The sequence below is a fragment of the Ostrea edulis genome, chromosome 2 (assembly GCF_947568905.1).
Source record: "Ostrea edulis chromosome 2, xbOstEdul1.1, whole genome shotgun sequence".
Classification (NCBI taxonomy): domain Eukaryota; kingdom Metazoa; phylum Mollusca; class Bivalvia; order Ostreida; family Ostreidae; genus Ostrea; species Ostrea edulis.
The window spans coordinates 35,520,121-35,592,209 of NC_079165.1; the positions used below are offsets into that span (position 1 = coordinate 35,520,121).

The window sequence follows — 72,089 nt, forward strand, 5'->3', positions numbered from 1 at the left end:
ATGACCCGAGTTGCATGGGATACATTGTAAAGTCATGAATGATGTGGCATATTTATAATTGTGAAGAACTAATTTCAGTTTTAAACTTTTCGAGTTACTGTCCAGATACCATATTTGTCTGAAGTTTTCAATCTATTTTCGGTCACTGTGACCTTGACCTTTGACCTTTCTCTCTCCAAAATCAATAGGGGCCTTGCTTTGCTGGTATCCAACAATATATCCAAGTTTTATTTGATTCAAATTAAAAAATTTCGAGTTATCCTCTGGAAACCATTTTTTTTAAAATTTTAAATCTATTTTTGGTCACTGTGACATTGACCTCTGACCTATTTTCTCCAAAATCAATAGGGGTCTTCCTTACCTGGTACATAAAAATATCTTTAAGTATCATTTGATTCGGATTTAAACTTTCTGAGTTATCATCCGGAAACCAAATTTTTCTGAAATTTCCATTCTATTTTCGGTCACTGTGACCTTGATCTTTGACCATTTTCCTCCACAATCAATAGGGGTCTTCCTTACCTGGTACCCAACAATATATCAAAGTGTCATTTGATTAGATTGTAAACTTTTCGAGTTATCATTCGGAAACCAATTGTTGACGCCCAACCGCCCGCATCACCAAACCAATAGCCGAGTTCAACTTCGTTGCAACTCGGCTAAAAATTGAGAGAAACTTAGTGGGTCTAAAACTTGCGTTGACAGGGAACCAGGAGGTGACCCTGCTGAAGCTCATGAATCCTAGAAAGGACCAATGCGTGTAATAACGGATAAAACTTGTAAATCGATTTCTAGATTGCTAAAAAATATGTACATTGACCGCATAAATCCATTAAAAAAAATTCAGACACACACACACACAAGATATTGAACTTCAAAAATACAAAACGAACGGTAAAATTTTATATAAAGTGATGTAAGTGGCATACACTTATATATCATATCTAAAGTTTCTAATATTCAAAACAAAGCATTCCACTTGTAAATCGATTTCTAGATTGCTAACAAATATGTACATTGTCCGCATAAATCCATTAAAATTTTTCACACACACACACACACACACACACACACACACAAGATATTGCACTTCAAAAATACAAAACGATCGGTAGAATTTTATATAAAGTGATGTAAGTGGCATACACTTATATATCATATCTAAAGTTTCTAATATTCAAAACAAAGCATTCCAAGTCTCTATGCCATTGTCTGCTGGGATTCTCATGGGGGACACATTGTTCCATTGAATTAGAAATAAAAACCAGTACAGAATCTTCTATATCTGCTTCATATTTGGATATTTTATTAAACATAGACCTTTACGGCAAACTAATAACTTAATTTTAAGACAAACGGGATGATTTCAGCTTCTCCATTGTCAACTTCCCATATACATTTAGCAATATTTCATTATCACCTGTACGTATATGGTACAGAGTGATCGATATATTATGTGACCATTTCAAATGAAAATAAAACTTTTAAACAATTCAAGGTTAAGTTACATAAAACATAAAAATAAAAAAAAGTGGGTGATTTAGCTCTATCCCGCAGAAACCAAACGCTAATCTCGTTCTCTCAGTACGGGAAGGAATGATCTTTTTAGCATGGTTAAATACTGATCAAGGTTCACTGAGGTGGTTTCGCCGTCTGATTTAAAGAAGAATGGTTCAATAACGTCAACTGAGCAGAGGACACATCAGACTGTCACCTTGTTGTGATTACTTTCCAATAGTCTGATTTTCTCCCAACTGAGTCGATACGTGAGAGAATGATCTGCGTATGATCAATTTCTAAACTGAGGAAAGCAAATGGCAAATCAAGTGATATTAAAGGGGTTTAACAAGCTTGCTCAAAGTCAGCATTTGTCAAATTTATTATCTTTAGATAAATAATGATCGTATTTGCAAATAGAGCCTGTCTTTATATCGAATATTGTGTAACATGTTACTTGGTGCATTATTGCTTAGTGCATCTTGATAATACTGTTAACTATTTTCTATATACTTTTGTATGCATAAAATTAGTGATTGTCGCCCAGAGGACACCTTTAAAGTTGCCAACTTGTATGTACTTTATACATATCGCCCAATTTATAAATCATCATTACAAAATTAGTATATCATATTCAGTTGCGGGTCTGAAGGAAGGAGAGTTACGGGAATTGTAATTTGAATCCCCCCCCCTTTTTTCTAATACAAAAAACGGTCTCTTTGTGATCTGCAATCCCCCCTGTTTTGGTGGAAAGGGTACAAACTTGGATCGCAACCCCCTTGAAAATTGCCTTGATCCGCTTCTGATGTTGCAGTGAAAATTGTTTAAGGTCAAGATTGTAAAGAAGTAATTTAGATACATTTACTCTGGAAAAAAAACCGCTACTAAATTTTGAAAAAAAGATCAGTTTCTCAGATTGGTTCTTGTATGCTGCAAAATATATAAATGACTTGTCTTTTTTTACGCTTTTACTAGCATGTACATGAATAATAGTAGAAATTCTATGACTGTACATTATTAAGCGTATTTTATTATACAACATATGCCATGAAGATGAGAACTTTTGAACCACTTATATGATTTAAATCTCGTTCTGGTAATATATATCGCCCAGACAAGGAGTTATCTGTTACCCCGGGAGCCGTGCACCCAATGTAGCCACTATATATCATGATAAGAATGTTACAGCACAATGAATATATTTTTAAAATCGATATTTCTTTCTTCAGGTAGGCCGTCCTTTAAAACAGCGCATTAAATAGGAATGTTATTCAAACTGTTTCCAAACATGACCTGTCGAGAATGGCAGAGATAGGATAAAAACAAACCTTGGCGTACAAATGGATCGGAGAATAGTTATGAAAATCTGCATATAAATATTATCCATCTACGAAATTCTAGGAAAAATCTTTTTGAATCTGTAATTGTTCCATGATCCCAACCCTTTCTATGCTTATCTTTTCTAAAAGTGTATGCCTTAGTACTTTTTATGCGTTATACAAAAGAAATTTAAAGACATACAAGAATCTAACTTTTAAGCATCTTCAGAAAGAATTCAAGATTTGCTTACGGAATGAGTCAATTCCTTCTGGCTAGAAATGAAATACCACTCTGACTGGAATCGAACCAATTTCAAACATACATGAGATATTGCTAAACAGACCGAGGTAAGAGAAACCCTCAAATAAAATCCAAGCACATAATAATATCCTAGTCTTTTAATCCATCGTGGCCAAACGTCACTTGGATACAACCATTCTAATGCAGGATGCAATCCTAAAACAGAGAGAGAGAGAGAGAGAGAGAGAGAGAGAGAGAGAGAGAGAGAGAGAGAGAGAGAGAGAGAGAGACTATACCTATACTTTTTCTGATCAACCTATCATTGCGAATATATATATATATATATATATATATATATATATATATATATATATGAAAGGTGAAGATAACGAACAGTGATCAATCTCTTATTATAAGCAATATAAAATAGAGAGTTGGACAAACACGGACAACTGGATATACCAGAGGTGGGATCAGGTGCGTAAGAGGAGTAAGCATCCCCTGTCGACCGATCACACCCGCTGTGAGCCCTATATCTTGAACAGGTAAACGGAGTAATCCGTAGTCAAACTCAGTGTGCCAAGAACGGCCTTACAGTCGGTATGAAACAAGTCAGACAGCATTTGACCCAATGATAGGTGGTGTAGGCAAACTAGATCGTTATATATATATATATATATATCTTTTGTAAAACTTTTGTAAAACTCGTTACACTCTGAAGAGCCGAACTACACGGCGAAAGCGCTAAGTGTAATTAATTAAATGTGGATCATGTGTACTTAGTCATCGTTGGATATATTTTTTCTACTTATTACCATAGACATTTTGTGCAATATATATAATTCAGAATTCTAAGTTAAAGGTAGATCTATCCAGAGTACGGAATCATCCAGTTTCTACACAGATTTTCTTTATCTTCTCTTTTTCGTTGATCGAGACACCTTTGATTAATTGCGTAACCGAACAACCTTATCATCTGAATAAATGTAGTATCGGGGAGGAGGTGATCGAGACAAGGTGCGTATCTGTTAGATTTCTCTGTTTTCTGCCATGAATTAAAAGTTGTTATGATTGAACCGGTAAATATTTATTATCTCAAAATGATGAAATAAAAACTAGTAATTTTTTCATTATTCTCTCCATTGAAAATATTTCCTTTTCTTTCAAAAAGGAAGAAATCATCGAATGAAAGAAAACAATCTTCGTCTTTCAGTTTTCGTTAAAACTGTCTTTTTAAAAGTTTTGTTTAAATGTGCCCTTGCCTGACTGACTGTAGTATACCCACAGCCTCTAATTTTGACCCCATCTTACTATCGTGGGATTTTTATTCAGAATTTATAATTCTATGGTGTGCTAAATAAAACACGGCTGTTTTTATTGCCTTTGCTATTTAGAGTCCATTTTGAAAAACAATCAAAAGTTGTAACATACTCAAGAGAAAACATTTGTCTTCCTACCTACTGATACCCTTGATATGAAGTTAGGAACCGGCTAACACAGATTCTTTTATGGATAGCCATGATTTTATAGATTTAACGGATCTGCTTAATATATTCCGATATTGATTTTTTTCAAAACAATTTGATTGTACCTCATGCTCGCGTAAATATGAACTTGGTACGGAAAGAAAGATGTTTCTCTCCTTCGTTTACTTGCAGAATGTTGTCATTGAATGCACTAGAGTGTTTCTTCGTAGTATTTCTGGTTTCTTGGAATACTTCAAGCAATGCCACAGGGAGTTCTTCAACAGCAGTAGAAGTAAGTTATGTAATGCCAGATACTGAAAACACAACAAAATCCTATTCATTGGATATGACCAAACGTCTCTCTATGACGACCATTTACTCTGTTGAGACTTCCGAAGAGAATTACACCACAGTCGTTTCGGATGCTAAGAAAATGGCCCAAAGCAGTACACCAGTATTACTCAACAGTTTACAAAGTAGTGCACCAGTTTCAAATACCAGTAACAACAGTAGTGCACCATATACCGATACACACACTACTGTACCAACTACCATCAGTGAAAGAACAGTCTCAGATATCAGGACCAGTAGTACTGTACCAGTTACCAGCAGTGATAGAACAGTCTCAGATATCAGGACCAGTAGTAGTGTACCAGTTACCAGCAGTGATAGAACAGTCTCAGATATCATGACCAGCGGTAGTGTACCAAATACCAGCAGTGATAGAACAGTCTCAGATATCATGACCAGCAGTAGTGTACCAGATACCAGCAGTGATACAACAGTATCAGATATTATGACCAGCAGTAGTGTACCTGATACCAGCAGCGATGGAACAGTCTCAGATATCATGACCAGCAGTAGTGTACCAGATACCAGCAGTGATACAACAGTCTCAGATATCAGGACCAGCAGTAGTGTACCAGATACCAGCAGTGATACAACAGTCTCAGATATCAGGACCAGCAGTAGTGTACCAGATACCAGCAGTGATACAACAGTCTCAGATATCAGGACCAACAGTAGTGTACCAGATACCAGCAGTGATACAACAGTCTCAGATATCAGGATCAGCGATAGTGTACCAGTTACCAGCAGTGATACAACAGTCTCAGATATCATGACCAGCGATAGTGTACCAGTTACCAGCAGTGATACAACAGTATCAGATATCATGACCAGCAGTAGTGTACCAGATACCAGCAGTGATACAACAGTCTCAGATATCATGACCAGCAGTAGTGTACCAGATACCAGCAGTGATACAACAGTCTCAGATATCATGACCAGCAGTAGTGTACCAGATACCAGCAGTGATATAACAGTCTCAGATATCATGGCCAGCAGTAGTGTACCAGATACCAGCAGTGATACAACAGTCTCAGATATCAGGACCATCAGTAGTGTACCAGATACCAGCAGTGATACAACAGTCTCAGATATCATGACCAGCGATAGTGTACCAGATACCAGCAGTGATACAACAGTTTCAGATATCATGACCAGCAGTAGTGTACCAGATACCAGCAGTGATACAACAGTCTCAGATATCATGACCAACGATAGTGTACCACAAACCGTAACTGACACCAGTACGTTATCAAAATCCCCCATCAACAGTTCACCATCATCTTCAATCCAGTCATCTCCGAGTACAACTTTATCTGCGTCAACCACTCCTCCTATCTATTTTACTCCAAGCGTAGGTGAGACTTTCTATCATAAAAATTCAAGAAATTAGATCTTATAGAATGAAAACTTCAATTTACATTATCAATATACTTCATCGCTTTTAAAAGGATGAAAAACACAGGGATGTAATTTGTCGGTTACTTTATACAAAGGGATATAGAACTTTCCTGTTCGTCATAAAAATATTTTCATGTGCTTATGCATTTGACATTCTATCACTCAATTTCATCAAACTTGCAGGAAGATACCTTGTTTTCTATGGGTTTTCAAAGCGGTGACCGTAGCCTAATTGGGACACTCGCTTTACAACTGGAGTTACCATGTTAGAATATCAATTCTGTCAAATGCCTTCAACCTAGAGAAATTCCAAAACTTCATATGGACAAAATTTAATCTTTATTTCAGTGCATTTATTGTTTTTGGAAAAAGGAAATATTCATATCTAGTGATCAGTTATTCAAAATTTACTTTCTCAAGCTCTGATTCTACGCTCAAGTACTCTGAAGTTGATATTAAAAAAATATACTGGAGTTCCTCGTTGACAATATCTTCGTAATCTTAGATGATCAAATCTTCAAACGGTCTGTTGGAATTCTCATGGGTACGAATTGTGCTATTTTGTTAGGTGACCTGTTTTCATATTTTTATGAGGCAGAATTTCTTCAAAAGCTTTCACATGGGAAGAAAAAACCTCTCTTGCTGTGGCCTTCAACTCGACATTTAGTTATATCGACGACGCTCTATCTATTAACAATAATAATTTTCATTCAGATGTCAATTCGATATATCCCAATGAACTCGAAATAAAAGACATCAGTGTTCCACATCTGGTTCGTACTAATATATCTGATTGAGCATAGATGTTAACAGCAAACTAACAACTCTACTTCATGACAAACGGGAAGACTTCAGCTCCTCCATCGTCAACTTTCCATATATATGTAACAATTTACATTATCACCTGCATATGGTGTTTATATATCTCAACTGATTCGATATGCAAGAGCTTGTTCTGCGTATAGTCAGTTTTTAAATCGAGGTAAGCTACTGACAAACAAGTTGATGGTACAGGGGTTTGAACAGTCTCGATTGAAGTCAGCATTTCGCAAGTTCTATGGTCGTTATAACGATCTAGTTCGTCACTACAACCTCGCATTGGGTCAAATGCTGTCTGACGTGTTTCATACCGATTGTTAAGCCGTTCTTGGCACACTGATTTTGACTGCGGATAACTCCGTTTACCTGATCAAGATATAGGGCTCACGGTGGGTGTGACCGGTCGACAGGGGGTGCTTACTCCTCCTAGGCACCTGATCCCACCTCTGGTGTGTCCAGGGGTCCGTGTTTGCCCAACCATCTATTTTGTATTGCTTATAGGAGTTATGAGATTGATCACTGTTCGTTATCTTCACCTTTTCCCTTGAATGATTGGCATAAGTAAACTTTTCTAATCATCAGTTTTTCTGTCGTCTGTCATCATGATAGCTGTTGTTGTTATCGTGTAACTGTCACATTTTCAACATATTTTCCACAAATATTTTTCAAAAATCAAGGACCATGCTCCCTTGCATGGAAGATATGTGTGGGGAATAATGAAACTAGGGTTGCTATTTCAAAAATCTTCTTTTCAAGGACCTCTTCACCAGAAAAACCGATACTTCAAGCAAATTTCCTTATATAGTGACTTCATACGTTTGTTCAAGTCAAGAAATTAGAACCAAAACTGGGGTGCTCAAATATCAAGCGTTCTCATTCAGTTAGATTCAAGCTTGTTCAAACCATGGTAACTCGGGGTTGGGGTGGGATCACAATTGTAATTTGATATTTACATGGGAATAGATAAGAACAATTTTTAAAAATCTTTTTAAAAAATAATATTTCAAAATATTTTTTAGAAAGATTTTTAACCATTGTTAAAATTTGGGATATACTTTTAAAAAACAAAGGTATGAAGTGTTTGATTCAATTCTAATTATTCAAGACTATCAATTAATTTTCATATCTCAACCCCAGTGCTATTTGGATAGTAAGAAATGCTTCCCTGATTAAAAAACCCCAGAAACTTGTAATAAGAAGGCTCTTGTAATTTTGTATACTTGTTTTACTTAGAGAATGCTGTATTCTCAATCCATTTCAATATTCAACTAAATACATGCGAAAATGAAACAGAGGCCAATGAAATAGTAAGTGGATTTTCCCCATCAAATTTTATTCTTGTTATTTTATAATATTTGTAATCTTTTCGCGTTCTTTCTCTCTTTGTTATTTTATTTTCATCAAGTGTATATCTGAAGTAAATAATTAAGTGAATATATTAATTAATGTGAATTTCACACCGTTTCAGGGAATGGGAATAAAGACAGCTTTGATTGCAAACATAACAGAACTCGTGTCTATACAGTTATTGCTTCACAAATGCAGGTACAGTAAATATATCTAGTGAAAGTGATTCAAAACTCATAACCCTCATTATTACTTGCTGGGTCCAGAAAGTGTTCTACCAAACCCTATCTTTACTTCTCATGAAAATATTAACAGCTGTGAACTTCAAACTTACTGTGCTACTACATATGCCAGAGGTGGTATAAATCAACCGTGGATTGTAAAAAATTTAAAGAACTTTTAGTAAATTTGAAATCGCATAACTTTTCTCAAATCAATAACATCAAACGTATGAATTTTCAACATTTTACACGACCATTCCTCACGATAAATTAAAGACTAGACTTTTTGATATCATAGAGAGTTGCTTCTTTAACAAAAATGGAAAACGCAAATATTCATATCTAGTGATCAGTCATCCAAAAATTACTTTGTTAAACACTACTCTGATTCCATGCACAAATACTCTTGAAATAAAAAAATATGCTGGAGTTCCTCATTGACAATATCTTCGTGGTCTTTGGTGATCAGGTCTTCCAACAGTCTGTTGGAATTTCCAGGGCACGAATTGTGCTCCATTGTTTGCTGACTTGTTTTTATCTTCATATGAAGCAGAATTTATTTAAAAACTTCTACGTGAGAAGAAAAAATGTCTTGCTGTGTCCTTCAACTCGACATTTAGATATATCGACGACCTACGTTTTATTTATTAACAATAATTATTTTCATTCATATGTCGATTCGATATATCCAAGTGAACTCGAAAAAGATACCACAGAGTCGTCCATTTCAGCTTCATACTTGGATATTCAATTGAAAGTAGATACTAACGGCAAACTAACAACTCAACTTTATGGCAAACGGAATTATTTCAGCTTCTCCATCGTCAACTCCCCATATTTATCTAGCAATCTTCCGTTATCACTTGCATATGGTGTTTATATCTCTCAATTCTCAACTGATTCGATACACAAGAGCTAATTCTGCGTATGGTCAGTTTTTAAATCGAGGCGGACTACTGACAAACAAGTTGATGGTGCAGGGGTTTCAACAGTCTCGTTTAAAGTCAGCATTTCGCAAATTCTATGATCGTTATAACGATCCAGTTTGTCAATACAACCTATCATTGGGTCAAATGCTGTCTGACCTGTTTCATACCGATTGTTAGACCGCTCTTGGCACACTGATTATGACTGCGGATAACTCCGTATACCTGATCAAGAGATAGAGCTCAAGGCGGGTGTGACCTGTCGACAAGGGATTCTTACTCCTCCTAGGCAACTGATCCCACCTCTGGTGTGTCCAGGGGTCCGTGTTTGCCCAACTCTCTATTTTGTATTGATTATAGGAGTTATGAAATTGATCACTGTTCGTTAGGTACATCATGACATCGTATGTGTACTTGACGATAACAGTTGTGCTATACTTTTATTGCTCGACCTCTCTGCGGCTTTCGATGACATAGACAACAATATCCTATTGCAACGTATGGACATGTTTGGTTTCACTGGTTCTGCATTGAAATGGATGAAATCCTATCTTAGTGATAGATATCAACGTGTTGCCGTCGGTTCATCATTGTCCGATGCTTGTCCGCTCGAATGTGGTGTACAGTAAGGCCCAGTCCTGGGTCCGAGCCGCTACTGTCTTTTTTCAAAGCCCCTAAGGGAAGAATGCAGACGTCATGATATGACGTATCATATATACTCCGATGACACCCAGATCTACGAGGGCTGTAATGTGTATTGTATCACAATGCGATAACGGTTTGCACAATTTCGTGGATGATGATACTCCTGAATAGCTGTATTCAATACCTTTTCAACGGTATAAACATGAACCTTCACATAGTTTTAAAATTATAATCATTTCAATAGAACCATTCGTTGACCACTGTCAAATGATTGGGAAGCGGGTTGAGAATATTGAAAAAATTAGAGCTTATATAAAAGTTCGCACAAAACTCGGTCATTCGGTAATGCAGATTTTTAATGAATTGGGGGAAGTTTATGGGCCTGAGAAGGTATCTTATGAGACAGTTCGTAGGTGGAGAAAGAAATCTCTGACTGGTAAAGAGTCCGTCAAAAATGCAGCAAAATCTGACCGACCTGTGACTGTAACAGGCAAGGCAAATGTCTCAAAAGTCAGGGAAATAATGGAAAATGATGGTAGATACACGATTTGTGATATTGCCAAGGCTGTTGGCAGATTGCTATCGCGGGTGCATTTCACTTTGAAGCGTATTTTGAAAGTACGAAAGATTTCTGCCAAATGGATACCGCATATATTGACAGATGACCAAAAATGGGTACGAGTACAAACCGCTAAGCAATTGCTGAAAATGTTTCCCAAATTCAGACAATTTGCAAACATTGTTACTGGTGACCAAACATGGGTTCACTATTTCGAACCAGTAAGAAAAATTGGAAACAAAATATGGCTAACTAAACACGGTAGAAGGCCTGTAATTGCCAAAAGAACCATAAGCACAAAGAAGATTCTTTATTGCATATGTTTCTCATGTGATGGTATAACCCTACAAATTCCGATGCCGAAGGGCAAAAGTGTTACAGGTCAGTATTACCGATATGCAAGGTGAAGATAACGAACAGTGATCAATCTCATAACTCCTACAAGCAATACAAAATAGATAGTTGGGCAAACACGGACCCCTGGACACACCAGAGGTGGGATCAGGTGCCTAGGAGGAGTAAGCATCCCCTGTTGACCGGTCATACCCGTCGTGAGCCCCATATCCTGATCAGGTAAACGGAGTTATCCGCAGTCAAAAATATTATATTAAAAAGGCTCAAGAAATATTATCATAAACGACGCCCTGTGTCAGGATTTAGGCATGTTCATCTACTTCATGATAATGCTCCATCACATACATCTGAGCTTGGGAAGCATTTTTTAAAGTCGGAGAAAGTTACCGTTTTGCCACACCCACCATACCCTCCAAATCTAGCCCCATGCAACTTTTTCCTTTTTCCAAAACTTAGAAAGTTTTTATCTGGTCGTCCTTACAAGCCCCGACAAGCCCTTGGCGCAACCATTAGTCAGTGTCTCAGAGGTCTACCTAAATCAGCGTACCGTGACGCATTTCAGAAATGGATTCAGAGATTGAAATTATGCATTTCAAACCGCAGAGAATACTTTGAAAGGATGTAATGTTTATTTCACTATTTGAATCGAATGCTTTTGAGATATCGTACAATACACATTACATATCGAACAACCCTCGTATATCATCGTTGAACCTGGTGACAATTGAACCGATATGTCTGAAAGACTCTCAAGTTGTTTATCTGACATACGTATGTGGATGAGTATCAACCTCCTCAAACTAAATGAAGATAAAACTGAACTTGTAGTCTTCGCACCAAAACACAGACTAAAATTAGCAGTTTTGATTTTAAATTGGTGACTATGTTGTAAGTGATTCCTCTTTCGTTAGAAATTTAGACGTATTCTTTGACAAATCTATTATCATGGAAAAACACTGTCTCTCTATTTCCCGCTCAGCATATGTGAACATTCGCAGAGTTGGCTGTATCCGTCCATTTATCAATGATGAAGCATGTAAAACTCTTGTAAACTCGTTAGTTACATGCAGATTAGATTACGGAAATGCATTGTTTTATGGTATTCATTCTCAACACATCAGAATTCAATATAAGATCCTTCTTCATACTTTCAAATATCTCAACAACCTATCTCCAGTTTACATAAATGATATCCTTACAGTTTACAATCCCACACGAACACAAAGATCCGAATATCTGCATCGTACGAAAACATATGGGGATCGACGTTTGGATAAGGCCCCATCGAGTTTCTGGAACTCTCTGCCTTTTAAACTCAGACAATGTACTTCACTGTAATCCGAACTTATATACAAGTATGTTCTACTGCAGGGAAACATCTATGCATTTGATTGGATGACAATCCAGAAATATAAGGCCATGAACCTGCCAAGAATAGATGGGATACAAAATGGTTTCGATAGATCTATATACTTCATCGCTTCGTGAAATAAACATTAATTTTAACGCTACTGAAATTCAAGATTTGGCTATATTGAGCTTGAATTTTACCAAATAAACATAATCAAGCTCAAGTTAAAAAATAAATTTCAATTTTGAAAATACATGAGTGTATGAACTGTGGCGCTTCACGCCGGACTTACATTCTGCTTTCACTTTATCGGAACTTCCAGTCATGAAAATAGACGTGCTACATTTTTCCAAGATTCATATGTGCATTCTTTACAACTACAACAAATTCATGAGGACATCGCTATCATTAAAACTTTTAGAGATATCCATGACAAAGACAATCATACAATGACAAAATGTTATGTAATACGTTTTGACTGAAATTTGCTGTGAAAACTTGAAGTACATAAAACACATGTGATAAAAAGGATTTAGTCTGTGATATAATATATATAAATTTATGATTTTACTACAAAGATATTCGACATAGCAATGCATTCTTAAGATATTTTATTAATAGATATTAACGGCAAGCTAACAACTAAACTTTATAACAAACGGGATGCATTCAGCCGCTCAATCGCCAATTTTCAATATTGATGATTATCTCCTGCATATGGTGTTTCTGTCTCAACTGATTCTATACGCAAGACCTTGTTTTGCGTATGATCATATTTTAAATCGAGGCAGGTTACTGACAAAAAAGTTGATGTTACAGGGTTTTCAACAGTCTCGTTTAAAGTCAGCATATTCTATGGTCGTTATAAAGATCTAGTATGCCAATACAAACTATCATTGGGTCATATGCTGTTTGACGTGTTTCATACCGATTGTTAGACCGTTCTTTGCATACTGAATATAACTACGGATTACTCCGTTTACCTGATCAATATAGAGGGATTATTGCAGGTTTAACTGGTCGACAGTAGATGCTTACTCCTGCTAGGTAGATGATCTTACCTCTGATGTGTCCAGGGGTCCGTGTTTGCCCCACTCTACATCTTGTATTATTTATGGAATTTATGTTTATCACTTTTTGTTATCTCCACGTTTTCATGTAAGTGATGAGGGCGCCAACATTAGATTGTACGTTTTTGCACTTCAATCTAACTTTGAACTTTTCCCCCTCAAATTTGTCATTGGATCAATTGGTGCCAGCGAAACGCAAAAGATTTAATTCCCAAAATGAAAGCAGATTGATATTCGTTCTCACAAAATGAATGTTTTGTTTTGGTGATACATGTATAATAATAGGCTTATATTATTGTGTGTGAATTCAGCTCATATGTAAACAAGTAAAGGACACTATTTCAAGGCCTTTCATTACTGTTAGTTAGTATTTTTCACTAATATATTTTATTCCTAATATATTGTTTGCATGCATTTTATTCTGACCCATAACAAAATTTAATGCCATATATAGTTTTTCAGGTTTGGTGGGGGTGGTGTAAAGTTAGCAATAGACAACTTGATTATTCTGTAAAAAATAATAATATGTTTATACATTTTAAAAATGTTTTACAATTATTCTACCGTAAGACCCTTGCATGAATATTTTTCTTCACAACGTTAAAACTACTATATGAAGAAAGACTGTCTCCTATCGACTGGAAATGGTAAAAATTAATCAAAATCTCAGTGAATACCTACGCATGATTTCTAATGTAATTGAATTCATCAATTACATTGATGAAATATCTTAACATTTCAAAACTATAGAATTGAATATCTACTTTATAGAATTCTTTCAATGTCTATCTTATATATTTAAGTGGGCAGCCAAACTTAAGAAGAAGAAGGTTAGTATTTTTCTGTTTGACGTTTTCCACAGCTAGAATCATTCATTAATATTTAGAATCGCTTGAATGTCTTTGACGACAATATTCTCAATAACGATATTGTTTCTTGGATTAACATCTTCAACATATATACACTTTTTCTTAATTCGTACTACACCGCTTTCCGGTCAAACATTATTTAATGATTGCAGATCCACAAACGCAGAACTTTTATATAAACATTTTCAAGTAACTGCGGGATTTCATAAGACTACAAAGACTGACAAGATTGGCATTGGGATTAAAAATCAACTGATGCAAATATCCAAAATCAACGCGACTGGAATTAATTCAGGTATGGCTTCTTTTTTTGTAAATTTCAACACAAAATAAATTAACATTTGTTCTAGCTAATACTGATAACTTTCGTTATTTTTCATAAAACATGCTACATTTAACTTTAAGATGTCCATGCAAGTTTGAGTTATCAGTTCAAAAACTGGTGCAACTCTGATGTATGCCAAAATGAGAGACTTAAATATAAAGGATACACCTGCATGCAGGAGGTGAATAAAACTGGGGAATACATTGGGTGTCACATACAGTCACTGTGTCTGTCAGAGGAATCATACTGTGAAAATAGCGGGGTGTGTGAAATTGGAGTGTTGAAAAATGAATACCAGGCTCAGTGCAGGTTTGTCTAAAACTCTCTCTCTCTCTCTCTCTCTCTCTCTCTCTCTCTCTCTGATAAGGGTGATGATCATCTTAAGAAGTCATATATATATATATATATATATATATATATATATATATATATATAAGCACTGAAGTTCCAACAACACCCGATACCTCAAAGTGTCGGATCCACAACATGGATACAAGGTCAAATACAAAAAATTATACAAAGCACTAAAATGACCAACGACACGAACAACCAGATTGTCAAATTTTTGGGACGACCCGTCCCTTTGTCAGAATTACATAATGTGGCCAATATCAACAGAGAATAATAACAAAAACTATTATATTTTCCAGACAATTTCGGATTGCATTAATTTATAGTATATGTATTTTTAGATGTACTGATTCCATGCTTTTCACATTTTCGGGATTACATTGCGAAAAGAAGGCCCTGAAGTTGGACATAGCCCTCTATACAGCAGGCGGAATTGGTGTTCTTATTATAATTATATTTCTGATCATCATTGGGGTTGTGTATCAACGAATGAAAAAGGCAGTTTTGAAGTAATTTTTTTCTATCCATATATCCATATTTTGCACAATGTACATCTTCTTTTAGTAAACTGAATAATTTTATCAGAGTTTATGTCATAATACAATTTTGTCTGTGGTTTATATGATATATAATAACTGGTTTTTTCCCCAATTAAATGTTGGGAACTTTATTGAAGGAAATCCATTCTCGAAGATTCTAAGATGTTAGACACTTCTGGGGAACGATATGAGGAATTAACAAGCAGTCAGGTATGCTTGCATTTGTATTTTTCAAAACACACATAATTAGATAGGTTACATGAGGAATATGTTTTGGTTCCAGCTGACAAAGCTAGTAACAACATTATCATTTATGTTTATCAGCTTCAATTACCCAAACTCTGCTCACTGTAGCTCGTTTTTGCTGTCATAAAAAATCTGAACAAAGAATGATTGAGATTGAAAATTTGTCATTTATTACAATACCAAAATGACGAAAGAAATCTTCAACATAAGATTTTGGGGGAAATCAGATAATACATTCTACATGAAAGTACCTGCAAAGCTAAATTACTCAAAGTCTGATTTCCCCCAAAGAAGACAAAATAACTTAAATAATGCTACGCTATAAGATGACAAATAAAAATTCATCAAAACAAACCCAGAGCAAAAAGATGGCGAACAAATAAGGCCACAAGATATGAAACACAGTATCATATCGGCGCCATCCAAGGTGAGCAGAGAGAAATAACTAGTTTGACTGTGGAGAGTTAATAAACATTTATCACACATGAACAGTTAAATACTGACCCGATTGCAATTAACAGTGTATATGGTTACCAAAGTTGACACATTCCTGTGTTATAACATAAAGGATATTGTATATAACAAGACATACTTTGGACATATCTGTGTATAAAATGATAGCGTAACTAAGTGAGTCAGTAAGGTATATTGCACCAACCACATATAGCAATGTATACAGTACCAATGTGTAGCATATAAAACAGAAAAAAATTTCTCTACAACTTGCAAAAAAGAATTACTACAAAGAAAATATAACAGATACCAACTTGCAAAAAACCTATTTTGTTTAAATATTTACATAGTACCAAACTTTTTGCAGCAGTTAAACACTGACCTGCTCGAAGTCTTAAATTGTAAGGCTCATTATTACAACTGTATTTCAAACGAAGTTGGAATTAACTCCACTTTTGGTAATCGTATTTATACTCCAACTGCCCTTTCAAAACAGGAAATTCTTCAAAACCATGCTTCAGTTTTATGCACATTTGGTATCCCAGTCGGTGGGGCGAATGAATATGAGTTACCGTACTTATACTGGATGCCTAAACTACATAAAATCCTTACAAAGATACATCGCTGGATCCAGTAAGTCCTCTACCAAGCCCTAATGTTTGCTCCTGACGGAAATATTAACCGCTGTGAAGGAGAAACGTCAAACTTACTGTGCGACTACATATGCCAGAAGTGGTGTAAATCAAATGTGGATTCTAAAAAATTCTAAAGAACTTTTAGTTAATTTCAAATAGCAAAAGTTTTCTCAGATCAACATCAAAAGCTATGACTTTTCAACACTTTACACGACCATTCCTCACGATAAATTAAAGACTAGACTTTTTGACATCATAGACAGTTGCTTCTTCAATAAAAATGGAAAAAGGAAATATTCATATCCATGGATTAGTCATCCAAAAACTTACTTTGTTAAACACCACTCTGATTCCATGCACAAGTACTCTGAAGTTGAAATAAAATATATGCTAGATTTCCTCACTGACAATATCTTTGTGGTCTTTGGTGATCAGGTCTTCCAACAGTCTGTTGGAATTCCCATGGGCACGAATTGTGTTCCTTTGTTAGCTGACCTGTTTCTATAATCATATCAAGGAGAATTTATTCACAAACTTATACGCGAGAAGAAGAAATCTCTTGCTGTGGCCTTCAATTCGACATTTAGATACATGCAAGGTGAAGATAACGAACAGTGATCAGTTTCACAACTCCTACAAGCAATACAAAATAGATAGGTGGGCAAACACAGACCCCTGGACACACCAGAGGTGGTATCAGGTGCCTAGGAGGAGCAAGCATCCCCTGTTGACCGGTCACACCCGCCGTGAGCCCCATATCCTGATCAGGTAAACGGAGTTATCCGCAGTCAAAATCAGTGTGCCAAGATCGACGACGTTTTGTCTATTAAGTAAGGGTTAATGTACGAGTATCGCTCCATTGCTTTTAAGGAATGGAATGATACGAGTATATTGACCCACTTAAAATCCACCTTTGCTAAACTAAACTTTGTGCAATTTAATCATGTCTTACGTTTTTCATTCTTTTGTTGCATGCATTTATATCTACTTGTATAAAGGTTGACCTACTTTCCGAACACTCCATTCCTGAAAAATAATGGAGTGTTCGAACAAAAGAATGACGCCATAGGTGGATTTTAACAATGATAACTTTCATTCATATGTCGATTCGATATATCACTGTGAACTCGAAATAAAAGACACCAAAGAGTCGTCCACTCTGCTTCATACTTAGATATTCAATTGAAAGTAGACATTAACGGCAAACTGCACTCTCAACTGTATGACAAGATTTAAGTTTCTCCATCGTCAACTTCCCATATTTATGTAGCAATATTCCATTATCACCTGCATATGGTGTTTATATCTCTCAACTGATTTGATACGCAAGAGCTTGTTCTGCGTATAGTCAGTTTTTAAATCGAGGCAAGCTATTGACAAACAAGTTGATGGTACAGGGGTTTGAACAGTCTCGATTGAAGTCAGCATTTCGCAAGTTCTATGGTCGTTATAACGATCTAGTTCGTCAATACAACCTATCATTGGGTCAAATGCTGTCTGATATGTTTCATACCTATTGTTAGGCCATTCTTGGCACACTGATTTTGACTACGGATAACTCCGTTTGCCTGATTAGGATATAGGGCTCACGGCGGATGTGACCGGTCGACAGGGGATGCTTACTCCTAGGCACCTGATCCCACCTCTGGTGTGTCCAGTGGTCCGTGTTTGCCCACCTATTTATTTTGTATTGCTTGTAGGATTTATGAGATTGATCACTGTTCGTTATCTTCACCTTTCATACAGTATATGAAATGAATAACATGATTTTTAGTTTTTCGTTTTACAAATATTAATCTTACAAACACATGGCATGTCAAACTTTGCAGATTTAATCTTTTCCATTAGTATTATATATTTTCCATTTGAATTGTGTATTTTCCATTTGTATTGTATAATTTTTCATTTTTATTCCATAATTTTCATTTACATTGTGAAACTTTTATTTTGCATTGTATATTTTCCATTTGTATTTTAAACGTTTTCAGTTGTATTATTTTTCATCTATATTGTACCCGAGGGATTGTTTATTTTGATTTGTTATGAAGGATTTCATTGCTCGAGATTTAGCCTGTATTGTGTTGAAAACGGGTAAAAATGCATTGGTCTCGCACAAGGTTCATAAGCGATGGGTTCAGTAGAATAAAAAAAAGAGAAGATAACGAACGGTGATCAATCTCATAATTCCTATAAGGAATACAAACTTAAGATTAGGTCAAACACGGACCCTCTGGATACACCACAGTTGGGATCAGGTGGCTAGGATGAGGAAAGCTGCCCATATTGACCAGACACACCCGCTGCAAGCCCTATATCTTTATCAGGTAAACTGAGTACCCCGTAGTCAAAATTAGTACGGCCTAACAGTTGAAACGACAGCACAAGACGTACTGACAGTTTGTAATTGCACATAAGATCGCTATTACGACCATAGAATTTGAGAAAAGACTTAAAACGAGCTTTTGAATAAATTCTGCTCCATAAGAATAAACAAACAAGTCAACTATTAAAGGAACATAATTCGTGTCCATGGGAAATCCAAAAGACAGTGCATATAGGTAAATATATACTATACAAATGAAAATTAAAAACACACAGAGGGAAAAAAAGAGAATGAAATGAAAAATTATACGATACAAATGGACAAGATCGTAACGTTTGACATCCCATACAAACACGTACTACCGGTATATAGTTTTCTATAGAAATCAAAATATGAGACTTTAAAATTCGGTTGAGCATCACTGAAGAGACATTATTTGTCGAAATGCGCATCTGGTGCATCAAAATTGGTACCGTATAAGTTTTACATTATGACCCCTGGGTCGAGGCCTCTGCTGGTGGACTGTTAGACCCCGAGGGTCTCTACAGCCCAGTAGCTAAGTACTTCGTTACTAGCTTGAAAATACGGATGTATATTTAATTGCTGTTATAAAATTTAGAAATTCATTTCAAAATTAAGGATTATCTCCCTCATGCATAGCTCTTATCCTTGGACGAATTTGGCTCCACTTTTTTGGCACGTTGTTTTTGGCTATATTTAGCTCCAAAACTTCATAGTTATTTCGGATTTCAAACATTTCGGTTGAGCATCACTGAAGAGACATTGTTTGTCGAAATGCGCATCTGGTGCATCAAAATTGGTACCGTATAAGTTTTACGCACATGTAAAGTACACACATGTATATCGAACAATGTATATTATCAAGCCTCAGACAAATTGTTGAAATCTAATTGTTGGGACGTCGGCAAGAACGGATTGTTTGACATTGGGGAGGCGAACTGGGTCGAAAAGGGGGGGGGGTTCTAACTAACATGATTTGACCTGATGCGGAAAATGGTGTGAAAAGAAAACCCGTATCGGGCGAGGCGGGTTTTCTTTTCACACCATGTATTTTTCCATATCAGGTCACTAACTCCTTCGCCTCGCCCGATATGGGTTTTCTTTTCACACCATGTATTTTTCCGTATCAGATCACTAACTTAAGAATACATACAATGTAGTACTACATTTACATTTGAAAATTTTCAAGGTAATTCTATTGGTTTTAAAACTATTACTACTCTTGTTGTTTTAATCATTTATGTTTCTCTGCCATTCAACACAAAAGACTAATTCCTTGATGATTGATTGTATATTGTTTAACATTCCGCTTGAGAATTATTCACTCGGTGAGTCTCGACGTCACCATTGCCAGTGAAGGGCTACAACATTTAGGCCTTTGCTCGTCGGTTATGGCCTTTGAACAGGGAGGGATCTTTATTGTGCAACACCTGCTGTGACACGGGGCCTCAAGTTTTGCAGTCTCATCCGAAGGACCGCCTCATTGAATCGCCTCTCGTGACAAACAAGGGGGTACTGAGGACCTATTTTAACCCAAATCCCCATGCGAAAAGTCCTTGATGAAATTTTTCAATATCTTGCGTCAGTTTTAATCACATTTAATATCCCAGTTAATGGGATGAATGAATGAAAGGTGAAGATAACTAACAGTGATCAATCTCATAACTCCTATAAGCAATACAAAATAGAGAGTGGACAAACACGGACCCCTGGATATACAAGAGGTGGGATCAGTTGTCTAAAAGGAGTAAGAATCCTGTGTCGACCGGTCGCACCCGCCCTGAGCCCTATATCTTGATCAGGTAAACGGAGTTATTCGTAGTCAAAATCAGTGTGTCAAGAACGGCTTAACAATCAGCATGAAACATGTCAGACAGCATTTGACCCAATGATAGGTTGTATTGGTAAACTAGATCGTTATAACGACCACAGAATTTGCAAAATGCTGACTTTAAACGAGACTGTTGTAATCCCTGCACCATCAACTCGTTTGTCAGTAGCCTGCTTCGATTTAAAAACTTACCATAAGTAGAGCAAACTATTGCGTATCGAATCAGTTGAGAGATATAAACACCATATGCAGGTGATAATGGAATATTGCTACATAAATATGGGAAGTTGACGATGGAGAAGATAAAATCATCCCGTTTGTCATCAAGTTGAGTTGTTAGCTTGCCGTTACTATCTACTTTCAATAAAATATGTAAGTCTGAAGCAGAAGTGGACGACTCTGTGGTGTCTTTTATTTCGAGTTCACAGGATATATCGAACCGACATATGAATGAAAGTTATTATTGTTAATAGATGATATGTCGTTGATATATCTAAATGATGAATTGAAGGCCACAGCATGAGATTTTTTCTTCTCACGTAGGAGTTTTTAATTAGATTCTGCTTCCTATGAATATAGAAACAGGTCAGCTAACAAAGGAGCACAATTCGTGCCCATGGGAATTTTAACAGACTGTTGGAAAACCTGATCAGCAAAGACCACTAAGATATCTTCGTCAAGGTGGAACTCCAGCATATGTTTTTAAATTCAACTTCAGAGTTCTTGAGTGGCGTTTAACAAAGAAATTTTTGGATGACTGATCACTAGATATGAATATTTGCGTTTTCCATTTTTGTATGACTTACCGTGCCTATGCTGGATTCCTAAAGTTCCCAAAATCCTTACAAACATAAATACATTGCTAAATCCAGTAAATGCTCTACCAAGCCCCTATCACGAAAATATGAACTGATGTGAAGGAGCAACTTCGAACATATTGTGCCACTAGATATACCAGAAATCAAATGTGGATTCTAAATAATTCTGAAGATTTTGTAGTTAATTTGAAATCACAAAACAACATCAAAATGTATTAATTTTCAACACCTCACAAGACCATTCCTCAAGTTGAATTAAAGACCAGACTTTTTGACATCATAGAAAGTTGCTTCTACCATAAGAATAGAAAAAGGAAATATTCATATCTTGTGGTCAGTTATCAAAATTTACTTTGGTAAACACCACTCTGATTCAACGCACACGCACTCTGAAATTGATATTTAAAAAATGCTAGAGTTCCTCATTGATAATATCTTTGTAGTCTTTGTTGCTAAGGTCTCCCAACAGTCTGCTGGAATTTCCATGGGCAATAATTGTTCTCCTTTATTAGCTGACCTGTTTTTATATTCTTACGAGGCACAATTTATTCTAAAGCTAATACATAAAATATATCTTGCTGTGAGTTTCAACTCGACATTTAGATATATTGAGGACGTTTTATCTATTCACAATACTCATTTTCATTCTCCTGTTGATTTGATATGTCCCAGTAAACTTCAAATGAAAGTCACAACGGATTCTTCCTGGTCTGCTTCATGCTTAGATATTTTATTAAACATAGATGCTAACTGTAAACTAACAACATAACTTGATGATGAACGGGATGTCTTCAGTTTTTCCATTGTCATGTCTATGTAGCAATATTCCATTATCACCTGTATATGGTATTTATGTCTTTCAATTGATTGAATACACAAGAGCGTGTTCTGTGGATGGTAAGTTTTTAAATCGAGAAAGACGACTGACAAATAGAGTTGATGATACAGGGTATCAATAGTCTTTTTCAAAGTCAGCATTTCGTAAATTTTATGGCCGTTATAACGATCTAATTTACCAGTGCAACTTGTTCTTGGGTACAGTGCTGTCTGACATGTTTCATACCGATTGTGGCCGTTCTTTCCACACTGATTTTGACTACGGATTACTCTGTTTACCTGATCAAGATATATGGATTAAGGCAGTTGTGACCGGTCGACAGGGGATGCTTAATCCTCCTTAGGCACCTGATCCCTGATGTCTCTGAGACCGGGTTTGCCCTACGAGTTTTTTTCAGCTCGACTACTGTTTGTTATCTTCACCTTTTTGTAAAGATGAAAAGGTGATTGATTTATCATAAATGACAAAGAAATACAGCTGCCTGTTGCATGAAGATTACACAATATGTAAGCAATAAAAATATGGAAACGGGCAAACACATTCACTTATTGATAAAAGAAGAAGAAGGGTTGCCTTGAAATAAATCATACACTAAATAGGTAAATTATGTATGTGATATGATAAAAGTTGTATTTTTCTAAAAATTATTATAAATCATTATCATTTAGAGCTTTGACAACCATTCCTACGTTAGAGATTATGAACGTAACTGGGATATGGAGAGGAGTGCAGATACCTATGATTACATTGACAGTAGACTTAGTGAAGTCAACTACAACATGCAGGTAAAGATTGCCAATAATGTGTCAGTTTAGTACATCTATAAAAGCACTGATTTGATCACGTGTTGCACACATCCCTTGATTGGAAACAGGAGTTAAAATCAAATTGAAAGAACACAGCTGACTATTTTTTTTAAAAAGGAGATGAATATCGATTGAATACGCGATAATAACGAGTCCAATCGATGTAGCACCTCATTTGCCCCCAGAAAAGAGAAAATAGCACATTTTGGTTTTTTTTTTTTTTTCAGATAAAGCGTCCAAAACTGATCAATGATAGGTACCAATAAGTAAGTAAGAAATTTATTCACATTATCTTGTTCAGAACATATTGGTGAAGTACTAGTGTTTCATTGACTTTAAAACTATGTATCTTTGTTTCAGGTAGTTAAGGTAAACTCTGTCAAATTGAGCATGGTATTGATGGCTGCAGCGAGTGATCCAGACCCATTACATTTAGTTCATGACATTTCTGTTTTATTGATAGCTTTCTGATAAGAATGAAATGTACATATATCGTGATATAACAATATTTTGCTGATGGTAATATATATTCGTGTTTGAAGCATTTACTGTTTCTTTTCTTTATGTTTCTTTACACTGACTAATCGTTTTATAGCATTATTATCTGCGTCTTTAAAAGCGATGTCATAATTTAATGAGACATTCTACAAATGCTGTTGGGAAATTTTCATATTGTTTGAAATTAGCATAACTTTCATATGATAGTGTTTTCATGAATTATTGAGAATTGGAAAAAAAATCTCGTAATTTTTCAATGATTCTAGTTCTCGTAATAAAAATTCTAAACAGGAAAGACGAAGATAACGAACAGTGATCAATCTTATAAATCCCACAAGGAATACAAACTAAAAAGTTGGGCAAACACATACCCCTGGACACACTAGAGGTGGGATCATGTGCCTACTATCCCCTGTCAACTGGTCAAACCCGCCGTTAGCCCTATGTCTTGACCCGGTATCATATCAACATATTCACTCTATCTTTCATTCCTTCTTTACAATTCTTAAATTTCTCACATTTCGTCGTTCCGTTGATCTTAGAGGGATTATTTAATATTCTCATTTACAATGTAATATACAAAGCTGATCTACGAAGCCAACAAGGTCCAATTTCCAAGGTTCTTAATCTAATAATGGGTGCACATCAAGCATTTGTATCAATCCAAGTGAAAAGATTAAGTTATTAATGTACCCTTCTACTCCTATCCCTCTTGACCACTTCATGTATGGGTTCCACAACACACTAAATCTTTTCCGTTTAGAAAGGTGTTTCCTAGTTTGTTTGCTTTTTTGTTTTTTTCCTAACATCATGGTATCCTTGTACATGTAATTACAGTGTTTTATTGCCTCATGGTGCAAGGAAGATATATGTATGTTTCAGGTTTATAAAGGTTAATGATAATTACATAAACTTAATAATTGGGTTCCTGTTTACTAAAAGGAGCCATGTGCTTCAGCAAGAAGAAAAGACAACGACTACACTGTCTAATGCTGATAGAAATACTTGAATTTATTATCTTCCCCCTTTGCTTCATACTTGGATATTTTATTAAACGTAAATCACCTCTTACGACAAGGAAGTTATTTTCACTCGGATCCCCACGGGGAAAGGGGGATGGGGTCATTGGGGTGTTGATGAAAACTGTGTGAATTTAGTTTTTTGTCAGACATCAAACTTTTGATCTCACCCGTCAGCAATAGCGTTGCAAATTCGTTTTTCATTTCATATTCTTTTTTAAAGAGTGTTAGCTAACCTATAAAACCCCATGCAGACGATAAAAAAATTACAAAATACATATCATGATATCAACAACTAAATCCTCTGGTTCACCCCCCTCTTTTGAAAATGTTCTAGATGCGCGCCTGATAAAGAAGCAATGTTTTGTAATATAATGTAAAATTTCCCTCAGGTTTGATTTGATTTCAACATTTTGAACAATTGTTCAGGATACATCAAAATACGCTTTCTCTTTGTTCTTGCAATATTTGGCTTCAAAAGGTCTCACCCTTTTACATTGGACATGGGAAGTAATTTTGTCATCATACATGTATTTCCAGTTGCCTCTTGAAAAAGGGAATATTTCTATATTGTTTCATTCAAGACCCTGTTTTCTTATTCCTCTTCAAATATCATGTTGTTGTGAAACCTTTTTTTATCTATGATATTTTGAAAATTATCTTTATCAATTTTTTGAAACTAAAAATAGTAGTCGTTTACCTTTACATCTCTAAAAAAAAACAACAACAATAATAAAATAAAAAATAAAAACATACAGTAGTTACCTTTCAAAAAAAGAAACCATAATTGCCATACAACAATTTCTTTTTGGTGTAATTTAATTTCCTTGTCATCTTTAAAAGAGTTACTGTTTATTGGAAGCTCTATTGGAAGCTTCCGCCGTCATCGTGTGCTTTATGTCATTCGGAACATTAGTCTGGGTTATCGTTCCTGCACTTCCGGACCGGCTGATGAACAGCAACGAAATTGTCTCCGATTTTGAGTGACTTGGTTGATGTAATTAAATATTCGCGAGTTTTAAAAATATAATGAATACACGAAAGTAAAGGAGAATGTTTAACCAATTTACTGACATATGCATATCCAATGTTTTGAATGGTTTTAAGTAAGAAAAATAAAGCGAAGTTTGAACCAGGTTAGGCAGACGACGTGAAAAGATTTGCATGCCTTCTTTTCTTGTACACTGATAACGTGATTTTTACGAATACGTGGCAGAGACGAGAAATAGCAGTTTTGGTGATCTGCAATGCATACATACATAAGTAGAAAAAATAAGTATATCCCAGATAAGAAAAAAATGAGGTGATAAGGGGCGTGAGTTGGAATGATCATGATCCATGCCTCAAATGCCTGTAGTTAAAAAACATTCACTGCTACGACCCTAAGCATAGGTCTAAAGTTGTGATGCTTCATGTACAGCTGGTCACCAAAACAAAGTCCTTCGCAGATAAAGGAGACCAGTGCTGTGTTCAAGCAGATCACTCGGAACTCCTCGCGTGGCTCATACCTCGCTCACTGTGAAGTGTAGCCGAAGCGTAACGGAATCATCCGCGGATTGTCGATTGAGGCTAGCTATATCTAGGTCTATTGAACGCACTTTATGAATTAATGCTTGTTATCCCTGGGTACATGTAGGTTCTTTTAATTTCATATCTAGCACTACGTAGCCGTTCCGATCCTGAAAGCAGGCCAGTTTATCTTGTGGTTGAACATTCGGAACATCGTTTTCAAAAAGATACAGACTAAAACTTGACTAATGAAATCCTTCGTATCAAATCAAAATAAACAATCCCTCGAATACAATCATACAAATAAAAAATTACACAATACAGGTGAAAAGTTTTGCAATACAAATAGAAATTATACATGTACAATATAAATAAAAAGTGATATAATACAAATGCAAAATATCGAATACAAATAGATAATATTACAATACAAATGGGAAAAAACCCACAATATAAAATGAAGATATATAATACAAATGGAAAATTATACAATACAAATTAAAACTAGGCTATATATTTTATTTATTTATTTAAGGCCACAGTTAAAAAAATGTTGGTTTGCCATAGCCCGAGGGTCATAAAAAATTTTGGGTCGGTCGGGATTTTTTTTTTTGTTTTTTTTTTTTTTGTTTTTTGCTGAAAATATATTGAATATCAAAACTCTGTTTTTATATTTTGCGTTCTTTTGATGAATTAACCCTATTACAGTGAACTACTTGCAGAACTGTCAGAAACCTCTCTAAAAAGTGCAGTTTTAACTTCATGGACAGGAGTAGTTTGTGTATGGCTCATATCCTTTTGTTATTCTGATATGTTGCTTGCTTTGTGGGTGTTTGTTTTCCAGGTCTTGAATATGTCCATTGTTTTTTCAAATTTGTCTAGAGTCTTGGTTGCCATGATTTTACTCTCAATGGCTAATGTAACATGCATGTGTTATGCAACTGAAATCCATTGTTTTTACCAAAGAAGTAGGTACAGTTTCTAAAGTCATTTGGCCCAAAATATCGATGATTTTACTTGGAGTCAAACCCTGGCATTCAAATAAGGAATGGATTAGCAAACCCAAAATCCGCTCAGTTTGATCAGCAAAATGATTTATGTTATATGACGAGAGCTAGAAGTTGGCATAAAATTGCAAAAATGCCATTTCCAATGAAAATATCCACAAATTCAGGTGGTTTTCTTTTCAGAAAACATACAGCGCATGCGTTGAGCAAATTCATATTCAAGTATGTTTTTCATCTTAAAATAATACACAATATATATCATTTTTATTTTGCTCGACAAATGCGCACATCTTTTCCTGAGCAATAATCTGTATGACATTTGACAGTTTTCAGGCTTATTTTGAAAAAAGGCGGGAAATGTCTTATTCATGATGTCATAATGCTATCCAATTAGAAATACCATTCTGAATTTGTCGACATAGTATACCTTGCATATATTTTACTTTCTTAAAACGCTTATTAAGGTTAATTCCAGACACATTTTATAGAGAGAAAATTTTGGGGCCTCTTTATGTATACAATCGTACCTTGTTCTTCGTCTAGAGTCTTGGTTGCCATGATTTTACTCTCAATGGCCAATGTAACATGCATGTATTATGCAACTGAAACTTGGTAGCATTGTTGTTGTTCTAAAACATTATTCGTATAAACTCAACACAATTTCATGTTCAATGATGTTGGTCAAACGATTTCTGATACATTAAATGATTTAAATCCGTGCTCCGCGGTACCTCGAATTACCGAAATGCCCATTAGAACTAACGAAATTCCCCTTTGAATCAATTTTTTAAAGTTAAATTGAAAGATTAGGGATTGATTCAATATGTAAAATACCGTCTCTGAAGAAAAAAATAACATAATTTTTTTTAATAAAAAAGAGTCTTATTAGAATTTGTGTTAATCTAAGGAAGGTAACTCATGTTATTTTTCTTTCATTTAGAAGAATGTTTTCAACCATTATTTCCTAATCATTATATATATACATTGCTTAAGTTGAATTAAATCAACATTCATATATATTTTGCAATTCAAACAAATATTGTATAGGGGAAAAAATCTCATGCTGCCCCTTGAGGGCCCTTTATTGGAAAATAAAAATATGTTATGTATAAATTTTGCTAGAGTTATCTTTCTTTGAAACATCGTGAATGCGAGAAATGAACACAATTGAATTCCCTAAATTTACAATCACAAATTTAAAAACGTTTTATCATAAAAGATTAACATATATAAACTTAATATGCATTAATGTATATAATTAGAGGGGAATTTCGATATTTTTAGGTGGTATTTCGAAAACTAATTCCTGGAGGCATTTCGGTAAATTGCGGGCATTTCCGAATATTCGGGGTACCCATTTACATTTTCATCGGACACAGTTGTTGTTTGTGTCCATAATTATCGAATGATGCCTCGTCGGATATATAAAATTCTACCAGTATGCCATGTGCCGAATCGATCATTTGAGCGCTTAAAATTGCGGCGATTTACAAAACGCCGCAAAGAACAAAACTAAAAACAAAACAAAACGCATCTTCACAAGTCAAGGGCTAATGATTACTTACCTCGTTACAAAATAAAAACAACACGCAATGTTTTTGATGTTAAGAAAAGTACCCCACGAAGACCATTGTTTACTTTCTGTTTTTGCTCTTTCCGAACTTGCATCTTAAACGAGGAATCTCATTGGATGATTTAATTTTAGCTAATTGCGTCATCTCCTGTCCCAAACCCGTGTTTTGAATGGTGACTGATGCGAGCATGGTGCGAGGTAACGAATCAATAACCGTTGACTTGTGAAGATGAACCAAACGCGGATAGGAACTTGAAATAAAAACAGAAGTCGGAAGATCAAGTGAAAAAAAAAACCTTGGCCGAAATTATGTCATTAAAAACTTTCCAGTCGGGGGGTTAAAAATGGCTCGGTCGCGCGATGGCAAACAAACTCCTTTTTAATTCTGGCAACATAAATGGAAAATATACAATACAAGTGAAAAAATCATTCAATACAAATAAAAAAGATTAGATATTGCAACGTTTGATATGTCACACTTAAGGCCTGTAAATATACTCTACTTTGGTAGTGCTGTATAGTCGTATATCTGACTTTGTCCATTTACATTTACAATCTATTGTTTACAGTGAATAGAGTGTTAAAGCAACATTTAATGTGTATATATGTACATTACTGGAAACGAGTATACCTTAAAAAAAAGAACAGTGTTAAATGGTGAAAACTTTATTCAGCAGGCCAATTTTACTAAAATATTCTCAAAAAGCTATCTATAAAATGAAAACCTTGATTTTGAAAGTTTTATCTAATCTAAACATAATCATGATCACACGTTATATTGTTTGTGTTTGCGTAACAGACCTCTGATTAGAGAAATAAAATAGTACCAAGACGTCCTTAAACAAAGTCTTCATTGGAGAAGAAAGTCAGATACAGCACGAGACGAAATAGAGGCTGAAAGACACAACAGATCGATAGATGTAGCCATACCTGTAACTTATCGATCCAGCACACACGCGTAATAATTAAAACTACGTTTCAGGTAAATAGAGAGGAAGTGAAATTCTGATTTCCTTGATAGGGCGGTCCATCAACATTATAGCATCATACCGTCGTGCTCGAATTTACCAGCACACGGGACAGGACTGAACCTTCCTTTCAACCAAAACCGAATATAATAGATTTTGTCTGAAGATGTAAATGAAATAGAATTTAATGAGGTTGCGGTAACTGGTACCTTCGATGAATTGAAAGATGTCAAGATTTCATCGTGGTTCTACGAATACGTTTCACGTATAATAAGGAAACCGGAAATTACCAGGCAAGTTTTTCATTTACTTTTCAATTTTTTTTAATGTGTTATATAGTTATATCATTTAGCAGTAATGTTCTGTGATTTCAATTTCATATTGTTGAAAAATTAATTACCTCAGTCACAGACCATTTGGCAAACAGTATTTAAAAAATCATACTGTTTTCCCGCATGGTAATCAATAATATACATCGTAAAAAGGGTGGACTCTTATTTTGTATAATAAATTCTGATTTTCAATCCTTAGTGGTAGAAATTAACGGGAATTCTTATCAGATAATAGCTCAACAGAATTAGGGATATTGCTTTGTGATTAAAACGGGTCCCATGAGTTCACTTCACGAGAGTTTACTGTCGTTCAAAGACATTTAGAGTGTATCTACGATTATGTTAGTTTCATGGGATTTACGTAATTAAACGAAATTGATTACGTTCTGCTGGAAGTGTAGTAACATATACACGTATATACAGTCATGAAATCATCAATTGAAAGTAACTGATAATATGATTTTTGACATCTTAAAAACTGTGTTAAATGATTTAATGTCTGTGTGATCCAGTAACATTGGAGAGGGTTAATAGCCCTCAATAAATTCTGTGCTTGTGGCACTAGATCGATGATACTGTGAACAGCTGTTACATTTAGAGAGGTTTGTGAAGTGTGGGTGTGTATTTAACTCATCCCTAGCATAGATCCAAAAATTGCATGATCCCCTCCTTCCCACGTGTAATGATCACCGCCTTCCCACGTTTATTCATCCTGTGTCTGGATAAGATGAAATTTTATTACATAATTGCATTCAAAATTTTGAACTGTAGCATAGTTTAACCAAGGACTAAGTCACCGTGGCCCTCTTCACAAAATATCTTACGACTAAGAACAACATCACATGATCAGAAGTAAGCATGCAAGGTTTGTCAACCATGGGTGTATTTTATAATCATACAATCTTTAAAGAAATTACAGTGTTTCTAAAGTTTGATCTTTGTCGTAAGTTTTTGTGTGAAAAGGGCCATTTCCCCCCGAAAGGTCAGTACACACAGTGAACATACAAGAAAGACCTCCACAGTAAATGCAATCCCTCGTTTGTAAATCCCCAATACCACAGTGTGCATTAGTGGTAGAATCTGTAGGGGGGCATAATTACCCATACCACAGGATAACGCACTCGCTTCCTCAGGGTTGACATTCGTTACATAAGACTTGGGGTTTTTCTTGGTACATCAGTGTCCTTTCACAGCAGTGGCCCCTTTGCAACAATATCGGAATTGAAGAGAAACTTTAATTTATGTAGAACTTGTTTGTTAAAGTTTGAACTTAAAGCCACGGTCATACAGCCATGTACATGTAATACTGATGCTAGCACAATAAATATGTTACTTGTACTAGATCTTCAGACGACCTGGAAAATGTATGACGATGGCTTAAAAGGGGATCAATGTACATTCGTAAGAGGTCAGGGCGAAGACCAGGAGATAAAATAATTCTATGAAAATAAAAACCGATATGGCAAAATCCCCGGGTCCAGACCCTCTGGTCTTTCGGATGGACCCATCCATGTTGTGAAATACATGAATATATAAGTCATTTTAGAAACCTCTATACACTAGACATTAAAACAGTTCCAATTTCAATAAACACTTAATACTTAACTAGAAGATTTACTAAACATTACGACGGTGAGAAATAGACAATCTAAAAATATAGGACAGTGCTGAGACGAAATTATGTTCCTTAAAGAAAGATGGATTATTGTGTCATGTGCTGAGGTGGATATACCCTTGGCTAGTAAGATAAATTAAAGTGATTACTAAAGTGTGTTATCGATTTATTTGCAATTTCAATGACTTCTTTTAATGTGACACAGCATTAATTTGTTACTTTAGTCATATAAAATTCTGGTTGATAGAAACCCAATAATCTTTTCTGACTTAGTAATGGGTTGTGATAATATAGGAGTCCTAGTGCAGTAAAAGAAAACGTACATTATGACGGAAATACTATGGATGACTTCTTATTCGGGTAGTACAAAAAAATCTCTGATTAGTGTATAAACGATCTTTGCACAAAAGGGTGAAGATAATGAACAGTGATCAAGTTCATAAATACTTTACAAAATTAAGAGTAAAGGGAACAATTAGCCAGTTTGGGTATAATTAGTATTTTTTGCCAATTTGTAATCAATTATACAGTCCGTCAGAGATCAGGTGCCTTGAAGGTATAGGAAAAGGGAAGATAACGAACAGTGATCAATCTCCTTTAAGGAACACAAAAATAGAGTTGGGTAAACACGAACGGCTGGATATACCAGAGGTGGGATCAGGCGCCTAGGAGGAGTAAACATCCTCTGTCGACCGGTCACACCCGCCGTGAGCGCTATATCTTGATAAGGTAAACGGAGTAATCGATAGTCGAAATCAGTGTGCCAAGAACGGCCTAACAATCGGTATAAACCACGTCAGGCAGCATTTCACACAAATATAGGTATTGGCAAATTAAATTATTATATAAACGACCACAGAATCTGCGAAATGCTGACTTTAGACGAGACTGTCGAAACCCCTGTAACATCAACTTGTTTGTCTTGCGTATCGAATCAGTTGAGATATGCAGGTGAAAATGGAATATTGCTACATAAGTATGGAAAGTTGACGATGGAGAAGCGGAAATCATCCTGTTTGTCATAAAGTTGAGTTGTTGGTTTACCATTAATATTTATTTTCAATAAAACATCCAAGTACGAAGCAGAAGTGGACGACTCTGTGGTGTCTTATCTCGAGTTCACAGGGATATATCGAATTTACAGATGAGTTAAAATGACTATTATTAATAGATGAAACGTGGATATATCTCAATGTCGACTGTTCCGTCTTCCACAGAGTCGACTACTCTCGCTAGAATTCATTCTACAAAACTAAAAATCACGATATTTTCTTTTTTTAAACTGTGACATTTTTTTCTCTTGCAGGATGCCCTCTACTCAGTGTTTTGTAAAATTGTTGTACCTGTGTAAGTATCCATTATTCTTCCATTGCTATTCTAAATGATTAACCCAAGTTCTAGTCGCAAGAAGTCATAAATCATAAAGTTGTATGATGGAATTCTATCTATTTCAGCAGCAATATTGTATGTTGTGACTATATCCAAAGTGTGCAGTTATGAAGATGGCGATACAAACAATACCATTACTGAATCACCTGCTTCCACAACTGCATTAGATACTGCAACGTTAGATGATGAGAACACGACCTCAACGATTGAAAGCACAACAGTAATATCTACACAACCAAGTACTAGTAGTGTGACAACACAATCAACAACAGAGGATCAAAGCACAGCAGAAATATCTACACAACCAAGTACTAGCAGTGCGACAACACAATCAACAGGGGATCAAAGCACAACAGAAATATCTACACAACCAAGTACAAGCAGTGCGACAACACAATCAACAGGGGATCAAAGCACAACAGAAATATCTACACAACCAAGTACAAGCAGTGCGACAACACAATCAACAGGGGATCAAAGCACAACAGAGGCAATGGAAGCTACAACAGAGGAAACTACGACATCGAGCAACGAGGAAATATCACCAGATAACACAACATCTTTATCACAAAATACAAGTGAAAGTTCGACAGAATCCCCCACGAAAGCAACAACGGAAAAATTGATGGAGTCAACTAGTGCGACCGAGATAATCACTACATCGTCTTCAGATATTACCACTTCAGATGCACCTGTACCAACCAGTACACAAGAAACCGACAACGCAACAAGTGCACCAGATACAAGCTCTCCACAAACGTCTGATTCAAATTTGACAACTGAGGTACCAAGTTCTATTACAGTAGCAACAACACAACAGAGTACAGCGTCCACAAGTAGCAATGACGTCACAACAGAGGCAACAACAGACGTAGCGACAACACAGCCGCATATAATAACAACAAAACAAACCTATCAAGTTGAGCCCATTTATCCCAGCATAGGTGGGTCTTTTACATGAAATTTGTCATAAAACTCCGGTAAAGCAGTTCTAAATCATAGCTGAAAATATTAACAATGAAATTTAAAATCAGAGTACTGAAATAACTACATGTATACAAATACTGTACTATTTTCATTAATTTTTGTTTCATTGTTTTGGTTTTTAAAAGTAATATTTTAATCATTATATTTCTCATTCAGTAACTAGAATTAATTACGTGTTTATTTCCTTTTCTAGAAAATGCTGTATTAGAGCTTAAATTTGTATTGAAATTTAATGGTTGTTCTCACAACAAAACAACAATTGAAAGCAAGGTGAGCAATATCTGATGATATAAACTGCCTTTTGGAAATAATATTTGATAAATCAGAGATTAAGTTATTTATCTGGTTTTAAAAAATCTATTACACCTTATTTCCATTATTCATGGCTTAAACGTACGTTTCCATCAAGTTACTAGTAAGATTTATCCATACCATTACAAAACTTTCATTTGACATGGTAGCTATCCAGCGTATCCAGCAGTATAAATGGATGTGAATACCTGAGAGTACGAAGGATAAAAAGGTATTCGGTTTTGTTTTATTCATATGCATAAATAGGTAAAATGAAATTTCGTATTTTAAAAATGATGTTGCAAGTAATAAGCTTATATATAAAACAGTATAAAAGTATAGAACAGTAGTTTTGTCAAGGAGGAAATATGCATTTGGTAATACAAGTATTGATTCATATTGACATTTCATGTTTACTTCCTATTAGTAGAGAACAAGTTATAAATTAAATTTTCTGAGAACTGAAAAAAAAATTAACTTGATTAGTACGTTATCTTTACAGCTGTTCAAATGGGCGTAGAAAAAGGTAAGCAGAATGACTCACCTATCCAGGCTAGCTTCCCTCCATCGATTCGCTTTCGTGATGTTTCCGTGTTTCCTCTATCATCTCTGTAGCAATCTGGACCTCATGTTTAGTGCTTTCAGTTCTTGTCATTTGGACGGGTCTTTTCCAGTTTAGTCCTAATTGCTCTTACAAAACAGAGGGCTCATTTCATTTTTAAGATGTACTGAATCCTGTATATAAATATTAGCAACACGTCAGTACATAGTAAGATGGATGAACCAGGTTCCGGGTTCCTAATTCTAGAATAGTTATTTCTTCCTAAGTTAAACTTGAAATGATGAAAATCTTTACTTGTAAATCTCAGTTTTTATATACTAACAACCATTCATTCTATACCAAATACTGGTTTTAGCCTGTCTGAGGAGATGTTACTCCTAAGCAGGCAGTTCTGTGGTGTTTGAATGATGGGGGGTGTTGGGGTGTTTGAATGAGGGGGTGGGGGCTACAAAGTGTCTAAACCTGCAAACCGAACCATGCATCAATATCACCACTGAAATATACATTCAATCAATCATAATGATAGTTCGCGAAAATGGATTCTTATTCAATATCTCAAAATAAAACTATCTCGTGTGTGACCGGATGTTATGGTTATCATGTCATAGATGTTCAAAAATGTTTTTACGCTTTATACTTTTGTGTTTACATGATTTATATTTCAGGTCAGCTTCTGGATCACAGGTGTCGGTTGATGCCGCGCTCGGTATTGACGCCCAAGTGGGGATTTCTAGTGGTTCAAATGTTAGCCATGAAATGTACGCTTCTCTGTCTACAGTGAAGGACATCGATCTGACGTATCTAAACGATTCTATTAGTAACGTTACAAGTAAGTGTTCTATATACAATAGATTATGATAAAGATAATAGTAATGATAATAATCATGATAATATGAAATAATGGTAATAATGTTTTTGATCATAACAATTATGATGTAAACTAATATCAAGATAAAATGTATAATAATGATAATGGTGAAAAATAATGATGATGATGATGATGATGTAGAATAATATAATGATTGTCTAGAATAGTGATAATTACATGATGTAAACTATTGACAATTATATTGATAATAATAATGATAATGATTGTGTCCCCCCAGTCATGGAAATTTTTCCAGGAAAATAATTTATTCTAAATACATGTACTTGACGTATCCTTTATACTTGCCAATAAATTTTCAGAACTTTTTGCTTTAACTCATAGATACTTTGACGTCACAGAGTATTTGTGACTCAGACAGCTGCAGAGGAGCACTGATTGGTCGGCCAGGATTTGTATGTGTCGATCAAACACTCAACAACAAACAAAGATGTGCCATTCTATATTACTGTGACCATCATCCTATCGACTGTGGAAAACATGGCCAGTGTTACGTAGAAACCGATAGTAGGTCTACTTCCTACGTCTCAAAATGCAGGTGCGATGCCATCGATTTATAAGACTGCACGAGGAACAGATTTCCCCCATTGTTTCCACTTTGATAAGCACCATATGTTGCCTCTGTGATTTGAGAATAATACACATGATATGATTTTGTCCCATTATTCTCGATAATGCCCTTAAATCTGTTTACTTTTTGCGTATTCTTCAAAATCACAATATAAATTTGGTGCTCTTGCCATTCAGTGACCAGGATGAAGGAAAGTCTTGTCAAATTTAAAATGTAGATGAATACCTGTGGCATTAAGCCACGCGGGACTTGCATGTGTCTACGAGACTTTCAACAGAAAACCAATATGGCTATCTGTTTTCTATCCTCAATGCTAGTTATCGAAGCATTGTAAAATAAAATCTAACTGCTATACTTTCAGGTGCAATAAGGAGGACTACTTCCGGTATGAGGGCGTTGGTTGTACAGAGAAGGTGTTGACATGGGAACTGGCCATCATTATTTGTGCGTCCGCTGGTGGAGTATTGATTCTCGTCCTTCTCTGTGTCATAGTAACCCTCTGTTTTAGAAATGCATCCAACTCTGCCGACGTGTACGTACAACACTGGTTTGTTACTGAATTCAGAAACCTTTAAATCTACTTGAGACACTTTGATAGCTCTGAAAGGTGTTGATAAAACTTTTGAAATGTAATAATCATTACTTAACAATGACCTAACAACCAAAAAAGATAGCCATCGGTCTATCTCTCATGTTGCCATTCATACATACATGTATTTACATTTCCAATATCTTTGATATCTCTGCAAATTGTCATGGTAGCTCATTTCCTCACAAATGCGCTGTTGTTGTACAAATGCGCGTATGAATACAGATGAATGTAGTAATTCCATTTTTACGGTTGGGTTTTCCGATAGAAATGAAAGTAGAACGAAAAGGTGAAGATAACGAACAGTGGTTAATATGAGAATTTTGAAAATACATGATATGAACTACAACACTTTACGCCAACGCACTTTTATGAATCGCTTACGCGCATCTTAAAGTATGCCAGCGTGAAGTGTTGCAGTTCATACCTTCAAGTACTTTCAAATATGATTTTTTTCTTCTTAAGTGTAGTACTAGTGTTTGTTACAGATATATGATGTATACGGGCTTGTTACACGATTTTTCTGAAAATAATTATCATGGAATTTTGGATGGGGCCTCGTTCTTTACAATCGCACTATCGTATACTTGCATGAATATTATCGACTTGTGTGGCGCTAGCGTAACGATGATGGCACGCTGGTATCAGATGATGCGATGGAACTTTGACGATGACGTGATGGTGCGATAAGACCGGGGATATTTCATTTCTTGCCACTTGATGTTCCTCGGTCTCAATACAACACTCGGAACTACTTGCCAAGCTCGTACCTCGCACACTTTTGTGAAGTGTAGCCGAAGCGTAACAGGATCATCCGAGGATTGCCGATTGATGGCGCAATGTGGTGATGAAAACTGGGTTGTGTTCAAAATCTTAGTGGCTTGTCTAGGGGCTAGGATTGGTGACTGATTTGTGCCATTTTACAATGTGTTGTCTTTTTGTTATTTTGAGGCAGAAAGTAGCTAATATGATCATTTTGTCGTCTTTTCATTATTCCGGGACGAAAACTCGCTATATATCGTTTTGTTATCTTTTCGCCTCGAAATAACAAAAAGACAATAAAGTGTAAAATGGCACATTTCAGCCACCATGCATAGCCCTTAGTTTAGCGGCTACTAATGGCACATTTCAGCCACCATACATAGCCCAAGGTTAGCCGCTACGATCTTGAAAGCAATCTTGGCTTCATTGTCGTCGTTGACAGCGTAATAAAGAATAGAATGGCCCCATTGGGATTCCATAACAACTATTACAACAACACCACCAAATTGAATTCAACAATTCATCGAACCTTTCCGATTACCCCCCCCCCCCCTTCTCCCTCTCTCTCCCTCTCTCTGCTTACTTTATTTTTTCTCCGTAGGAGCTTTGAGGAATCAGAATTGATATACAGCCCGTCAGGAATAACCAGCACCAGTCATTATAAAAATGTAAGAGTTAGTAATGATTTTTTCCCCTTGTTGTTGGAGTTTGAGAGGTTTTTATAAAGTAGCAAATCGCAATAAATTGAAGGCGACTGCAAAAGTAAACTTCACTAAGAGTAGAATAGTATATATAAAGATGAAGTTTATAATTTGATATATATTTTGTTAATTTAAATGATTAGGGCGTTGAGAACCGAGGATACATGGAGGTGCGTGAAACATCGGCAAGTGGTAGTTGGAAACCCGAAGACAGCGCTAACACGTATGCTAATATTGACTCCAAGTTACGAGAATCTAATTATAACATACAGGTAACACCTCTGGGAATGAGATATCCAGGTTTTAGAAATCATATATCATTTCATGGGGTCCATGATTGAAAGTATTCGCAGTTCATTGAATGTGATGTCCCTTTGTAGCAAAGTTAGCCCTTAAATAGTGCACTGGCAGTTCGGAAAAGTACTAAAATTCCACAGAATGATATCGCAATTAATTATAGTTTGTTGAATGAATATCAGGAAGATAAAGCTTACCAGGTCCACATCTAAGCAAAGATCGTGGGCGGGCATACTTCCTCATATTATGTCCATAACCTCCTCGTTACGTGTTTTCTGATTCAATACAATGTATATGTGGCAATTCTAGAATTGCACATCTTTTTTATATTCTGAGTAGTTTACGTCCGCCATTATTATTTGTAAACGGAAGTGACGTCACAAATTAGTACATCTACATATACCATATGCACGTAATCTTTGGCATTGCATGTTTTTGTGGCTTGTAAAAGCCTGGGTACTTTATATATAATCTATAGGGAAAATGTCAAAATCTGTAAAAAGATCGTGTCCGAGTTTTGAAATATTATACAAATACATTGGGTTTTGTTTGACTTTTGAAATCGAAATAGATTTTCAAATACTTTTTTGAATGACTAGGTATCAAGGCAGTGTTAAACATTCTACATACCCACCGCGTGTGGACGAAAGTATGTATTGCGTCTCACTGTGCATAAGAGTTCCACAGAGGGAAAGAACTATTGGGCAACTTGGAAATTGCGTATTACGTAACATTCAATTACATCGTAGCTGACAATTTCAAATCATATGACAATTTAAGATAGAGATTTTAATTTGAATAAAACCTTCTGGAAGAAACAGTCTCAATATATATATGTAGATACAGAAATTCACGAGACTAAACAATATTTCCATATTGTGGCCATTCTGTATATTAGTTGAAAGAGATTAACGATTATTGCTAATTAATGAATGAAGTCTGAGTTCTAATTAATGAATGAAGTCGGAGTGCTAATTAATGAATGATGTCGGAGGGCTAATCAATGAATGATGTCTAAGTGCGAAGTAATAAATGAAGTCCGAATCTCGGGTTTATCTCCGAATTTTAATCCTACATTCGGAACAGAAAATCAGTTGAATTAGATAAACAGCGTTCCAATGAGAGCGAAATGTGAACTTTCATGCCGAGTAATATCCAATAAACAATCACAGACAGTATATCTCCGGATTACTCTATATATCGATCATGATTCAACTGCATGATGTAATTTTGAAAAGCTTGAAATTTTCCCAACTGGGTTCTCTACAACAGAAACTGATTTTGCTTCTAAAGAAAATAACAATCAAAACATTAATTTGTTTCTTCATTAATATATTCCCAGATCAAGTTTACTTTAACCGGACTATCAGCATACGTTAGTTACAACAAAAACAGTGGATTAAAATTGAACTATATATTCCACACACACACACACACAGAGAGAGAGAGAGAGAGAGAGAGAGAGAGAGAGAGAGAGAGAATTTTCCCTGAATAAATTCAGCATTGGGATTGGGTAGGGAGTGACACCCAATATTGTAATATTCCAACTGCGGTGCATAGACTAAGTCTTGGCTCTGTGCAATGGGATGGTTTCTATGCTAGATTCAACGATATTAAACAAAAATATTCCTTCAATAATCTGAAAAGTTTTGTTTTATAATTACAATATTTAGTAATAATCATATTCATTTCACAGATAAAGAGACCAAAGGTTTCCCAGGTTCAGAGGTCAGACGAAGTGAGTATCGTAAAGAATGTATACAAAGAATGTGTAAACTACTACAATATGAAAAGTGAAGATAACGAGCACTGATCTATCTCATAAATATCACGAAGAATACAAAGTTATGAGAATGACAAACACGGACTTCAAAATCATGAATTACAATATAAGTCAGTCAGTTTAAACAATTTATTGTATGCAATAAAGTGTGGTTACTTGTACCAGGATAAGAGCAGTGTATGTTGTAATGGCATTTTGAAACAGGTGAATTATATATCATGTCTTTTATTTCAGATCACCGAATTTTAGAAACTCAATCAAAGAAAGATTCAACTAGTTCTTCTTCCTTTGAAGTGCAGGGCCTTGTGGGCATCGTCGCACTTAATTAGTTGACATCAGACTGTTTATAGTACATAATTTGTCCCCCTTTTTTATTTTGTATGTACCTGCTTAAATATATTATAGTACAGGTAGTATTTCTATGGTATACAATGTGAAACTGATAGGTGATTTGCGCGAAATGTCTATTACTTCGGCAAGAAGATATATAAACCTTTATTTCTGAACGTCATGTCGGTGTACCAGTATTTCTGAACGTCATGTCGGTGTACCTGTATTTCGGAACATCATGTCGGTGTACCGGTATTTCGGAACATCATGTCGGTGTACCTGTCGGTGTACCTGTATTTCGGAACATCATGTCGGTGTACCGGTATTTCGGAACATCATGTCGGTGTACCGGTATTTCGGAACATCATGTCGGTGTACCGGTATTTTTCGTGCCTTTTCTTCATCTGAGTCGTTGACATATTTGGTGTGTCTGTCATCGTTGTTTTGTTACCTTTTCATATTTTCTACTTATTTCGGAAAACTACGGTCAAAGTTGGTACAAAGTATCATTTGATGAAAGGATTTCTATATTTTAAGGATTATGACCCCTTCCAAGGAAAGATAATGGAAGTATATAGTGAAAATAGGGCAAAGTGTTTATAGGCTATTGGAATGAACAATTTACCCCCAAAGAATGTCTGTTTATCCAAAAATGTGAAAAGCATGTGTTAAGAAGCATTTACAGTGTATATCAGAATGGAAATCAAATATTTTTTATTTTTCTAAGTGTGTCAACTACAGAATTTTAAAAACATATTTAGGCGAAAAATATTTTTTCATTATTGTTTTGTGATCTTGTTTATTGTAAATTAATGTTTACGTTATTTTAGATGCGCCCCTCGCAGATTCCCATTTGAATGTGGCAGATTTTTTTGATAGCATAAATAGATCTGATAGGTTATGTGATAAATGTAATGGAAATGAAATTGAAGATGAATTAAGTGATTTTTTTCAATAATGAGAGAAAAATGTTTTAACCTGCAAATATTTACAAAGTTAGAAATGCTCTTAGTTTTGCAAATTTATTTAAAAGTGATGACAGATTTACTCTTACAGGTTTGGCCAAATTTTCGTAGAATTATAATGTCAAATATTTTTTTTAAAATGATATTCCTTCCACTAGCGACCTGACATGTTACTTTTTTATTCATTCATTACCTGTTTGCTACATATACTGTTTGTTCTATATGTTAATACTTTCATGTCTCATCCGAGGCCAAAAAGTGAAATATAGAGTCCCAAGTTTCAAAAAAAGTTAATCACTATGTATAAATGTACGAGTAGGCTAACCGCCCCCTATAAAATGATTAAAATGTAAACATAAAAAATTCTTTTACTTTTTGAAAGTGAGATGATATACACGGTACTATTCTCTTTAGAGAAGTCGAGAGGCATAACCTTCGTCGATGAAGGCTATGCTTCTCGACTTCTCTAAAGATAATATACACGGTACCTCAAGCCTCCTCGTACTAACTTATTGAATGGAGCGCGTAAAAAGGCAATTCTTCAATCAAACTCTGATCTTCAAGTTCGTGCTGCAATAGGCTTAAAGATTTCACTTAAGAAAATATTTTCTTTTAAAAAAAAACGACAAGGATGTAAATGCATTATGAATTAATTACATGCATCACTATGCAGAGTCAGTTTTTTCCCTTACTTGACCCCCGGGGAAGCAGTTTAGCCACAATATCGTATTAAAAAATTTGCATAGGAATACTAGCATGTAGGATACAGTTTGTCTAAATTATGCAAGCATTCGAATGCTGAATAGATTTGAGACCACCCACCCCTCCTCAAACATGACCCAGGGTAGAGCGAAGTCATGATTGGGTTTTTAAGTTTTACACTATCATATGTCCCGAACTTAATGCAATGTACGCCTTTATCATCATTTCAGCAATATGGCTCAGGTGGGCGTTGTGGCGCTTGGGTCGCTTGTATAACTTCATACATATCATATATCACGTGTAAGGTCTAGAGGTGAGATTGTCTCTATCGACTGAAATGACAGTCGTGCTTTATGATTACTACTTTTATTTACTATCCTGAATTCCTGATCACGCTGAGAATTTTATTACATATTTTGTGAACTGAATGATGAGCTGTGTTAAACACAGTAATGACATTAGATGTATTTACTTGTAATACTGAATATAATACAATATTTACATGTCCGATTTTTTTTCTTTACAAATTGTGATAGTTATTTCCTCATGAATGCAATGCATAAATTTGTGAACAATGCGCGTGTATGAATATACCGGTATAGTACGTCTTCTTTAAGGGGAATTCCAACAGAAAAGAAAGCAGAATTTATTCTATTTATATAAGAAATAAGGAATCTCATTTTTGAAAATGCATGATGGTATGAGCTATGACGTTTCACGCCGAACTTCATTTCTTAATTGCGTGTAACATTAATGGATAATGCAGCAGGTCATTGCCAGTGTACAACCTATCAGAAACGGAGATAAACTGTTTAATTTACTTTATAGGGTCTGGGTGATTTCGATTTACCACAGGAACTTCAATAGCGACAAATATATTTATGATGTTGATAATAACATATGTTGTAATAGTAGATAAATCTCCGTGGTCCATCCTGGGTTCCAACGAAGGAAGAAGTTCCTTATAAACGCGATGCATTCGTCATACGAGCAATATGTTTATATAGAAGAAATGCTGAAATTGCTGAATCTCTAATTAATGAAGTTAGAAACGTTGTACACGGAGGTATATGACACGTGACTTTTTAATTTCTAGTTTATCAATGCTGAAATACGATATATTTTGTATGATAAAGAAGTATGTTTACTGATTGTTATCACTAATAAAACTATTTAATTTCTATAGTTATATATGTCTGTATTTTTTCAATTATAAGACTTACATAGAATCTAATATTTGAAATTTCAAAACACTGAGCTGTACACATACATGTAGATTTGTACCAAATTTGATCCATGGTGATGTAGATCAATACACTCTTAGTATCAATGTAAAAGTTTTATCAAATGAAAATATTTTACCTAGAAATTCTCTGGGTTTTTTTCCTTTTCAAAAATATCAATTATTCTTAAGAACCATGGTTCAATCAGTCTGACATTGCAGTATAAGCAAGCAAGTAAATTATTTCTTATAGAGTCACTCGTGGAAATACATTAATCGATTATACGTCTACATGAATAAGTTTTGAAATTCAGTCACACCCACTTCATTAGACCACTGCTCTGTATCTGACTTTCGTTCATTTAATTTGCAGTTTGCTGATGTATCTAAAATTATATTTTCATCCAATTTTTTATTAACATTTACTCAGACAAAAGAAAGTCTTTCTGAAATTCTTTAACTTACATTCAAATAAAAGTTGGGATTTTTTTTTTTTTTACCTTTATCTTCTATTAGGCCCCTAACCAACAGGGAGAAGTATAAACGCAAATACCATGAAAACAAATTGCGAATTATAAAGGAATATGGTGGTTTAAAAAAAAAAGAGTTTTAAATGAATTCAGGACATTGTGCATTACATTTCATAAAGAATCATTAAGTTACCTTAAAAAAATATGAGTTTCTTCATATATTTTTTGGGTGTAAAGGGCAGACAATTCAGGAAAAACTATGCAAGTTCAAATTACATGTATTCACAACACTCAATCTGAAAATATTTAACAGTAAAATGCACAGAATTTAATGTCATGATTTATTCGTTTCTATGACATTCAATTTCTATAACGTTTGTAGTGGAGTCACTGCCAGAACGTGCACTACATGCCGAGTGTGAACGAATGAACCTTTGCATAATGAGAACACTACCTAAATAAATCGAAATATTTGACACAGACAGGGTCGGTTCACGGCGCAACATATAACCACAAAGGTTTCGTGTATATTGAAGGGGGTATTTTTTTCCTGTCAAATCGAAAAGTATATTAACAGGGACACGCTGAGACCAACATCATCCTCGCAAAATAAAGATGGAATATGGTAAAGTTTCCGTACTTTTTTGTGCGTTGAGTGATCTATCTTTAATGGTACCTGTACTAGGCCTATATGATGATTTTAATGCTTACGTAATATATTAACAGTTAATAAAATATAGCATTAGTAAATAAAGTGGGTTTTTTTTTCTTCTAGTCGCTTTTCATACTTGTGGGGTACTTTAGTAACTTTACTCCAGGTTTACCCTCACCAAGGTCATTTTAAGTCAGACAAACCTGGACTTAAAATTCCCCATCCCACGAACGAACATCTCCATGTGCCACTTTTAAGTCACTCATCACGTGAGGAGCTCCAAGGTTTAACATTTCCTTTACGCTTTAAATCGCTATAAAACATTCTTGAAGAATCACTTTAGTCAGCCTATTTTAACCTTATGATTTATTAACGGTTCACAAGTCGAAACTCCTAGATCTAAACATTTTGTTAATTAGGCTAGCTTACATGTTTAAAACTTGTTAAATGCATTAGATACACATAATATTGGTAGTATAATAATGGTATATTTAAACTAACTGCCAGCGAGGAGTCTAGACATTTATAATGCATGTACATGTAAGACATACACAACATAGAGTCGTAGGGCTAAAGGTCTATAAACAACCAAATACTATCATTGTTTTAGAGACGACTTCACACCAACACATTATAAATTGGTGCGAAACTGTACATATGTAATAAATAAATAGAGAATGGCGAACGAAAGGTCTTCCATGCTATTTCTGATAAGAAGATATGATCATGGGAAGGGGAATGATAAATGCTCGCTTCAAATGCAACTCACTGAGAAAATGAAAACTGATTCTGAATATTACATTTGGCTGTATGTGTTGTACAGTTTACGATGAAACGAGAGAGAGAGAGAGAGAGAGAGAGAGAGAGAGAGAGAGAGAGAAAGCAGGCAAACTCAGGTCTTGGGTTTTATTTACTTAATTAGACTGGTATAACATAATCATAAATGCCTACTATTTTTTCCAACCATTAGGCCTTTAGCAATCTTATTGAAATTAGACTCATAAAGCAGAGTAAAAGTCAGATGGCCCAATAACTTAAATTTTAATCGATTGATTTTTTTTTTTTTTAAATACACTTTCCTTAGTTTTAACCAATTCATAAAGATGGTAAGAGACTTATATAAATTGATTTACTGGTCATTATATAAAATCCATTAATTGTTCATATAAAATATTTACTTTGTCACATGTCAAATACCGTAAAAATAATTCTTCATTAATTATTAAAAGAATAGAAAACCAAACGTGCACGTGATACACACACTACCAAATATGTGACTCCATTTTAAAGACGACCAATATGTTTAAAAAAAATTATATTTCCCTAGAGATTGTCTATAGCTTTGTCTGTCACGTGGATAACAATATTCTTTGGGTAACCTTCTCATTCCTCATGTGGCTCATCTGATCGGGTTCAGTCGAATGTCCTTGACAGCGAAATTATAAATATGTTTCGGACTCCTCGGTTCTCTTCAGTAAATCAGGAAGTGTTGATGTTCTGACACGTGTGTTTTTAAACAGATAGGCCTAGAGTTTTTTATAATTTGTCGGTCTTATTATACAAAAATGGAGACTAAAAGTGTTGTCAAAGTTGGTTCCCGTAAAAGCCAGGTATGTACGTTTGGTCTGAAAGCGCAGTGTTTCCCAGAAACCTCATTAAATTGGTAAACAGATGGAGCATGTTTACCGCTGAACATTACCAGTTTGTTTACATTTTGCGATCTAATTTCTGAACTGTTTTATGTAAAGGTGAATTAGATGTCATATATATAATCACATTTATATTCCTTTTATAAAATGAATAATCAATATCATCATCCTATTTTTTCTTCTTCTCTTTTTCTGTTGCTAAAGTTTGGCTAACCGTAGAACTTCATTTTAGAAATTTTAAAGGCAATATAAGGGATGGGCCGATGGGGGTAATCTCAGCGAGATTTGTCGAGGCTGGATATTTGGGATGGGGTTACAGTGTCAATTTTGCACTTAGAAAATAAATTCGATGAGATATGCTTGACTGAAAAACATTGGTTCGAATAATACAGTATATATGGAGTACATAAGTTGTGAAAAAATGAAACTCAGCTCCATCAGGGTGAAACCCAGCCCCATCAGGGCGTAGCTAGCCTTTTGGACATGCATACGCAGAATATTAAAGGTTAGGTCTGTACATTTATGGGACAAAGTTCCAAGAGGCTCCACAATTTGGAGCATTATTCGTTTGAAAACTTACCTTATATTAATTTGCACACGAAAATAAATGACCATATTAGTAACAAATTTAATAAATTACTGAACATTGCCAAGTAGTAATAGATTTGATCTAAATGATTCAGTGTTCTAAGTTCATCCTATCTTGGAATTTGGAAAATGGTGTGACTGCATCTGTAAAAGTTATAGTTATGCCCCTGATAACTTGTGATAACTATTTAATTTGATTAGGCAGACTTCTCAAATATTTTTAAAATTCATTTCAACCAGTTATATTCATTGAACATTTTGAATGTATTCTTATAATCTTATCAGAGAGCTGTCTTATCATTTACTAAGAGGATTAACATTGTGTAATATCCGTAGTTTAATATCTGTTAAGATGGCAGTCTGAACTTCCTTGCTATTTTCATGTTTTGATTGTCCCCCTGTAAATGTGCAAGCCTACAAACATCTAAATATTCAGCTTTCCGCTTAGTAACTGCTCGTCATGTCATGCAATGATTGTAGTCTTGACCATTGAACCTTGGATCACAAAGATAGCAAGCAAAGTCACGGCTGAACCTTCATTCAAAGATTAATTCATGACATATCTATGTACAGGAAGTCTCAAAAGTTTGTGATCACCTCATGAGGTGTCTGTTTACAACCAGTATGTTTAACTGTGACCTATTAAGTTGACTAATGCATTTCCAATGCACAGTCGATATACAATTTTACATAAGACCAGGAATGTTTCTTTTTACTTTAGGTTTATGACACAACTATTAAGATGAACTACATGCATGTAAAACTAGCTCTCAATGGTATAAATGTAGCATATTATTTAATTAGTTAATTTGTGTAAAGGCAATTATTGAAGACATAAAAATAAATTTTATGTGGACATGGATCAAATTATGAATAACTTAATCATTAAATTTTGTTTTTGATGGTCAGTTTTCCAATGATTGATTTGAATATTCATCTTATAAGAATATTTGTATTTGCTCACGGATATTAAAATTCAGTTGTACAACAGAAAATCAACAAATTAATAATGACAGATGATACTATGGGAAATTCCTGGTGTTTTTATTTTCAATCAATACATAACATTTTCTGGTGTGACGTTTGTATAAAATGATTGATGTAGATGTAGGCATGAGGTTCGTTCAGGTGTTACACTTATTTGCAACAGTCTACTGGTGTTTACCTCATTTACAACACACCTAAAGCTGTTTTCTTTTTTGTGCACTCATTACCACAAAAACAACTAGATTAATTAGATAAAATTTCGAATAAAGTTTTAATTTTCATTGAAAGCATTGTTTACTTATGCCTCTTATGAATACTCTTGTATAATTCTGTATAATACAGACTTTGACAGAAACTAGAGACCACACAAACTTCCATAGAGAAATTTGTCATTTTGAAATCTGTGTGTGAAACTAAATATTAGGAAACTACCTGTACTTTGTAAATTGAGAAGTTTTAAGATTTAAATGGAATTGATGACGACCTTCAAAATCATGTGACATGAATGCTAGGCTTTAATCTTCTGAACATGCATCCCTGTCATGTGACTGTATATATTAATAGGAGCTTTCTAGACCTTCACAGTGTTGGTTGCTGTCCATCATATGATCTCTGACTTTGTAGTATACCTTTGGTCATGTGATTTCAATAGAAAGCTTGTGCTAGCTCTCAAGGTTCTGAAAAAATATATGAATGTTTTTAGTTTTGTCAGCCAAGTTAGTACTAGTGATAGTGGCCTTTTATATAGAATTTACCAAAAGTGAACTGAATATTATAAATGGTCTTTTAAGGTATCATCCACAAGATTATGAATTCTTTTCATTTGTCCTGAAGAAGGGACAGGTCGTCCCGAAAATTTGACAATTTGGTTGTTCGTGTCGTTGGTCATTTTAGTGCTAAATGTATAATTTTTTGGTATTTGACCTTCATTGTATCCACATTGTGGATCCGACACTTCTAGGTATCTGGTGTTGTCCAGGAACTATATATTTCAATGATATCATGTATATATTTTTATATCACACATACTATCTATTTTCTATTCTCTTATTTGTCTACAGTCTGTGAACATTTTCATATATACAGGCCAAAACATAAATCAGTCATTTATTACTAAATGTGTCGCAGATTCATCAAACACACACTGACATTTGCTTGTGTCTGAGGTCAGTTACCTGTGTGCACCTGTGGTGTGGTCATTTAAGGTCGGTCATCAGACCATGATGTCATGGTCTACCGCTGCAATTCATGACTGTTTGTAAAATGCTTCATTCATGTAAATATGAGAGTGAGAAAACTAGCAATTTCACATGATGCACACATCAAAACAGCTAAAGGCAATACCCGTAAGATATAAATGTTGCTGGTACATACCTTTCATATTTGCATATACCATTCATAAGCTTGTAAGAAGTTTATTTAGTGAAAGTGATTGAGATAAGTGTTAATATTATGAGAAGACTCGTAACCTACTGGTTGTGCAGCCATCAGTGAAGGAGGTGTACTATATTGTCATTATGGCTGACTTCCTCTCAAAACCTTAATGAAGATATAAATATTAGCAATATTTGTGTATTCCTTTTAAATTTGATTACCTAGCTCCGTCGGTTAACATGTCGAATGCTGATCTGTAGATCGCGAGTTCGAGTCCAGACTGGGATTGTACTTTTTTCCCAGGTTACTTTCTATTTAAACTGCATTTTTTTGACTAAATAAAGTAAATTTGAAAGTTTTCAATTTCTAAATTTTATTGCACATTTCCTCCACTTTTCATCGACATCAAATTTCTCTGGTGTGTTATATTCCTTCTCATAAAAAAGCAAATTACAAATGTATATACATGTATGCTTATACAATATGAATATTTATTGAAAGTTGAAGGTATTTCACAATTATTGTAGATCACCAGCAAAATATGTTTATATAGGTGTCTAGATCTGTACAGCATTTGGAAATATAAATCTAAAAAAAAAAAAACAAGATGTTGCTATGAAAGATAATCAGACATCTTTATAGCATTATACTCTTGAAAGTTACATCAGTGAATGATATATATGATAATTTATTCAAATGCAAATACATGTACCAGTAATATATATACATTCAATTACATTTGATTTCTGCCTTTTAGCATTCACTTGTGTGATAAAAACTATAGATAAAATATTGATTTCCAATGACTGATATTTTAATGGTATTTTATCTTTCAGCTTGCCCTGATACAGACAAACACAGTCATTAATCACCTGAAGAAACTCAACCCACATCTGACGTTTGAAATCAGTAAGTGAATTACCAAGTCAGATACTGAGTATCAATTAACAAACCATGCAGATTACATTTCAACTCATATGTACCAGCGTTTTACACATTTTTCATACATGATAATGTAAATGGAAAGTTGCTATAAATCTATTATACAGCTGTAGGTCTTATATGTGTGTGTCGATACAGGGAGGTAAATTAATACACAGAAAATACAATTCAGATACATTAAATCAAAACATCAAATACTGTAAAACCTGATTATAACAAACTTCTTATGCAATGGAAATTGGTTATAACGAACTTCAAATGCAATAAAACTTGGTTAATTTGAACTAGCTGTAGTGAGCTTTATAATGAACAATTTTCTGTATTCATTGTTTTTCCATTATGTAGCTTGTGAGTAGATCTCTAGTATTAAAGAGTAAAATGATTAATGATGAAAACTTCATTCTGTTTGACTGCATTATCTTGAGGTGACCATCTAGGGGAAAAAACCCAACATTTTTAGTTGCTTACTTTATAAGTTTTATGATTACAATGTGCTAGCTGTCCCGTTTTTCAAATTTCTGAATAACCAAGTTACAGAAACTGTTTTAGAACTCCACATTTCATTACTACAGATATTTTATGGTTGTTTATATTTGAGTGCCTTTCAAGTTTGGCACAGACACAACTGCACAATTTAATTTAAGGATAGCTCAAAGATATTAAAATTTCTATTTAATATTTATCCATTTATTGTACTTGTACGTGATAGAAATATTTATCCATTATTATGATAAATTGTACATCGATAACTCTGATTGCTATAAATTTGAATAAGTTTGTATGTCAAGATGGTTAGCTGAGTACACCAGCAGATTATACACCATGAGAACAATATTATATTGCTACAAATAATTATCTATCAACCTGCAGGTAACTTTTCTTTTTTCTCCCCCAGTTTCTATGCAGACAACAGGAGACAAGGTTTTGGATGCAGCTTTGTCAAAGGTATCTAATTATGACATAAATATTTTGCGTAATTTTTCCAATTAAGTCTTTGATCATGTTGATATACATAAATTTAGATTATTTAGCTAATTATATACAGCCTGATAATGTTACAAAGTTTGTAGAGCAAATTAAGCTTGTTTAACTTAATTTGTTAAAATCTGGTTAGAAGTTCTGGTGATATACACAAGATAAAATGCTACAGTTGTTAAGTGTTCAATGAGCTGAAGCTCTAACATGAAGATGGTTGCTCTTTATAAACAGAGCCAATCCACAGGCTTGGAAAGGAATATCTTGAGGAAAGAAAATGTCCAATTTGTACATGTGTGTGTGTAATTATGATACATAAACGACATGTAGAACAGAATATTCACATACATGTATAAGATATTAAAGATACAAACTTGTAAGGCTTTCTTTTGGAATACATAATGTGTAAGTTTCACCTTATGTTATTTTATTTAAGGAATGATTGTAATTTCTACTTTTTTTATACAATATAAAGAAAGTTTGGGTAAAAATACGTAAAATGTCCCAACTTACTTTATATTGTGTATTTTATATCGTATAAAATGAGTAGAAATTACTTTCATTCCTCATGATTGAATTTTTTTGTAAAATGTATTTCAAATAATTTGATCAATATTTATAATGAAAATTTGAATTTCATATAACACGTACGGAGCAATATTACCTTAGTACATGTAGAAATAAAAGAGCCAAACATATTGCAACATCATTAAATTATTATGAAATACATTGACTTGCAGATAGGGGAGAAGAATTTGTTCACGCGAGAGCTGGAAGTTGCGCTGGAGAAGAATGAGGTAGATTTTGTTGTCCACTCACTGAAGGATCTGCCTACTGTCCTACCGGAGGGACTTCTCATTGGATGTATCTACAAGTCAGTATATATATAGCAGGGCTTATCTGGGTAGATGAGGAATGAAATATTCTACACAGATTCTACAATGTACAAAGAGACTCGAGGTTTAATATGAAACTGCTTGTATTGTAGGAGGGATAGTCCTTATGATGCTGTGGTAATGCATCCATCAAATGCTGGCAAGAAGCTGGAAGATTTGCCAGATGAAAGGTATACCAATAATCACACTTCTAACTTGCTTTGATTTTTTTCGATGGATTCTTTTGAGAGCACCTGATCTATTACTGAGTCATAAAAGTCTGCTTTGTAATAGTCCGGCGACTACTTTAACTTTTGTTATCTGTTTACGAATTATAATGTTGCATGGGCACAAACACTTCATGTAAATGAATACACACTGAAAGAAATATAAATACATACAGAAGTAGAAAACAATGTTGTTGACAAAGTGTCTTTGCACAGATGCGAACCTTGCAAGCTCGGTCTGCCATTCTGTTGCAAAGTCACCAAGCAGGCATTTCTAGATCTTCACCCAATAGCCTATAAATTTTCATTTAACATGTAACTGCACTAAAATTTGAATATATATCTGCTACAATTGTTAAATATATATGTATATAGAAATGTAGAATAAAAAGAATTCTTCATTAGTATGATTGTGGGATTGGGAAATTCCATCAAAGGGACAAGATTCACAGTCAAATTGAGGTTTCCCCAAGTCCTTGTCCCCGAGGTAAAATTCCTCAATCTCACACAAGTAAATAACGAAGGATTATTTTTCTCACATTTTACCTACAGTTTAGTGCATTAATTCAGGAGCTTTGAGAAGATTTAAAATTACCAAAATCCTCATTTGAACTTAAATGCAAACACTAACTAGACAGAAGACACTTTCTGTGTAAACTTTTTTAAAAAACCAAGGCTGCCCCTCAAAAAGCCATATCAAATCGAAATTTGAAGAAAACTACAAAATATTTTACTTCTACATGTAACATAAATCATAAAAAAATACATGATGTCATAATCAGTGACTTCTTAGCAGTATAAGACAGAAAAATCTCACATGGGTAACATCAGTCTCACACTGAGGATAATGTGAGAGACTTGTACCCTTACTTGATAAGCTGTCCAATCACACTGTATATGTGTTATCTCCCTTCTTTTGTAGTGTAATTGGAACCAGTTCTCTAAGACGAGCTGCACAGCTAGCCAGGAAGTTCCCAAAATTTATATTTGAAAATATTGTATCCTTTTTGAAGTTTTACAACATATGTGTGTTATTCAAAAGCAATATCTCTAAAGAATTAGGGTCCACTTTGAGTGAAAACGTATTTGATTTTGCTTGATAGGTTATGATTGTAAATATAAAGTTTCAAATATTGAAATTTCCTTAACACCGGAATAGAGAGGAAACCTGAACACCCGCTTCAAGAAGCTGGACGAGGACAATAAGTACTCAGCCATTATTTTAGCAGAAGCTGGGCTACACAGGATGGGCTGGCAGGACAGAATCTCTCAGGTGGGCAGATCATAATGGAATCCTTATATATATATAATGCATCTTTAAATGAAAACAGGTAAAAAAAAAAAAAAAAGAAAGAGAGAGAATAATAGAGATAAGGCCAAATAAAAATAAAAAAGCTATTGAGTCTAATATTACATATGTAGCAGTGGAGGCTTCAATAGAAGTGGATTACTTGCTTCAAATTGTATCTGAGAATTTCTTGTTGTTTTAACAGGTGTTGGACAAGAATTCCTGTATGTATGCTGTTTCTCAAGGTGCCATGGCCGTAGAATGTAGAAATAATGATTCATTTACCCTCAGTCTTCTGTCCCAGATCCACGACCCCGAAACTGTCATCCAGTGTGTGGCAGAGAGAGCGTTCCTGAAGAAACTGGTAAATACTTACATGTGTTCTATACAAGTTTATACAGCACTGAAAGATTTCACAACTAGTACCATCATTATAAACATGATAAAATTGTCACTTAGGCCAAAATGATTATATTTTTAAGGAATGCATAATCATACATGCAGTAATGTTTATGATAATGTTTCTTTTTTTAATGATTGTTCTTTTTGTATAAATAGGAGGGTGGTTGCAGTGTTCCAGTTTCAGCATTCTCAGAGATCAAAGATGGAAAGGTTAGTGATTTAGTGAGGTTATGCTTATAGCAACACATATACTGACTGTTGAGTATATTACACAGTTCTGTTCACAAGATTTTGACACTGATTTTCACTGTACAAGTATTCCGTTCCCTTCCAGTTGTCCCTTACTGGTGGTGTATTCAGCATTGATGGCACAAGAGGAAAAATTGAAACTGTGTGTTTGGATCTTCCAGAGTCCATTAAAGAGACAGATGAGGTATCTACATGGAATTTATACTTAAATATATAACAAGAACTTATCATACATATAATATTTTGTAAATGCACAATCAAGAAGTTTTCTAACCTTCATGATATATTTTTAATAAAATTTTATCATATGCATGAACTCATCATTATAATACATTTATAGCTCATCATTTCTCCAAATGGACCAAGGCAGTTTGCTGGTGTTGTTGGAAATAGAGAAGTATCTATAGCAACCCTAGAAGTAGCCCAAGAAGTCGGTGACCAGGTGGCAGACCTCATGTTGAAGTCTGAAGCCAAAGACATCCTGGCCAATGCCAAGGCTGAAACAGCTGCTGCTATCATTGCCGAGAAACAGAGAAAGGATGCTGAAAAACTGAGAAATGGAGTCAAAGCTAATGGGCACTAGTCAGGAATTATCAGATTTTATCAGCAAATTAGAGAAAAATTTATTACATTTTCACCTTTAAGGACATTTCATTTTAATGCAGACATTTGCAACTCGAGTGTGCTAGATAAGTTGATTACTGATAGCTGATCAGTGCCAATATTTAACTTTTAATATTTTACTTTTAAGTACATGCAGATGTACCAATGCCAAATACAAAATTTTATAGTGACTTCAAGGAATTAATATTTATTTTCCCTCTGTTATATATTAAAGTTTATGGATTTTTTTGAAAAAAATATTGTTATTTTATGGTGCTTTATATTTTATGTTCATGAAATAAAATATGATAGACTGTTGGATATTATTATGTTTATTTTAAGATAATCTATGTCAGAAGAAACTTAATTTCCCTTAATAGGGACTATATTATACATAATTTGTATTGAAAAGTTAGTGGATGATTATGAAAGGGAGAGAACTGAGTGGAGTTTTGGTTTGTACTACATAGTTTATTTTCAGTAGATAGGGAGTTACCTTTCTTTTCCCTATAATCAGGACATAGTGAATGGGTGTAATTCAATTGCATCAGGTGGCCAGGCCTGTCCATCTTGATATTCCTTTGAACTTTTATTCGTGGAACTGAATGTTCTTGTATACTGTAAAACATCTGTAAGTAGTGGTCATCTTCAGACTCTAGCCTGCTCTCCTTGTCAAATCTGCTCTCATTTAAGTTTGACAAGTATGTTTATTATGTCATACTGCATTTAGTTTATTAAACTAGTACACCTCTGACTGACCTTGGCTCCTGCAGTTACCCCATTGATTAGAATGTAATATATGAATTCACAAATGATAGACAAAGTGATCCCCTAAGTTTATAAGGGAAACTGCAGGGATTAATGCAGGTATCTCGATAATATTTTTAATAAAAGTCAAACATATTTTCATCCAATGAATCTGCATTCTATCGAGAAGGCAGACTTGACAAAGTTTAGCTTTTTCTCCATGTATTGATAGTCTTTTGTGACGATTCCGTATTGTCACTTTAGGAAAGCAGGCATTGAGAAATGAGCAAGTGTTTGCCCACATGTCTCGTATCTTCTGATTTATGTTAGCATGGTGTTAGGGGTCAACAAGATCATCAACCCTCTGAGAGATTGATGAAGTACAGGGTGTTTTGTTTTCTAACACATTAAGATGATAATGGTAGGGTTGTAGTAATAGACCTAGACTTAAGATATTGTACTTAAGTAATTGAACTGTTTTTCTATAGTATTGATGATGGATAACTGAAGGATTTTAGTTTCTCGCTCAGCCTTTGAACTTTTACTCGACGTACTTAAGGTGCTGTGTCTCTAGGCATTGATGTCACATGTCGCAGTCGCTTAAGTGATACGGTCCGGGTTGATTTACTTGATCAAGGAATATAATTTTTCTAATCAATTAATGGACACAAAAAATTTACAATGTCATTTTATGAGTTATCTCTGATGCTTGATGTTTATTTTTGGAGGCTTTTTTTTAATAGCCAAAGTTGATAAAACAGCTTTAATGTCACAATGAAATCTATACTTTTTAACTGGAAGTGATTTTCAAGTTACAGTTTCTATGTGCTTTTTTACTCCATGTAATGATTTTTTCCATGAATTTATATTTCAGACAACACGTTTTTTTTTGTTGTTTTTTTTTTTGTCTGTGACCCTGTATCAAAGTGAAACATGGACTTGAAGAAAAGAGTGTCCTTCATAGAAAAAAAAAGTTTCATTTTAATTTTTCATGTACATGTGTGTTTTGCAAGAAGTGATTGTGGTATGTATTGATAGATACTTGATATGAAGAGTTTCTTAGTTAACAAAACATTTCCTACAGAATGTTGAAGTTACCATTTCTTACTCCAATACCAGTTCATGTACATGTCAATCTTTTCAGGAAACACAAACAGTATCAGGAATTTGTCCATTAAGAGTCTTCACTGCTGATTAGATGTATACTTATTCAGGCAGTTTTCATGTAAATAAAGATATACATTGTACGATATAAGAAAGGCATGTAATCATTTCATTGGTATTTTATCACTTTTAATCAATCTTACTTATCTTATCTGAATACAAATTCTTTGATGCATGTTTCGAATGTAAGGCATTGTTGCTTGTTTGATGAAGAATAAAGATATTTGGAAGAAATTCTAGGTTTTATTTTGCTTATTTGGGTTCATTTCAAATATAGGGTGCTTTCCTTTGAGATGGCCTCGGAGACAACATTACTGGAAAATCCGATACCGCCAGTAGGTAACACGCATACTGATGGTAATACCGGCTTAGTGGAAAATGCCCCCTCTATTGACAAACGTGGGCATTGCTTTGGTAATGCAATAGTGTAGACTATAGTATTCCACGGTAGCGTGTATAGCAAGTTGTTACATCTGTTTGAAAAATCACCCCCATGGGTCTCTTGCCCAGATTAACTGATTTCTTCTGAAAAACAAAAATAAAGTTAACCGATTTCTTGTGAAAAAGAAGAATTATCAAAAGACACTATTACTTTACCGTAAAACAACACTACGCTGCACTGAAATAGAATACAAAAGTTTTGGACTATTAAATGGAAATGCATTATAATTGTACTATGTGTACAATAATTTATTGTCAATTAGTAGTGATGCCTTCAGAAAAGTGAAGTTTGTAATTCAAGGAGAAATAAATCATAGAGAAATCTCAGTTACATACTTATAATTTGAATAAATATACTCTGTTTAGTGATCGCTGGGTCGGAGTTCACACATAGTATCACTATCTTACTACCCAGAGTCCGTACCATCATAGTATCACTATCTTACTACCCAGAGTCTGTACTGTCATAGTATCACTATCTTACTACCCAGAGTCTGTACCATCATAGTATCACTATCTTACTACCCAGAGTCTGTACTGTCATAGTATCACTATCTTACTACCTAGAGTCCGTACCATCATAGTATCACTATCTTACTACCCAGAGTCTGTACCATCATAGTATCACTATCTTACTACACAGAGTCTGTACCATCATAGTATCACTATCTTACTACCCAGAGTCCGTACCATCACAGTATCACTATCTTACTACCCAGAGTCTGTACCATCATAGTATCATTATCTTACTACCCAGAGTCTGTACCATCATAGTATCACTATCTTACTACACAGAGTCTGTACCATCATAGTATCACTATCTTACTACCCAGAGTCCGTACCATCACAGTATCACTATCTTACTACCCAGAGTCTGTACCATCATAGTATCACTATCTTACTACACAGAGTTTGTACCATCATAGTATCACTATCATACTATCCAGAGTCTGTATCATCATAGTATCACTATCTTACTACCCAGAGTCTGTACCATCATAGTATCACTATCTTACTACACAGAGTTTGTACCATCATAGTATCACTATCACACTACCCAGAGTCCGTACCATCATAGTATCACTATCTTACTACCCAGAGTCCGTACCATCACGGGGTTCACACAGATCTGGCACTTTAGAAAACGTGTTAGTGTAGTGCTTAACTTGCTCTGTCAAATGATTGCCTTGGAATACTGTTGCTACCATGCATTCCATCGTATCATCGCCACAATGACACGTGGTGGTTTATGTCACAATAGTACCATGGTGATACTATGACGGTACAGACTCTGGGTAGTACGATGGTGATACTATGATGGTACGCAGTGGCGGATTTAAGGGGGGATTTAAGGTAAATCGTGGTATCTTGTTTAGAAAAATGTACTAAACGATAAAAGAAGCACTGATTCCTTCCACTCTCGGAGAAATAAATGACAAAATCCTTTGATTTCTTGAATTACTTTATTGGGAGAACATACTTTTCTCCAAAAATCCTTAAAATTTGCGTCATTTTACTAATTTCACCATATTAAAAATGATAGAAAACAGTACACATGACTTAAATAGGAGACATATTTCAAGCCCTGTCAAAATCTAAGAGCTTCCGGTCCCCATACCCCCTGCCTCATGAAGTGGCGCCCCCCGTAACCGCAATTCCTGTATCCGCCCCTGGTACGGACTATGAGTAGTAAGATAGTGGTACTATGATGGTACAGACTCTGGGTAGTAAGATAGTGATACTATGATGGTACAGACTCTGGGTAGTAAGATAGTGATACTATGATGGTACAGACTCTGTGTAGTAAGATAGTGATACTATGATGGTAAAGACGCTGGGTAGTAAGATAGTGATACTATGATGGTAAGGACTCTGGGTAGTATGATAGTGATACTATGATGGTAAAGACGCTGGGTAGTATGATAGTGATACTATGATGGTAAAGACGCTGGGTAGTATGATAGTGATACTATGATGATACAGACTCTGTGTAGTATGATAGTGATACTATGTTGGTAAAGACACTGGGTAGTATGATAGTGATACTATGATGGTAAGGACTCTGGGTAGTACGATAATGATACTATGATGGTACGGATTCTGGGTAGTACGATAGTGATACTACATTGTATGATGGTAGTAATACTATGACAGTACGGACTCTGGGTAGTAAAATAGTGATACTATGACGGCAACAGACTCTGGGTAGTAAGATAGTGATACTATGACAGTACAGACTCTGGGTAGTAAGATAGTGATACTATGATGGTACGGACTCTGGGTAATACGATAGTGATACTATGATAGTACAAACTCTGTGTAGTAAGATAGTGATACTATGATGGTACAGACTCTGGGTAGTGTGATAGTGATACTATGATGGTACAAACTCTGTGTAGTAAGATAGTGATACTATGATGGTACAGACTCTGGGTAGTAAGATAATGATACTATGATGGTACAGACTCTGGGTAGTAAGATAATGATACTATGATGGTACAAACTCTGTGTAGTAAGATAGTGATACTATGATGGTAAAGACTCTGGGTAGTAAGATAATGATACTATGATGGTAAAGACTCTGGGTAGTAAGATAGTGATACTATGATGGTACAGACTCTGGATAGTAAGATAGTGATACTATGACAGTACAGACTCTGGGTAGTGTGATAGTGATACTATGATGGTATAGACTCTCGGTAGTAAGATAGTGATACTATGACGGCAACAGACTCTGGGTAGTATGATAGTGATACTATGATGGTACAGACTCTGGGTAGTAAGATAGTGATACTATGATGTTACAGACTCTGGGTAGTAAGATAATGATACTATGATGGTACAGACTCTGGGTAGTGTGATAGTGATACTATGATTGTACAGACTCTGGGTAGTGTGATAGTGATACTATGATTGTACAGACTCTGGGTAGTAAGATAGTGATACTATGATGGTACAGACTCTGGGTAGTGTGATAGTGATACTATGATTGTACAGACTCTGGGTAGTGTGATAGTGATACTATGACAGTACAGACTCTGGGTAGTAAGATAATGATACTATGACAGTACAGACTCTGGGTAGTAAGATAGTGATACTATGATGATACATAAGATAGTGATACTATGATGATACAGACTCTGGATAGTAAGATAGTGATACTATGATGGTACAGACTCTGGGTAGTGTGATAGTGATACTATGATTGTACAGACTCTGGGTAGTAAGATAGTGATACTATGATGGTACAGAGTCTGGATAGTATGATAGTGATACTATGGTGGTACAGACTCTGGGTAGTACGATAGTGATACTATGATGGTAAAGACGCTGGGTAGTATGATAGTGATACTATGATGGTAAAGATGCTGGGTAGTATGAAAGTGATACTATGATGGTAAAGACGCTGGGTAGTATGATAGTGATACTATGATGGTAAAGACGATGGGTAGTATGATAGTGATACTATGATGGTACAGACTCTGGGTAGTAAGATAGTGATACTATGATGGTACAGAGTCTGGATAGTATGATAGTGATACTATAGTGGTACAGACTCTGGGTAGTACGATAGTGATACTATGATGGTAAAGACGCTGGGTAGTATGATAGTGATACTATGATGGTAAAGACGATGGGTAGTATGATAGTGATACTATGATGGTACAGACTCTGGGTAGTAAGATAGTGATACTATGACGGCAACAGACTCTGTGTAGTAAGATAGTGATACTATGATGGTACAGACTCTTTGTAGTAAGATAGTGATACTATGATGGTACAAACTCTGGGTAGTAAGATAGTGATACTATGATGGTACAAACTCTGTGTAGTAAGATAGTGATACTATGATGGTACAAACTCTGTGTAGTAAGATAGTGATACTATGATGTTACAGACTCTGTGTAGTAAGATAGTGATACTATGACAGTACAGACTCTGTGTAGTAAGATAGTGATACTATGATGGTATAGACTCTGGGTAGTAAGATAGTGATACTATGATGTTACAGACTCTGGGTAGTAAGATAGTGATACTATGATGTTACAGACTCTGGGTAGTAAGATAGTGATACTATGACAGTACAGACTCTGGGTAGTATGATAGTGATACTATGATGGTACATACTCTGGGTAGTGTGATAGTGATACTATGATGGTACAGACTCTAGGTAGTAAGATAGTGATACTATGATGGTACAAACTCTGTGTAGTAAGATAGTGATACTATGATGGTACAAACTCTGTGTAGTAAGATAGTGATACTATGATGTTACAGACTCTGGGTAGTAAGATAGTGATACTATGATGGTACAGACTCTGGGTAGTGTGATAGTGATACTATGATGGTACAGACTCTGGGTAGTAAGATAGTGATACTATGACAGTACAGACTCTGTGTAGTGTGATAGTGATACTATGATGGTACAGACTCTGGGTAGTGTGATAGTGATACTATGACGGCAACAGACTCTGGGTAGTATGATAGTGATACTATGATGGTTCAGACTCTGTGTAGTAAGATAGTGATACTACGATGGTACAGACTCTGGGTAGTAAGATAGTGATACTATGATGATACATAAGATAGTGATACTATGATGATACAGACTCTGGATAGTAAGATAGTGATACTATGATGGTACAGACTCTGGGTAGTGTGATAGTGATACTATGATTGTACAGACTCTGGGTAGTAAGATAGTGATACTATGATGGTACAGAGTCTGGATAGTATGATAGTGATACTATGGTGGTACAGACTCTGGGTAGTACGATAGTGATACTATGATGGTAAAGACGCTGGGTAGTATGATAGTGATACTATGATGGTAAAGACGATGGGTAGTATGATAGTGATACTATGATGGTACAGACTCTGGGTAGTAAGATAGTGATACTATGACGGCAACAGACTCTGTGTAGTAAGATAGTGATACTATGATGGTACAGACTCTTTGTAGTAAGATAGTGATACTATGATGGTACAAACTCTGGGTAGTAAGATAGTGATACTATGATGGTACAGACTCTGGGTAGTAAGATAGTGATACTATGACAGTACAGACTCTGTGTAGTAAGATAGTGATACTATGATGGTACAGACTCTGTGTAGTAAGATAGTGATACTATGATGGTACAGACTCTGGGTTGTAAGATAGTGATACTATGATGGTACAGACTCTGGGTAGTAAGATAATGATACTATGATGGTAAAGACTCTGGGTAGTAAGATAGTGATACTATGAGAGTACAGACTCTGGGATGTTAGATTGTGGTACTATGATGGTACAGACTCTGTGTAGTAAGATAGTGATACTATGATGGTAAAGACGCTGGGTAGTATGATAGTGATACTATGATGATACAGACTCTGTGTAGTATGATAGTGATACTATGATGGTAAAGACACTGGGTAGTATGATAGTGATACTATGATGGTAAGGACTCTGGGTAGTACGATAATGATACTATGATGGTACGGACTCTGGGTAGTACGATAGTGATACTACATTGTATGATGGTAGTAATACTATGACAGTACAGACTCTGTGTAGTGTGATAGTGATACTATGATGGTATAGACTCTGGGTAGTAAGATAGTGATACTATGACAGTACAGACTCTGTGTAGTATGATAGTGATACTATGATGGTACGGACTCTGGGTAGTAAGATAGTGATACTATGATGGTACGGACTCTGGGTAATACGATAGTGATACTATGACGGCAACAGACTCTGGGTAGTAAGATAGTGATACTATGGTGGTACAGACTCTAGGTAGTACAATAGTGATACTATGATAGTACAAACTCTGTGTAGTAAGATAGTGATACTATGATGGTACAGACTCTGGGTAGTAAGATAGTGATACTATGACAGTACAGACTCTGGGTAGTAAGATAGTGATACTATGATGGTACAGAATCTGGGTAGTAAGATAGTGATACTATGACGGCAACAGACTCTGGGTAGTAAGATAGTGATACTATGATGGTACAGACTCTGGGTTGTAAGATAGTGATACTATGATGGTACAGACTCTGGGGAGTGTGATAGTGATACTATGATGGTACAGACTCTGGGTAGTAAGATAATGATACTATGATGGTACAGACTCTGGGTAGTAAGATAGTGATGCTATGATGGTATAGACTCTGGGTAGTGTGATAGTGATACTATGATGGTATAGACTCTGGGTAGTAAGATAGTGATACTATGATGTTACAGACTCTGGGTAGTAAGATAGTGATACTATGATGGTACATACTCTGGGTAGTGTGATAGTGATACTATGATGGTACAGACTCTGGGTAGTAAGATAGTGATACTATGATGGTACAGAGTCTGGATAGTATGATAGTGATACTATGGTGGTACAGACTCTGGGTAGTACGATAGTGATACTATGATGGTACAGACTCTGGGTAGTATGATAGTGATACTATGATGGTAAAGACGCTGGGTAGTATGATAGTGATACTATGATGGTAAAGATGCTGGGTAGTATGAAAGTGATACTATGATGGTAAAGACGCTGGGTAGTATGATAGTGATACTATGATGGTAAAGACGATGGGTAGTATGATAGTGATACTATGATGGTACAGACTCTGGGTAGTAAGATAGTGATACTATGATGGTACAGACTCTGGGTAGTAAGATAGTGATACTATGACAGTACAGACTCTGTGTAGTAAGATAATGATACTATGATGGTACAGACTCTGGGTAGTAAGATAGTGATGCTATGATGGTATAGACTCTGGGTAGTGTGATAGTGATACTATGATGGTATAGACTCTGGGTAGTAAGATAGTGATACTATGATGTTACAGACTCTGGGTAGTAAGATAGTGATACTATGATGTTACAGACTCTGGGTAGTGTGATAGTGATACTATGACAGTACAGACTCTGGGTAGTACGATAGTGATACTATGATGTTACAGACTCTGGGTAGTAAGATAGTGATACTATGATGGTACAGACTCTGGGTAGTGTGATAGTGATACTATGACGGCAACAGACTCTGGGTAGTATGATAGTGATACTATGATGGTTCAGACTCTGTGTAGTAAGATAGTGATACTATGATGGTACAAACTCTGTGTAGTAAGATAGTGATACTATGATGGTACAAACTCTGTGTAGTGTGATAGTGATACTATGATGTTACAGACTCTGGGTAGTGTGATAGTGATACTATGACAGTACAGACTCTGGGTAGTAAGATAGTGATACTATGATGGTACAGACTCTGTGTAGTAAGATAGTGATACTATGATGGTACAGACTCTGGGTAGTAAGATAGTGATACTATGATGGTAAAGACTCTGGGTAGTAAGATAGTGATACTATGATGGTACAGACTCTGTGTAGTAAGATAGTGATACTATGATGGTACAGACTCTGGGTAGTAAGATAGTGATACTATGATGGTAAAGACTCTGGGTAGTAAGATAGTGATACTATGATGGTACAGACTCTGTGTAGTGTGATAGTGATACTATGATGGTACAGACTCTGGGTAGTAAGATAGTGATACTATGACAGTACAGACTCTGGGTAGTAAGATAGTGATACTATGAGAGTACAGACTCTGGGTAGTTAGATTGTGGTACTATGATGGTACAGACTCTGTGTAGTAAGATAGTGATACTATGATGGTAAAGACGCTGGGTAGTATGATAGTGATACTATGATGGTAAAGACGATGGGTAGTATGATAGTGATACTATGATGGTAAGGACTCTGGGTAGTATGATAGTGATACTATGATGGTAAAGACGCTGGGTAGTATGATAGTGATACTATGATGGTAAAGACGCTGGGTAGTATGATAGTGATACTATGATGATACAGAATCTGTGTAGTATGATAGTGATACTATGATGGTAAAGACGCTGGGTAGTATGATAGTGATACTATGGTGGTAAGGACTCTGGGTAGTACGATAATGATACTATGATGGTACGGACTCTGGGTAGTACGATAGTGATACTACATTGTATGATGGTAGTAATACTATGACAGTACGGACTCTGGGTAGTAAGATAGTGATACTGTGATGGTACGGACTCTGGGTAGTTAGATTGTGGTACTATGATGGTACGGACTCTGTGTAGTAAGATAGTGATACTATGGTGGTACGGACTCTGTGTAGTAAGATAGTGATACTATGATGGTAAAGATGCTGGGTAGTATGATAATGATACTATGATGGTAAAGACGCTGGGTAGTAAGATAGTGATACTATGACAGTACAGACTCTGGGTAGTAAGATAGTGATACTATGAGAGTACAGACTCTGGGTAGTGTGATAGTGATACTATGATTGTACAGACTCTAGGTAGTAAGATAGTGATACTATGATGGTACAAACTCTGTGTAGTAAGATAGTGATACTATGATGGTACAAACTCTGTGTAGTAAGATAGTGATACTATGATGTTACAGACTCTGGGTAGTAAGATAGTGATACTATGATGGTAAGGACTCTGGGTAGTATGATAGTGATACTATGATGGTAAAGACGCTGGGTAGTATGATAGTGATACTATGATGGTAAAGACGCTGGGTAGTATGATAGTAATACTATGATGATACAGACTCTGTGTAGTATGATAGTGATACTATGATGGTAAAGACGCTGGGTAGTATGATAGTGATACTATGATGGTAAGGACTCTGGGTAGTATGATAGTGATACTATGATGGTAAAGACGCTGGGTAGTATGATAGTGATACTATGATGGTAAAGACGCTGGGTAGTATGATAGTAATACTATGATGATACAGACTCTGTGTAGTATGATAGTGATACTATGATGGTAAAGACGCTGGGTAGTATGATAGTGATACTATGATGGTAAGGACTCTGGGTAGTACGATAGTGATACTATGATGATACGGACTCTGGGTAGTACGATAGTGATACTATGATGGTACGGACTCTGGGTAGTACGATAGTGATACTACATTGTATGATGGTAGTAATACTATGACAGTACGGACTCTGGGTAGTAAGATAGTGATACTATGACGGCAACAGACTCTGGGTAGTAAGATAGTGATACTATGAAAGTACAGACTCTGGGTAGTATGATAGTGATACTATGATGGTACGGACTCTTGGTAGTAAGATAGTGATACTATGATGGTACGGACTCTGGGTAATACGATAGTGATACTATGACGGCAACAGACTCTGGGTAGTAAGATAGTGATACTATGGTGGTACAGACTCTAGGTAGTACGATAGTGATACTATGATGGTACAAACTCTGTGTAGTAAGATAGTGATACTATGATGGTACAGACTCTGGGTAGTAAGATAGTGATACTATGACGGCAACAGACTCTGGGTAGTAAGATAGTGATACTATGATGGTACAGACTCTGGGTTGTAAGATAGTGATACTATGATGGTACAGACTCTGGGTAGTGTGATAGTGATACTATGATGGTACAGACTCTGGGTAGTACGATAATGATACTATGATGGTACAGACTCTGGGTAGTATGATAGTGATACTATGATGGTACAGACTCTGGGTAGTAAGATAATGATACTATGATGGTACATACTCTGTGTAGTAAGATAGTGATACTATGACAGTACAGACTCTGGGTAGTAAGATAGTGATACTATGATGGTACAGACTCTGGGTAGTGTGATAGTGATACTATGACGGCAACAGACTCTGTGTAGTAAGATAGTGATACTATGATGGTACGGACTCTGGGTAGTAAGATAGTGATACTATGATGGTACAGACTCTGGGTAGTGTGATAGTGATACTATGACGGCAACAGACTCTGGGTAGTAAGATAGTGATACTATGATGATACAGACTCTGGGTAGTGTGATAGTGATACTATGACAGTACAGACTCTGGGTAGTAAGATAGTGATACTATGGTGGTACAGACTCTGGGTAGTGAGATAGTGATACTATGATGGTACAGACTCTGGGTAGTGTGATAGTGATACTATGACGGCAACAGACTCTGGGTAGTAAGATAGTGATACTATGATGGTACGGACTCTGGGTAGTAAGATAGTGATACTATGATGGTACAGACTCTGGGTAGTGTGATAGTGATACTATGACGGCAACAGACTCTGGGTAGTAAGATAGTGATACTATGATGGTACGGACTCTGGGTAGTAAGATAGTGATACTATGATGGTACAGACTCTGGGTAGTGTGATAGTGATACTATGATGGTACAGACTCTGGGTAGTGTGATAGTGATACTATGATGGTATAGACTCTGGGTAGTAAGATAGTGATACTATGACGGCAACAGACTCTGGGTAGTAAGATAGTGATACTATGATGATACAGACTCTGGGTAGTGTGATAGTGATACTATGACAGTACAGACTCTGGGTAGTAAGATAGTGATACTATGATGGTACAGACTCTGGGTAGTATGATAGTGATACTATGATGGTAAAGACTCTGGGTAGTACGATAGTGATACTATGATGGTACGGACTCTGGGTAGGGTCACGTTCACTATCGTGCTATTCTACTGTCAACTTCTAGGTCGATGACACGATGAAGTTATAACAGGAAGACAACGAAGTGATGCCAAATGAAATGATTACAGGTGATGCAATAACATGATGATACAAATGTGCGATGACGATGACAAGGCATTATATCGTGTCATCTCGTCATTGCTTCATCTTGCTATCGCACCATTATCATTGCGTCATCACCGCCTCCCCATCCTGTCGTCTTTATCGTGTCATCGCATCATAGACCTACAGCGTACAAGTTGAGAGCAGATTGGCGCAGTAGTGAACAATATAACCCTATCCAGATTATAAACGGTGACTGTCCATTAATTATACATCATATTAGAATGTTATGAGTTTACACCCATACGAAATAGACTTTTTAATAATGTGCAATCAATGAAAGAACTTTTTACAAATATCGACAATCATTATATTATAAAATATTTATACAAGAATTCGATTTTTACTTAAAAATTTGAAATTTTTCATAATACAACTGTTTATATTAACGAATTGATTTTTTAACCTGTTTATGTATTTTTAACTTTTGTGTCCGTCAGATAGGACCTTAAAGGGTGTCCCGTGTCAAGGATCATAACCTCCTTGGCACGCATGAGATCGTTTCCCTGATGTTCGAAAAAAGAGTAGGCTCACAGGGCGCCGTCAGGGAAACTCAAACATATTTCAATTAGTTAACCGCCGTAAAATGGCTGAAATATTGCTAAAACGGCGTAAAACATGAATCAATCGATCGATGATACAAAGAAATCGCATAGCATTACCAGTCCATCGTACCATATCGTATAACTGTGTCATAGCGGCGATGGAACGATGAAGGCACAGAGATGATACGATGGAAACACGGTGATGATACGATGAAGACACGGCGATGATACGATGGACGCACGGCGATGATACGATGGAGAGACGGTGATGATACGATGGAGACACGGCGATGATACGATGGAGAGACGGTGATGATACGATGGAGACACGGATGATACGGTGGAGACACGGCGATGATACGATGGAGACACGGTGATGATACGATGGAGACACGGTGATGATACGATGGAGGCACGGTGATGATATGATGGAGGCACGGTGATAATACGATGGAGGCACGGCGATGATACGATGGAGACACGGTGATGATACGATGGAGACACGGCGATGATACGATGGAGACACGGCGATGATATGATGGAGGCACGGCGATGATACGATGGAGGCAAGGCGATGACACAATGGAGGCACGGCGATGATACGATGGAGGCACGGTGATGATACGATGGGGACACGGTAATGATACAATGGAGGCACGGTGATGATACAATGTAATGCATGACAAATATGGAATTCGGATAGGGTCACGTTGTTCACTATACACTATCCTGATATCGGCATGTACATGTAAGTCGATGGCGCTATATGCAAAGACGTATAGTGAAATTTCCAGACAAAGAAACAGTGGCATGATAAGATAACAAGATGATTTGATAGCGCGATAAAGTAATAGCACGATACTGCGATAGAGCATCGTCATTCCACCATTGTGTCGCATCACACCATCTTGTCACATCGCACAATCGAGTCACATCGCACCATCGTTTCACATCGCGTCATCGTGCTATACAACATACGTCTTAAAAACGGCGGATTCAAGTCACGGTAGGCGTTGGTACAATAAAGTACCCTCACTGCCACGGCCTTGAGCGCCAATTTGTGGTACTTCATCCTTTAAAAAGGTGGTGACGTCTCTATATGAGTGAAACATTCTTAATGGGACGTAAAACAACAACCCATCGCTTCATCGTTATCGTGCCATCTCACTATTGCGTCATCGTGTCATTTACCACGAATTCGATATTAGTAGAAGGATAGAGCGATAGGGAACAACGTGGCCCTCTCCTGATTCAGTAGGCTGACAGAATACTAGTATTTAAAACATCGAGGTTCAATTTAGAGGAACTGATGTAGAAGAGTAGCGTCTACCATCTCAGCTATATCTAGCAATGTTAGAAGATATCCTTATTCATATTCATAAACCTCGTCATAACACAAAGTAACAATTTTAACAGTGAATATCACAGCTTACAAATTCTGGGGAGAAATTATCGGAAAATATATAAATTTCATTTTATAGATCAAATGCTGCAAAATGTAGTTGTAAACTTGAATTTCGAGGCGATGTAATGAAATCAATCCGTACAAGCGGGGATAATGTTGAGATGGTCTCATTTATTTGCAAGCGATGATTTCGAATCATTCAATACGCATACGTGAAAAAAGTACAGACCCCATGAACCGAAACACCGTCAGGACTTTTTCTGAGATAGTATCATAATCAAGAATGATGAAACAATGATAATTAAGGTGAATTTATGTAGTATCCGTATCGTGAACAAACATAGTTACGTCAAAGAAAACATCACTTCTTTGTGGTTTTAAAGGATTGCTTGCAAAAACATCTCCTAAAGTATTATTATAGAAGACACACTGTAATTTCCAATCGCTTAGTATTCGAGTGGGCTACAGACGATTAAATAACTTGTGAACTATTGTAAATTAAACACACAATTTACACGATGAAAACATAACATCTGCTTTGTCTGATTCAATGAATTCGACGCAGACGATCTAACTTCAAGCACTATCACTTTGAACGACTGTCACACAACAGAGTGCTGAAAAAAGGTAAAACAGTTTGACTATAGTGTAAGCTACCCTAAAATAAGTAGTGGTGTTACTAGCATTTTTTAATCTTCAGCTGATCCACTATTGTCAAGATAATTCCAATGGTCATTTAAAGTTGATAAACAAAATTACCCCCATCCCATTTCTCTCCAATCCTAGCGAATAATACCAATCTAGAAACCTTTCCATGGTGGACTCTATGCATTGCAGCAGGCTATACGAATGTAAAATAGAATGTTGGTTTTTTCAGAAATATAAGTCTTGGTCGTCCAGTGTGAAGGGATATTTCAAACTAAGCATTTACTGTGGTTAGTACATTATGAGTAATCTTATTTTGACTTTACTTCTCTAAGATATTTAAATATTGTCGCCGTACAACTTGGAGAAATCAAACGTTGTAACGTATATAGCCTTCGGTCACGTGACTAAAGTTAACCAATCAAAATTTATCTTTTAGACCTTTAACCAATCAGTGATTTGTATGGTTGCACAACTACTTTCCCCGTTCAGACACGAAGGAAAATTACCAAATACAAATGATTACATCTAAATATCAAACACTAAAGAGTTCAATTAGTTAATATATACTCTAACAAGTGAATATCACAAATCTCGAGCATGTGGGTTAAAATATTATGTGCGTAGTTCCTACAGTGCGAATGCGTAATAAATAAACTTAAATAATTGAATGACGTTTAGATGACTTGTATAGAAAACATCGTAAATATCTTCGACACAAAACCGGAAATGACGAGTGAATCTGCACTCGTAAAAAGACAATGGCAGCCAAATATCCACCCGACATTCACTACCATTACCCCTCGTGCAACTGAAATATACACGCAAATACATGAAATAACTTGCGATTGCTCCAAACAAGATGAATAACTTAACTATCAGAACACATGTAAACATGAAACATATCAAAATATACGGGGTTAACTTTTGAACGAGTAATTAATAATACACAACCTATTATTGAACTCCATCATTCTTGTAGAGGATCAAACAACAGATTACAATAGCAATCACGTGGTCGACCAGA

At 35.6% G+C, this 72,089-nt stretch overlaps 3 protein-coding genes across 9 annotated transcripts; all 3 read left to right on the forward strand.

Annotated features, from left to right (window-relative positions):
* Positions 1-4,021: 4,021 nt before the first annotated feature.
* Positions 4,022-24,163, forward strand: LOC125679507 (uncharacterized). The gene is made up of 12 exons (XM_048918766.2): positions 4,022-4,074; positions 4,716-6,229; positions 8,325-8,398; positions 8,560-8,636; positions 14,368-14,394; positions 14,586-14,728; positions 14,839-15,067; positions 15,451-15,618; positions 15,786-15,858; positions 23,482-23,598; positions 23,847-23,885; positions 23,980-24,163. The coding sequence occupies exons 2-11, from the start codon at positions 4,717-4,719 to the stop codon at positions 23,883-23,885; spliced, it is 2,460 nt and encodes an 819-aa protein (XP_048774723.2). The 5' UTR covers positions 4,022-4,074; position 4,716; the 3' UTR covers positions 23,980-24,163.
* A 6,017-nt stretch (positions 24,164-30,180) lies between these two features.
* Positions 30,181-44,144, forward strand: LOC125679508 (mucin-2-like). 6 transcript variants are annotated; one of them, XM_048918767.2, is made up of 13 exons: positions 30,181-30,486; positions 33,447-33,487; positions 33,595-34,473; positions 34,710-34,786; positions 34,978-35,039; positions 35,310-35,333; positions 36,035-36,198; positions 36,580-36,793; positions 37,188-37,358; positions 38,779-38,845; positions 39,022-39,150; positions 40,872-40,913; positions 41,193-44,144. In XM_048918767.2, exons 2-13 carry the CDS (start codon positions 33,448-33,450, stop codon positions 41,205-41,207), a joined length of 1,884 nt encoding a protein of 627 aa, XP_048774724.2. In that variant the 5' UTR covers positions 30,181-30,486; position 33,447; the 3' UTR covers positions 41,208-44,144. The 6 variants fall into 6 exon arrangements, with proteins under 6 accessions (XP_048774724.2, XP_048774728.2, XP_048774726.2 ...); XM_048918771.2 differs by having other exon boundaries at positions 39,022-39,101; XM_048918768.2 differs by having other exon boundaries at positions 30,183-30,486; positions 33,598-34,473.
* A 2,381-nt stretch (positions 44,145-46,525) lies between these two features.
* Positions 46,526-55,776, forward strand: LOC125681187 (porphobilinogen deaminase-like). Of its 2 annotated transcripts, none has more exons than XM_048921154.2 (11): positions 46,526-46,909; positions 50,734-50,806; positions 51,735-51,784; positions 52,555-52,688; positions 52,803-52,880; positions 53,839-53,914; positions 54,076-54,189; positions 54,410-54,568; positions 54,763-54,816; positions 54,941-55,039; positions 55,196-55,776. In XM_048921154.2, the coding sequence occupies exons 1-11, from the start codon at positions 46,865-46,867 to the stop codon at positions 55,436-55,438; spliced, it is 1,125 nt and encodes a 374-aa protein (XP_048777111.1). In that variant the 5' UTR covers positions 46,526-46,864; the 3' UTR covers positions 55,439-55,776. The 2 variants fall into 2 exon arrangements, with proteins under 2 accessions (XP_048777111.1, XP_048777112.2); XM_048921155.2 differs by having other exon boundaries at positions 46,564-46,673.
* Positions 55,777-72,089: the final 16,313 nt, after the last annotated feature.

Bases quoted from the DNA above. Each gene is read 5' to 3' on its own strand.
- LOC125679507 (XM_048918766.2), top strand. From the start codon at position 4,717: ATGTTGTCATTGAATGCACTAGAGTGTTTCTTCGTAGTATTTCTGGTT. The intron at 6,230-8,324 runs GTGAGACTTTCT...TGTTTTACTTAG, and splicing joins CTATTTTACTCCAAGCGTAG to AGAATGCTGTATTCTCAATC. The intron at 15,859-23,481 runs GTATGCTTGCAT...ATTATCATTTAG, and splicing joins AGGAATTAACAAGCAGTCAG to AGCTTTGACAACCATTCCTA.
- LOC125679508 (XM_048918767.2), top strand. From the start codon at position 33,448: ATGCCCTCTACTCAGTGTTTTGTAAAATTGTTGTACCTGT. The intron at 34,474-34,709 runs GTGGGTCTTTTA...TTCCTTTTCTAG, and splicing joins GCCCATTTATCCCAGCATAG to AAAATGCTGTATTAGAGCTT. The intron at 34,787-34,977 runs GTGAGCAATATC...TTGACATGGTAG, and splicing joins AAACAACAATTGAAAGCAAG to CTATCCAGCGTATCCAGCAG.
- LOC125681187 (XM_048921155.2), top strand. From the start codon at position 46,599: ATGTTTAAAAAAAATTATATTTCCCTAGAGATTGTCTATAGCTTTGTC. The intron at 50,807-51,734 runs GTAAGTGAATTA...TTTCTCCCCCAG, and splicing joins ACATCTGACGTTTGAAATCA to TTTCTATGCAGACAACAGGA. The intron at 54,569-54,762 runs GTAAATACTTAC...TTGTATAAATAG, and splicing joins GAGCGTTCCTGAAGAAACTG to GAGGGTGGTTGCAGTGTTCC.